General features: G+C 34.9%; 1 protein-coding gene across 1 annotated transcript; it reads left to right on the plus strand.

Annotated features, from left to right (window-relative positions):
* The first annotated feature begins 35995 nt into the window (after positions 1-35995).
* LOC108982524 (patatin-like protein 3) lies at positions 35996-38182 on the plus strand. Its single transcript, XM_018953926.2, has 3 exons — positions 35996-37089; positions 37437-37499; positions 37597-38182. Exons 1-3 carry the CDS (start codon positions 36142-36144, stop codon positions 37879-37881), a joined length of 1296 nt encoding a protein of 431 aa, XP_018809471.1. The 5' UTR covers positions 35996-36141; the 3' UTR covers positions 37882-38182.
* Positions 38183-72089: the final 33907 nt, after the last annotated feature.

A 72089-nucleotide genomic window follows, 5' to 3' on the forward strand; every position in this document is an offset into this window, starting at 1 on the left:
GCCAACCAGACTTCAAGTGAGGTAGAGAGGCCCACAACCTCAACCATGGCTTCCTCCGTGAGAAAGGAGAGCAGAAGGCTCAAGAGGCGCTGATCAGTGTTTTTCCATGCCAAGTGTTTGATACTTGGCGTCTGAGAGCCAACAGGGTCAAAGCATGGAGGCGGTGTAAGAGTGACATCCACATGTCCGAGGAGTTCTTGGCTTTCAAGGAGAGGAAGAAGCTGGCTCTTCCATGGGAGGGTAATTGGATGAGGATAGTTTGATGGTCACCATGTGAATCATGGTGTTGAAAGAGAGAAGGGTGGGTGAGGTGTTTTCGGCAGCCATGGAAGCAAGAGGGATCGAGAGGGAGGTTAATCCGAGCGGGCTGCTGATACCATATGAATATTTGAGCAAAGTCACCACCTCAATCGAGGTGAGTATATTTTCTATATATTGACATTTACAATATGTATGAAAGGAAAGAATAAATAATGGAAAGAATTAATTTTGTACAGATGAATCGCCTAAAATCAAGATCATTGTGTCAAACCGAGTATTAAGGAAATGTCTAAGGTAATGTATCCTTGACAGTACGTTTGCATTTTTTAATAGAGAATGTTAAAAGCTCTTGCCTCTTAAAACTTTTATCCATGGGTTCATGTCCTTAATTACCAGAAGAATTGCAATAAAATTGACAAATATTTTAGTCATAGAGATATGCTATAAAAATAAATTTATAAACTAACGTAACTTCATGCGATACGTAAAATAGTAAATTAAAATTATTTTTATTATAAAATAAATTTATCATATTATATAATATCATGTCAATTTATAAATTTACTTTGTATGATCATTGTGTTGGTAACATTTTTAGATTAGACTACTAAAATCTTGTCCAAAATTTTTAAAATGCCATGGGCTTATATGGAAAGAAAAATTTTACTTATTATTTATATATTACACAATATATATAATATTTTTTTTAGTAAATACGTAGTATAGAGATGAAGAGTAAAAAATTCAGAATAAAAAAAAATGTGATGTATAAAATGATGAATGACAAAAAATAAAATAAAATAAAGGAAGTTTAACATAGCCTCTAGTCTGTCCTCGTGCAGAGAACGGGAAATGACGCTCTGTGTCCACTTTCGCTTTTGCTCCACCTTTTGCTCGTTCCTTTTATTATCATTTTCGGTGTTTTACAGCATTAATCACGGCGTGTTTGGTTTAAAAATGAAATCAATTACAAGTAATTTAGCAAAAGTCATAAAAAATTATATTATAATATTTCATGTTCTCATGTGATGTTTTTAATTCCCTACTGCGCGCATGCATGCACTACTACTCCTGGATTAATCTAGCTAGGTATAAGACGTTAGAATAATATTGTTATACGAGTAATGCTAGATTCATTTTAAACTGTATAAATGTATATATTTTATTTAAAAAAAAGTAGGATCTAATATTTAAAAAAATGAAATCAAGGTTTTGGTCATGATCATGATTAGGAAATCAATTAGCTAGGTCTGATCTATTCGTGTTAATCCAATGAAAAATCCCAGTAAATATATCATGCCCTCTAATTTCTAAATACGATAACGTATATATTTAGGGAAGTAATTTGCATGTAAATAGGTCTCGTTTGTATTTAAAATTAATTTATTTTATTATTATAAAATTTTTAAATTTTTATATAAAATATTATAAATAATTTAATTTTTATTTTATTATTTATAAATTATTTCAATCAATCTCAACTCATATAAATTGATAAAAAATCTTCGCTACTCCTGATCAGGTCTTAACTTTAACTTTGACCGAGGAGATCGAATAGCAAAGAAAGGACACAGAAAATTTATGCAAGGGCAGGGCCTACGTACGTACGTACCACGCATGTATATAGTCCTAAAAGGAGTAGGACGTCTTATAATTTTGACGATCACCATCTCCCACGTTAGAAAAAAGCTACGTACGTACCTAGTTAGCTAGCTAGCTACCTAGTCTCTTACAAATACAGCACAAGAGAAGGCCAGTTTCCTAAATAATTCGTAGATAGCCGCCCCTCCATCCCTTAATAGCTAGAAAACCTCAATAATGCATTCAGGTACTATACCACCACGGAAGCAAATTGAAAGTATATATAAGTGTAATTCTATAACTGTTTATGAACGCCACATAATTATTTTAAAAATGAAAAAAATTTATTATTAAAAAATTAATTTTTTTCATGTAAATCTCATGTTATATTTATTTTTTTCAAAATGATTATACGACGATTGTATAATTCACAATTACAAATATTTTTTCTCTAATTATAAAAGAATTACATAAAAATAATATCATAAATTGACGTGGTTTCATATAATCTATTAAATTTACTTTATAATAAAAATAATTTTATAATTTGACTAATCATATTAAGTTTTATCAATTTGTAGAATTAATTTTGTGTAATTTTTTTATTATTAAAGTATTTAGCATATAGATATAATGAAACCCTAACTAGCTCTTAGAGGATGGATGATCAATTCTAACTCTTCGAGGCAGTACTTGGAGTAGTACTCACTCCCTTTTAATATGCATATCATGAAAATGATCACTCAAGGACACTGTGAAAACGAGACAAGGTCTCTTTAATTTCGACATAGCTAGCTAGCTAGAGCAACCCAAGACAATTTACTTAGTTAGCTAGGTAGTAATGGAGATCAATAGGCCGTAGTACGTGTTTAGATCATAACCATATTAACACTAGACTAGTGATCTTCTCTATCGGTGAGAATTACAGAAAGCTAATTATTAATTTATTTAAGTTGATTATATTAATTAAGTTGTGTTTCTAATAGTAACTAGTGATGCGTATGTATTATAAAAAAAATACAAAATATTATATATATTAGAGACAAGAAGAGTATGTTACGTGCATTTGATATATTAATATCATCATGAGATTGTTAGTGTCATTTGGAAAATTCACAAAAAACTTGTCTCGTAAATGATCAACAACATATGAGGTGGTTTCTCTTATGACCTATGGCCGGGTTCTTGTGATCAGAATTGCTAGCACTGGTCCTATATATATAAATATATAGATTTACAGATGCGGCAGTTGTGTAAACTGCTATTCCAAATCTGTATAAACAGTCGGGCCTAGATCAACCAATCTCTTGCCTGATTTGGTTATATAAAATTAAACTATCTCATCTCATCTTATTTTATATAATTATTATAATTTTTTAAATTCTCACACAAAATATAATAAATAATTTAATTTTTTTAAATATCAAAATAAAAATTATATTATAATAATATTTTATTCAACTTTCAACAAAACATCTCATGTCTTTGTTTTTCAATTCTTTCGACAATTAATCGAATTTTCTAATTAAAATCGTAATTATTGATATAGAAATATATATAGTCATCATTAAATATGACGTGACAATTAAGGGCGTGCTGCATAGTGCATGCATGCAATGCCTCACCTTTTACCCTTCAACAGTACCAACTATAAAATGGATCTACCTCTAAATCCAGAACATTTGAGCCAGTACTAATAGCGAAAGGGGACAAAAATAGATCATATATGTCAAGGAAAAGAACTTATAAATAAGGAGTACTTAAAATACGTGTAATCTTTTTACAAAAAAGTAAGTCACGTGTTGATTTGGTTATAATAATGTCTCATGTTTTGATTAAGCAAAAAATTAAATAAAAGCTCAATTAAGAATAAGATCACTGATTGACAAGTCAGCTGGTAAGATCACTTTTATAAGATTTCTTTGTATACCAAATAATATATATAGCACTAGACGTACACTGAAAAGCAAGCAAGCAACCATGAGAAACACGTTCATTAGGGTTAGAATATAAATTAAACGAATAACTTTATCCATTGTTATCGGTTTTAAGTTTTGAGATAAATAATAATTTAATATGATTTCAGAGAGATTGATGATACTTAGTTTGAGTCCTGATTCCACATTTCATTCAATATAATTATATATTTTATACGTTCAATCCATTTGTGATCGAAGAGAGAGTTTAGTCCATAAGTAAGAGATGAAATAGTGTTAGAATAAAAGATTAACGAGTCCTTTAAAAACTTATATTTATGATCAGTAGTACTACTAGATATTCACTAGCTAGCTAGCTAGCTGTTACTAAATACTTGCAACTTCTCATGTCTGAATAACGGTCGACTTGGATGTTAGGAGCGGCCAAATCTAGAACATCATGTAGAGGAAAAAGCCTATCTATAATACGAAACTTAGCCGGCAATATTATTGTTGATATAATATTATTATAAGACTAGATATAATATAGTACTAACTAGTTTCGTTCCTTTGTCTCTGGAAAAGACACGACCATTTATGATGCTCTTGATCAATAATTTCTTCGGCCTTCAGATCTCTATCTAGGCCTATTCATTAATTTGTAACTCCATTAGTTATATGATCAATTATATATATAATGCGATTGACCTCGAACACTAGCTCATTTGGCAGGAAAAGCTCATCTTAAGAAGCAGTAGTACTAGATAGATAGGTCATGTACTTTAAGAAACAGAGGTTATTAATTGGTTTATTTTTTGTACTATTCTCTTTCTGGGACATTAATGCAGTAATTGGAGAAACCTTACTTTCAATAATATATCATGAACTTGGTACTTTAAACGATCGCCAGACATTGACGCATATCGAACCCAAACCTTAATGGACATGTCCCCAGCCCATGAAGCTTGGGCGTGCACGGCTACGAACAGCCCAAAACACATGATGAACATCTTACATGCCAAATACTCAAAAAACCGATCGAGAGCTGTTCAGGTTCTGATATTTAAAATCAATCCTAATTTATTTAGATCTGTTGATTGATTTTATATATATATTTTTCTCTGATCGCATTCAACAAATTAGGCTTTGTATTCTACTCTTTTACATTTTTTCTTTTCTCTTAAGTACTTTTATTCTTAAATTTAATTTTTCATTGTCACTGTTATTAAATAGGAATTATCTTCTGGATCAGCCACTACCATATATACCAAATACTGAATCGAGTTTCGGCCTTCTTCCCGACACAGCCGAACCAATAATGGATGGAATTTTTTTAAATTGCATGTGATCTGATTGACATAATTCTCAATTTCTAAGATAGAGATAGTTCGAAACTACTCCCCCAATCAAAAATAAAAAAATAATGAATAGAATTTTGGCAAGTGAAAGAAAACCTTTTAATAAGGTTTTGGCCAATTTATCACACCTTTATAAATTCCCTATCTCCAGCTAGCTTTAGCTGTCTCTTTTCGACTTTCATTGCCTATCTATTTATTTAATTTAAAAAAAAAAAAAAAAACATGCCGACCGACCTCAGATAATCGCATACTGTTCAGAAATAGTCAGCTAGAATGACATAACATACTACTGTCCGGGTGGTGTCTCTCATCTTAAGAACTCCGACCGTAATTTCTTCCTTTAGAGGTCTTTCTTTGACTTCTTTGTCCCTTTCTCACACGTGTTAGCCTTTGTTTAATACGTGGGAAAAAAAAAAGCTTTCAGTACCTACTTTGTCACTATCCAGCCATGCACAACACAAAACAACCTTATATAATACATAACAATTTACAATATTCAATGTCATTAAATAATATTACAGCTTTAGCTCTAACATTATTCCCTTCTATCTACAGTACTACTAGTACTGCCATACCATCAGACAAGTGGAACTATTTAAAATCATAAAATCCATTTCATTAAAAAATTAAAAAAAAAACTAATATTTAACCCAAGATTATTCCCCTCCATCCACAGTGCAATATATATTTATATATATACCATCAGACAGAGACCATATTCTAAATCATCATATATATGACCCATTTTCATGATCATGCTATATATATATAAATATATATATATATATATATAACTAACCTAGCTAATGATTAAAGATCATGCCGACAACGAATTAAAAATATGATTAAAGCTCTAACCACATATATAATTAAGAAACCATTAAGTTTTTGGGGTCGAAAGAACATGTTAGAGCATAGTTATAATAAAGAACAAGACATAATTAATTAGCAGTAGTACCAAACAATATTTGGTCCGACATGAATGCGTGGTGACAATGTCCTCTTGCAATGAAGATTGTATCCTACCTACCGCTGAATTTGGAGGTGTCCCTACAATATGGCCTGGTGGTGGACGAAATTATTACGAGGTTCAGATTCGATTTAGCTTCTTTTCGGCTTAAAAAAAAAAAAAAGAAAAAAAAATTAAGGTGGTTTGAGACTCGTACTGCTTGCTAGGGGCATGCATGCACTTGGGCGTCGGTGATGGCCGAGGAAACCGGGACGAAGTTCGAAAGTGATCGTTCGTGCGTACGTCATGTGGATCAGGAGATCTATTGTCGATCGTGGAAAAAAAAAAAGATAACATAGAGATCAGATAAACAGACAAAGAAATAGGGACAAGATGCTGGAGTTGAAGTAGAGATCATATAACTGGAATGAAGTGCAAGTAAATAAATAAAGGAAATGTAAGCAAGACTAGATAAATGTAATTAATAAAATATTGAAAGTAAGGACTAGATGACGAGAGGTAGTGAAAATGAAAGTAATGTAGGACCAGATAACTGATAATAATGATAAATGAAAAATAAATAAAAGTATTTAGTAAGAGAAATAATGTTTATTTATACTGAAACAACTTACAAAATAGGTTTCTAACAAACTCAAAGAGGCGTAAGGATTTTTTGGAAAAATTCGGGTAGTATCAAGGGGAGAGAGGAGAAGTAGTTGCTAATAGAAGAAGAAGTTGTTATTCCCCTGAGGCGAGGTTCCCATTTTATAGGTGAAGGAGAAGCCTTTAACAAAGCAAACAATACAAACAGTACAACAGTACAAGTAGCAGAAAGAATCTTGTCAGAAAAGCAGGCTACCAATAAGCCTTTTAGGGACGGTAGTCGCTTGGTGCTTCTGAGTATTTTGTTGATTTCTGCCGACGGACTAATCATCAGATAGTCTTGGAGTGTCTTCTGAATCATGTCCAAATATATTACTGTAGGGATCAATAACTGAAACTTCAGAGGATGCTTCTGACTCAGTATCAAAATTATTCTTATCAGTTTTATCATTGTTCTGCAATTGCTTCTATAGTAGATAAATTAAATCTTTTTTTGTTAATCCTTGGATCAGATTCTTATATTGCACTGGATTTGAAAGATTTGCTGGATTTTTTAGATTTAATAGAAGTGGCAGTTTTAGCAGTAGTAGTGGCTTGAGTGTTTGGATATTCAAGCAGAACAATCTATTTAATAGGCGGAAATTCCTCAATGCTCTTCAGGTCTAGAGCAATCTGAGTAAAGTCTCGAGCAATTGTCAATAACATCTTGTGTGTGGGGGAAATATGTCCCACCACTTGACAAACCAATATCAGACTAATAAATCACCATTCCGATCATAGCTTCACTTTAATATTCAAGGGATCTTGTATCTCTTGCAAATATGGAGGAAGTAGGAGAATTTTTTATTATGCCAATCTATTTTAAAAATAGTGGCAAAACATATGATGGCTTTCTGAAAATTTTCAGAAATGACTTTGGGAATAGTGCCAATTGGTGCTATCATCGTAGAAACCAGAGGGGAGATTCAGTTTTGAATTTTTTTTGTCAAAATTTAGAAACCAAGAGTGTGACATCTTCGGAGTCTAGAACAACATGAATTTGAACGATGCATCAATATAATCATAGTAACAATAAACAATGTCAGCATTTGAGAGCCTCTTCGTTGTATAAGGATGAGATCCCCATTTTTCTACTGTGATAATATTTAATATATAAGCACTATGATAGATTAATTTAGTCTTACCGATCTTATCATAGGTAGGTTTAATAATAAGAAAATCAGTCTGTACTAGAATAGCAAAATAGTATTGGAGGTTTTTTACTGGATTCTTAGGAATCCAATGAAAACCTAGGGGAAAATAACTCACAGCAATTTTGAAGGAGTCTGTATATATGGACCTATTTGGTTCAACATAAAAGTGGCTTTGGGAAAACATTTTTTTGAGGTACTCAGTTTTGGAAGCAGTGTAATATTGAGTAGAATTAACAGGTTTGGCGTAGGGATCATATGGTGTACTAAGAGCAATTGAAAAGGAAACGAGTTTAACAATGAGAATACTACCAAGAGTAGTATACATGTTAACAATATCAATTGGGGTGGTTGGAGTAGTAGGCTCATGTTTAACAATTCTGTTATCAGGTATTGGGGGAAGAGTAGCAATCTTCTTCCCCTTGTCTTTTTTTCTGCTCATGTCTTCTATAGGGATTCATAGGTAAGAAAATTAGGAATGCAATTTTCAGATCCTCTAATATAATCAATGTTAAAATCAAATACACTTAAAATACCTTGCCATCTGGCAAAAATATGCTTTGATGCAATGTTTTCAACATTTTTTTCTAAAATATATTTAGCACTTTTGCAATCAATGTGTAATAAAAATTTTTGGTTTAAAAAATCACTTTGAAACTTAGAAATACATAGTACAATTGATAATATCTCTTTCTTAATAGTACTATAGTTAAGTTGTGCACTATTCCGAACTCCAAAATGGAAGCAAACAATTTGTTCAGATGAGCCTGGTGAAACAATTGTTTCAGAATGTCATCATAACCAATGTCAGAGTCATCTGTTTCAACAATCTTAAAGGAACTAGAAGTAGGAATACCAAGCCACGGAAGAATTTTAATATGTGTCTTGATTTGTTTAATAAGATTATTATGAATTTTAGTCCAAGGGCGAGAGTTGAATGTAGTTGGTCAAAGAGTGGAAGACATTGTTTCCTCATTTCCTCATATCCTTATAGAGTTCTACAATATAGTTGAGAGAACGAATGAATCTCTGTAACTGGGTTTTTATCAAGAATGACCTCAAAAAACTTGTCATAAAATTCAATAGCACAGCTAATAGGTCGAATTTGACTTTCAGAAATATCATAATCAAGAAATCTAATCTTAGTTTGGAATAATTTGATTTTCTTAGTAGAGACAACAAAACCATTTTGTTGAAAGATATCTAGAAACGGATTCAAACGTTTGCAGTGCTCAACAATAGACTTTGAGTAAATAAGAATATCATCAGTGTAAACCATAGTGAAATGGATGAATGAATTGAAAATATCATTCATAATGTTTTGGAATTCACTAGGAGCATTTTTCTGTTCTAAAGGCATTACATTCCACTCATAATGTCCAAATGGCGTAGTAAAGACAGTGTTATATATATCTGATTCACAAATCTAGATTTGCCAAAATCCTGATTTCAGGTCAAACTTGGAGAACACTATAGCATTACTAAGCCTATGAATCATGTTATTCTTATTGGGGATATGATACCTACTACATTCTAAGATTTTGTTTAAAGGTTTGTAATTAGTAAAAAGGCGGGGTGTCCCTCTCTCAATTTCTGCATTTTTTTGGACATAAAAAGTAGCACAAGACCAAGGAAACTTACTATGCCTAATAATATTCTTAGCAAACAAATCATGTATTTCAGTTTTGCAAAATCCTAAAATCTCACTATTTATTTGAATAGGTCGAGTTTTGGTGGGAATATTTTTTTTAGAAAAATCTTTAATATAAGGTAAAGTAACAATATGTTTCTTCTTATGCCAGAAAACATTTGGAAGATAAGAACAAACACCATCAATTAGTTTTTTGTTAAAATTATTGATCTTTGACTGTAATAATTAGCTAGACAATTGTTCAACAATCTTTTTATATTTGATTTCCTATTGCAGGAAATTCAAATGTTTTGTTTTAGCAGAAAGTAAAGATTTCAAATTTTTATCAGTATCAATATCAAATTTTGAAGCAAATTTAAACTTTAATTTTTGACCAAAATGATTAATAGTAATGCCATCATTTTTCGAAAGGAATGACTATAAAGAAGAAATTAAAGAAATTTCTAATATGACTTTGTCAATCATATTTTTAACAAGGATTGAAGAAATTTTAAAATAAACATTATTCTGGCAGACATGAGCAGTGTTGAGCTCATACTTGATCTTCATCTGAGATCCATTAGCCAAGAATAATCTTTCAATAGATTTTTCATAATACTTACTAGGTATTATTCATTCATGAATACAATTCATATCTAAACCGGAATCAATCATAGTAATCACAGTAAATTCATATTCATGTCAAACAATAATACTAACTTTAGAAAACCACTTGAGAGGAATAGTATGATAGATCAAACAAACAAACTTGATTTTGTTAAGAAGGAGAAGATTTTTCTTCGTTTTGACTTGAATCTGAATCATTTATTTGTTCATCATTATCAGAAGGAATATCTTGATCAAACTGTTTATCAATTTTTAAACATAATAACTCTTGTTTAAAGCATCATTTTCAGATTTGAGATTGTTAATCTTAGTTTTAAGTTCAACAATTTCTTTTTTAATAAAAATAAATTCACGTTGTAAATCAATAGTAGAAATTTCTTTGGGATTTTTCTTTTCAAATCTTCCAAAAGTTTCTTGAAAACTAATTTTTCATTTAGAAGTTTCAGGTTCTTGGCGAACTATCGTCTTCTTAAGCTTATGAAAATATTCTTATTCGAGCTCAAGATTAGTAATTTGACTAATCAATGTTAATAAATGATTTTCTTATTGTTCAGTTTTCGTTAAGACATTGATTGTTTTACCCAAATGTTTGCAATAAGAAATATTACAACCAAGGTTAATTTTGAGAGAATTAGGAGATTAAGTTTTTGAGTGATACTCGAAATCACTTGAATTGAATTCATTAATGTTAGATGATGTAGAGGATTTTATTTCTAAGAGACGAAATAGATCCTCTTGATCATTATCATTAATCTTTAACTGATAAGCTTGTTTTTAAACTTATTGGCCTTTTTGGTACATTTATCAACATAATGTCCAGACTTGCCACAATTAAAATATTTTCCTTTTGGAGGGTTCTGTAAACCTTTTTCCTTACCAAATGTCTTTTTCCTGTAAAAATTACCAATTTTTTTATAAAAGTCGTCACGGTTATGAATTCTTTTCCTAGCATGAGGTTAGGTAAATTTAGCTGAGTGTTTGTGCTTCTGTCTAGAATGAGCAATAAGAGGAAGGCCAAATTGTTCACAAAAATTTCTTATTTCATATTTGATTTTTTTACTATTCTTCATTTCTTGACGAAATAATTTTTTATCATTACACATACTAATACTAAGTTTCTTAATTGTACTTATAATATCACCATAAGTGTCATTATCATAAATAAGAAGTGTTGAGATATCAGTAATTTCATCCTTAACTTTATTAGCAAATAAATGCAGTAATACATCAATAAATTTTTATTTCCAGTAAGGTTTATAGCTATCATCCCTAAGTATAACTCTAGAGATAAAAACATATTGATACCATCTATAATCAGACATTCGATGGCATTTCAAATTATTTAAATAATTGCTAATACGACTAGTAATGTTACAAGGAGTTCTAACAAAATGTTTAAGAATAATATAAATCAAAGTATTAACACCATTAGTGACCTATGATATGAAGAGTTTGATTGACAAAATATTTTTGTTCAATAATTTTTTTTGTTTCAATAAATTTGGGATCAGAATTGTGTACTTTAAAGGGAGAAGCATTTAATTCAATCCCCTTATGGGAAATAACAATTGTCTCTAAAGGAAGGTGGCTAGATTTAACCACTATCTTTCTTTCTTCCTTGACAAAATTGGCTTTAACAACATTTAAACTAAACTTAGAAACATAATAATTTTCAAGGAAATCAACGAAAAGTATATGCTTTTGTAAGAAATTCATTTTTTTTTCCATTTCTTTTTAGCACGTGATTTTCAAAATCAGAAAAGTAGCATGATAAGATTTTCTCTTATCACTATTTTTAGTAGAACTATATTTATTATATAAAACAATTAAATCAATTTCGAAAGCTCTATTAATCATAGTAAGTTGTCTGTGATGAATAGAAGCAACCATATTTGAAGCTGTTGGGATAAAAATGAAATATCTTCTTCTTCTTCTTTAGCAGCTTATTCCTTTATGATTTTACCCTTAGATACATTAGTATCCTTGGTGGTGTAATAAGCGGAAGTAACCTGAGAGGCGGTAGAAACGTATTTCAGTTTTAAATCAGGTTTAACAGTTTTTACTGAATCTTATAAAAAATTTATGAGATTTTGATCTATTCTTTCTGGGTTATCTGCAATAGATCTAACAAATGAACTTCTGGTTCCAACAAAAGAATTTCTCATTTTGTTGTTAACCAAAGGTTGATCAAAACTAATTTGAACATTGTCATTCAAATATTGCTAAATATAATCGAGGTTAAATTCATCAGAAATAATTTTGGCAGGAGGAACTTCATGTTCCAAAGTCCATTCCTCAGGGAGAGTAATATCTTTCCACTAAATTATTTTTGAAACTTGAATATTAGTATCAGAAGTAGAAGTTTGAATTAACAAAGTTTTATTTCTTGAAGTTTTTAAAATTAGGATTTAAATCAGTTTTTAATGTATGATAATAAATACGATAAACTATGGCAAGAGGTTTGCTACCTTTTTCCATATCATACCCAAATGTCAAAATATTTAAAGTCAAAGGTTTAAGAATGTTAGGATCATCCAAAGTAAGAGTTAAATCAAGGAAACAATCAAAGTGAACAGGACCACTATACAGAGAAGATTGAATCATACCAAGAATGCTAGCTTCAAATTTCTTGAACCTGGCATCACACAAACAAATAAGTATCGAAGCATTGATGTCTTTTCTTGTGAGAGGTTTAACATTAACTTGAACAAAATCAATATGTAGAAATTTGTAACCATTTACCAGAAATTCTTGAATCGATCTTCTGTTAAACAGGCAACATTTCTCATGAGTTTTAGAAATAGCATAGGTTTATTCAATAGTTTTGACATTGAATTTAGTCTTAAAAGCAGAGTGAACCAAACTGGTTTTGTAAATGGATTTAGTAGCAATCTTTGAAATACTCAATTTATTAAAATCGATATTATCAATTTCTTCGGTAGAAAAATCCTCCTCAATAATGATATCAGGAGGCATATTAGATCTAGAACTAATAGATGAATTAGATCTAAACATTTTATTTATCATGAAATCAACCAAAACTAAACTTAACACTCACTAATCCTATCGTCACTCATATCTCTATTGCATTTCATAACATATACCCTGAAGTCAACCATCTACCCATTCATGCCCTAAATGTATTTTTTAGCAAAACGGGTCTTATAGACACGTTCCTTGGGATTCCTTACAATCGGGGTGGCACCAACATAAATAGGAATTGAATAAGATGAAGAAAGTATGAAGTAAAGGATGAGGGACAACACAAAAGATAAGATGAGCATATATATATATATCACCTACTAGAAGCTAGATAAGATGGCTTTGATTCGTCAGCAAAAATCAACAAAATACCTAGAAGTACCAAGTGACTACATACCCTAAAAGACTGATTGGTCTCTTACTTTTTTGACAAGATTCTTTTTGCTACTTGTATTGTTGTACTGTTTGATTTTACTATTTGTACTGTTTACTTTGTTAAAGACACATCCCTTTTAGTTTTATTGGCGAAGGAGAAGCCTTTAACAAAGGAAACTATACGAATAGTAAGAGCAAAGAGTACAACAGTACAAGTAGCAGAAAGAATCTTATCAGAAAAGCAGGCGACCAATCAATCTTTTAGGACGGTAGTCATCAGATAGTCTTGAAGTGTCTTCTAAATCATGTCCAAATATATTTCTTTAGGAATTAGTAATTGAAGCTTCAGAGGATGCTTATATATATATATATATGATCATCCGTATGTTTTGACCTATTTCCTAATTTAGTTTCCCTCCTAACTCGAAATTTTTGAAGTATCAAATCCTGTAATTTTTATGAATCTAATTAAAGTTTCTTATTTAAGAGTTTGAGTTGAAGAATTACAAAGACGCTTGTAATTGGTATGAAAATGAAACTAAGACATGCTCTTTGACTATTTTCTTATTACCTCTTCTATATATATATATGTATGTATATATATCTCTAACAAAACTAATTTAAGCATTGAGTAATGCTAGGGACAAGTCCTAAATCCACAAGTATTATATAAGTATTTTGTAAAAAAGTGGGTCCCACCAAGTCTTTGTGGGGTCAACGTTTTTGTAAAAGGTCTACACAAAACTTGTATATTTGAAACTTGTACATATCATTATGGTTTAAGTATTAGTATTTTATGTCACTACACCAAAATTGGAGCTTTTGTGACAGTTTTGAATTTGTGACTGTCTTGAAATCATCATAAAAAATGTTTTTCTGTGACGGTTTCAAGAAACCATCACTAATGGTGGACGAGAAATGGTTATATGTTTGAACTATATTAATGTTTTGTTTGAAATAACTCAGACGATGTTGTTTTGGAATGAGTACATGTGAACATATAAAATGTTACGTTCGAACGGTTCATGTATGTTCGAACATTAAGCCCACTTATGTGTGGACGTGAAAGCCATTCATTCGAACGTTCGAATGATAGTCATTAACGTTCGAACGTGAACTGTTTTCAAATTAAAAATAAATTTTGAAATTAAAAAAAAAAATTGAGAATTGAAATATAAAAACATTAGATATATAAATGATATTGTTCATTACATAAAATATAGAAAAATAAATATATTAAAATATAAATACAAAATACGATAAAATTGCAAAACATTAGATATATAAATGATATAAAAACAGTCTGCTGTACTGACGCGATCTGTCGGTCGATGTGCGCTGTAATATCTGAGACCATCGTATCAACCCAATTAGGGCGCTCATCGAGCCAAATAGGGCACGCATCACTGCCTACAGATATACCCATCGGCTGCTGACTAGTACTCCCATTATGGGGAGGAACACTTGCCCATACTAGATTGGTGGAATAAGATCTGGTGTAGGCCCAGGCTCACGCCGAGCATGCCCACTTCCTTGTCCAATGCTCCGAAGATATGAGGTCATGTCTAGGGGGTTCATCTACTCAGTCAACCACTCCTCTGCTTGAGGTGACACTCTTCGGTCCAGTAATAGTTGAGTAATGATCACCTCATATGGTAGGGTGTTAGTAGAGATGATGCTCACCTCATGATTGATCCTCTTAAATATTTGCAGTGGCAAGTCGATAGGCTCTCCATGTTCCATTCGTATGAGGAAGTGTGTGCGAGTCTGACTAAAGGTGGCCTTATGTGCCACAGGATCCACGTTTGTTGCAATAATGAGATGCAACATGCGGAAAATGGTAGCAACAACGTCTGGAAGAACTTGTTCTTCTCATCGAACAGTGTGTGGTATCTCCCAATAAGGACAAAGAAATTCTCATCATGGTCGTCATCCTGATGCTGATCAGTCCCCTCGCCCTCCAATTGGTCTACATCTCTGTCCATAGACTTGACTGAGCCAATAGATGATGTAGATGTGCCTACATCTAGTGCATCCTCAGCCTGAGCATCCATTGTATTCGATGTCTTAGATATGCGACAGACCCCGAGTAGCTAGGCAATGACATTCGTCGAAATCTCAAATTGAACACTGCGTACAATTACGATGTGAGATGATGCATCCAGAGGCATGGACAACATCTTCCTGTAAAACTCGTGGACCATGGAAGGGTATCCTCTCCCTCAATGCACAGATGTTGGTCCAAACTCTGGAAATAAAGATTGATCTAAGACTCTTCTCCTCCCATGTCAGCTCGTCGAACTCGTTGATATACAATTTGCATTCGGCCATAACAATTCTACACCCTATCCGAGAAATGTCCTGGATTCCTTCCCTCCCCCGTTTCCTAGTTGTCAAAGGATGAATCATATTCTGCAAAAAGAAAAAAATATTAGTATGCATCTATATAAAAGGGAGCAAATTAAATTTGTTCTAAAATATGTTCAAACATTAAGTATGTAAAACATAACGTTCGAATGTAAAAGGATAACATTCAAACGTGTATGTAATAATGTCGAACGTTAGGAGTGAAAACACCCATGAAACGTTTTATTCGAACGTTTCATGTAAATACGTTTGAATGTGTGAGTGCATTCGAACGCATTTAACTTAATGTTTGAACTTATGCAGGTATATGTTCAAATGTTAGGACTAGAACATCCCACAAGACCTTACATTTGAACGTTTGATGTATACTGTTCGAACGTAAACATAAACATTTGAACTATAGAAATTTTACGTTCGAACATTTCAAAGGGCCAGCAAAATTTTATATTCAAACGTTTTAGTGTATAAACGTTCGAACATAGATTAACATACATTCAAAGTACATATGATTGTTCGAACGTTGTCAATGGGATGTTCGGACGTTTAAACGCAAGATTTCCTCAAATAGGACGTTAATCTTGTAATGACTATCGTAGAAATAAAGTATACACTCATTGAGTGTAGACTATCTATGGTGGCCATTTGGCCATTAGCCACTCACGGTGACCAGAAAATTAAGTTATAAATTCGGCCCAAAAGGTATTTTAGTTCAAACTCTCTAAAAACGTTTAAAATGACACAATAAAAGGGAGAGAGATGGACACTAACCCTTTATCGATGGCCAAGTGCGACGGTTCAAATTTTGGATGTGAGTGAAAATATCGTTCGACGTTTGGACGCACAACATATATACAAGTAACATGTGAATGTTACAACTAATATGTTTGAACGTTACATTATTTTCCACACCGTAAGAACGTGTGTTGTAAACATTTGAAAGTAAATTGAATTATTTTATAAATAGTATATTTATATTTAAATATTATATAATATATTTTCTCAAATATAGATTGACTGGTAAAATACTACATGGAGTTAGTATATATAGTAATGTTGTAATATATACTATATATACATGAAGATGACTCCGGCAATGTCTTAATCGACCGTTCGCTCCTTCCCAGCATGCACGCGCCACTGCTGCCTGCCCTCTTGTTTTCCCAATTATGTTTTGTTCGTGTTGTTTGATGGTTTCCATTTTCTGTATTTTTTACTTTATGTCGGTGTGTTTTTGTTGGTATTTGTTTGTTGGTTTCATTTGTAGGAAAAATAAAGTGAAATAGGCTATTGGACTTATGTCCATAGCAGTGTTTGGTACCTTCCTCCTCTGGTTAGGAGGATGGGTGTAGTATTTACTTCTCCTCGTTTGGAGGATAGAGTTTGGATGCGGGTTAGTTCTACCCCTGTTTTATACAAAGATTGATACTCTCTCTTTTGAGAGTTTTTGAAGTTCAAACAATGCCGTCGCAGATATATTTGTGTACGGGGAGCTTACAACAGGTATTTAGTTTGACTTGTAATTTTCAATCAAAGATGTAACTTCCTTATAGAATGAAACGATGTCCATTTCCTATAAATATATATATATATATATATAGTAATATGTATATTAATATGTTTGTGGAAAATTTGGTTAGATTGTCTGCCTGTGGACGTTCGGGTTCAAAGTAAAGGTGTGTCTCTTGCCTCTGCGTGTGACTGTTGTGATAGGAGGTGTATGGAAGATATTGACCATATTTTTTCTATGGGGGCTGTGGCTTTTGAGGTCTGGTTGTATGCCAGTACTGTTTTGGGTATCCCTTGTAGACGCAGTCTTCCGTGGAAAAATAGAGTAGCTGGCTGGTTTTCTTATGCAAAAAAATCCTCTTTTAAAGGTACTCTTGTTGGTTTAATTCCTTGTATCATCACTTGGTGCCTTTGGAAGAGACGATGTAAGGCTAGAATGGATGGAAAGTATGATTCGGCTGTGATTGTTTGGAGAAGTGTTCGGGTGTGGATTAATTCTTTGGCGAATAATATTAATTCTGTTAGTCATTTATCCATGCATGACTTGAAGATTTTGGAAGATTTTAATTTAGAGAGGCCTCGCATTTCTATGAGACCTAGTAAAATTGTTAAATGGTCCAGGCCTCCTTCGGGCTGGGTGAAGCTTAATTGCGACGGGAGTTGTAGAGGTAATCCTGGTAGTTCGGGAGGGGGCGGCATTATTAGAGATTGGAATGGTCTGGTAAAAGGGGCTTTTTCTGCCCATTATGGGGTGGGAACGAATAATGGCGCTGAAATGAAAGCAATTCTAGATGGTATTAGATTGTGGAAACGGCTCCATATGGTTAATGTGATTATTGAAAGTGATTCACAAATTGTTGTTGATTGGCTTTGTAAGGGTAAATGCTCTGTGTGGTATCTTTGAGATTTTTGGGAGGTTTTGCGCAATGAACTTAAGGGGCTTAATTTTGTTGTGGTTCATCAATTGTGGGAAGGTAACAGTGCAGCGAATTTTCTTGCTAGAGAAGGCGAAATGGGTTTGAATGTCACATATAACGGCAACCAAGATTTTTCCAGGTATTTAAAAGGTATTGTGCGGCTGGATTTTTTAGGCATTTCGTACTTTCGTTGTTAGTCTGAGTTCCAGGTTTTTTTTGTTGTTTTTGTTTATTTGTTTTTTTTGCTAGGCTTGTTTAGATGTTTTATTGTTTTGATATAGGCCTGTTAGTTTTATTTTCGTGTTTTATTTTTATAGGCTTGTTTTATAGGCCTGTTAGTTTTAGTTTTATTTTGATATATTTTTATTTTCTTGTTGTTTTGGTTCTTAGGTTGGTTTGTATTTAGGAGGTTTTTGTTTTTCTCTTATCTATAAACTCCCTCTTACTTGGCTTGTACCTACGGTATTCCTCTGCCATAAGTGAGGGCTTATTAATAAACTTGGGACGGGGCCACTACCATATGGCTACCGTCTCTTTTTTTTTTTTTTTTTTAAATATATTAATATGTATACTAATATATATATATATATTACTATGTATATTACTATAGTAGTACTATATATTTATAATATAGCAACTATACAGATTATTATAATATACTATATAGTTTACTATACTAACTATATAGATTATCACTATACTAACAACATAGATTACTATATACTATATAATTCACTATAGTAACTAATGCTACTGGATGAGTGGAATTGAATAGTAATCTGATAATATCAAAGTTGCATGTCTTTATGCGTTGGTGGATCTGGAGAGATAATACTTCTGACGATAATCAATAGTGCTTTTGATAGTAATCAATAGTGCTTATGCTTTGTATCTTAAAGAGACTGTAATGTTGAATAATTGGAAAATCAACAATCTTCTTGAATCACATAATAATTTGAGGGTCATAATTTACAAGTTTTAGATCTAATGGGTCTTGAGAGTCTATTAGATGTACTGAATGGTAAGATGAGTTGGCATGAGAATGATAGGCCTGTTAAATTGGTATACTATACGTATTATCTATATAGATTACTATAGATTATATAGATTAATAACTAACTATATAGATTACTATACTAACTAAATGCTAGATTACTATATTATACTATACATACCATATATACTGTATACTATATAGATTATTATACACTATATATAATCATGGAAGTGCTACTATATACATTACTATATATACTATACAATTAATAAACTATTCTATCTAGATGGGTTAATTACACTTTGCCCCCTCTAACTTTCACTCAATTCACAAGGTGTCTCCGAAACTAATAATTGCATCAAAGTGAACCCTCGAACTTTCAAAACTTTCCAATCCCCCCATTCCGTCTACCAACAATGTTAAATCTAATAGAAATTCACTGCAAGTGCTGCTCATGTACATAACATTAACTGCAAAGATGCAATTTTCATTTAATTTATTATCATTGGCCATATAAAATATAAAATAATATATGCTATCAATTAATAATAAATCATAAATCATTAAATAGTTTTTTTATTAATTTACATATGGTTAATAAATATCAAATAATTTTATTGTGTACATAGATTATTCATACTTGCTTAGGTATGAAATAATTTTATATAAGGTTAATGATTAATGATTTATTATTAATTGATAAAATATATTATTTTATATTTTATACAGTCAATGATAATAAATTAGACGAAAATTACATCGTTGCAGTGAATTATCGTTAGATTTGACGCTGCTAGTAGACGGAAGGGGGAGATTGGGAAGTTTTGAAATCTCAAGGGTCCACTTTGATGTAATTGTTAGTTTCGGAAGCACATTGTAAATTGAGTGAAAGTTCGAGAGGACAAAATGTAATTAACCCTATCTAGATATAGATTACTATATTATATTATATATAATATATACCATATACATTACTATATTATATAATTCTATTATATATACTACATAGATATAGACATAATGCATAATACATACGGACATCAGCTAAATTGGCCTAGTCCGCGCATGGCCTATCACATTAATTTGAATGTTAGAGTTTACAATGTTCATAGGTATATGGCATCAACAAATCTTTTTTATTATCATCAAATTAGTTTTTGTATCACGTAAATTAACTAATTTCATGGTAACTGCATTTACTTGTATCTTATTTTCTTTTCAAGAAAATTAGAATTTAAATATTTCACATTATATTATATCTCTTCTTAAATTTGTAATTATTTGGGTGGAGTATATTTAATGACCCATGTTCGTTGGGCATGTAATTGCCCAATTCATAAACTTGTTTTAATATATGTTAATTCTCGCTATACATTATTTAGAAAAATTCAAAACTTAGTTTATCATTGACATATAATAATTACCTCTTTTAGTAGCAATACGTGAAAAGGTACTAGTTATACATAAAATTACAAATATCTTTGAAAGAATGTGATTTCAAAATTTATTTTTCTTCTTATTAATTTTACTCACTTATATTGTTATATTTATCACATGCTAATGTATTCCTAAAAAGTCCTATAGTTCATTGTTTTTTTTTTTTTTTTATGCAGTTATTATAATGGGGTTTTTGTATGTGGCACCTGTGTAATATGGATTAGTACTTATAACAACATATATATGTATATATATCAATTATTACTTATATATAAAAAAAATATTTAGATCTAATAATATATAAATGCGCCTACTATATATGAAAATAAAAATTCGAAGGTCATGATGATCTGTCAACGTGAGATTTTGGGATCTTAGAGTTTCTACGACGTGGATGTGTTTGCATTAATAGAATTGTTGTGATTTATTAGATTATATTGAGAATTGTGGGATTATATTGTGATTTGTGGGATTATATTGCGATTATATTGTGATTTTTATGATTATATTGTGATTATATTGTTACTTGTGATTTTTGTTATTATATTGTGATTTTTGAGATTATATTGTGTTTATGTGGTGATTAATTTTTTGATAGGAAATGATAGGAATAATTAAATTACATAAATTATTTTTTTGAATAAAGAGATTTTGAATAATTACAATATATAATTTCTTAGATTTTGAATAACAATAACATACTAACATACTAAGATTAAAACCTTATATCTAATTAATAATATATACTGAGATTAAAATAAATAAGTAATTAATAATCTATTTTGTGGTTAAAGCAAATAAGTAATTAATAATCTAATATTAAAAAAAATAATTAATTAATAATGTATAATAAGATTAAAACAAATAACTAATTAATAATCTATTCTAAGATTAAAATAAATAAGTAATTAATAATATAAAGCATAACTTACATATCTAATTTAAATCTATATCTTGGATTGATAAATAATTATATCAATTTAATTAATGGTAATCTTAAATTTCTAGGAAATTAAAACAACCAATAAAACAAATAACTAACTCCACATACTATACTTAGGACAAAACATACTGAACTTCTTCGAATCTCCCAGTTAAAACCGAACAATGGATTCTTTACTGAGGGTTTTGAAGAAGTTCGGTATGAATATTCATTATTTAAATTTATAACCTTATTTATTTGGAATCAAATATACATTAAACACACCTTACATATCTCATTTAAATCTACATCTTAGATTAATAAATAATTATATCTAATTTTATTAACGATAACTTTAAAATGCTAGGAAATTGTAACAATAACAAATAACCAACTCCACATACTATACTTAGAACAAATCATACTAAACTTATTCAAAATTGTTAGTTAAGACCCAACAACAGATTTCTTACTAAGAGAAGTTTAGTATGAATATACATTACTTATATGTTATAGCTTGTGTGTTATAGTTATATGTTATATATTATAGCTTGTGTGTGACATTGCATGAATAACTTTAGATCCGTTTGAAAATTAGTGTACACTCAGGTGTTCACTAATTTCTGAATTATCCAGTGTGAACAATTTGAGATTATATTTCCTATATTGCACATTTTCATTACATTTTGTTTACACGTTCATGATGGAACTTTTAGTGTCTTTTTCATTTGTTCTTCGAGTATATTGTTCGCAGGGTGACAATCTCTCTCTAAGACCATGTATACTTGGAGAACTATGGAGAGGTGCTACTGAAATTTCTACTGATGCAAAGAGTACAAGAGTGATGAAACTTGTTCAATATGGATGATATAATCTTGAATGAGATAAGACTAACTACTTTTATCTAAAAAACATGTGGAATTGAATTGGAGCATGTGACGTATGTGAAATTAGTTTCCACTTTACTAATCCATAGGTTTTTTTCTTTTTCTTTTTTAAATGGAAAAAAGTTGGATGCGTATTAAAGATAGACTTGGAAAAGACTTATGTTTTGTATGTACATGGAGTGAAAAACTTTATCGATTTTGCTCAGGCCTTTACTGATAGTTGAGGTTACATAAATTGTTCATGTCAAGGGTGTAAAAATATGTGCGCTATAGGATTAGATGAAGTAGAAAGTCATATATTTGTGGATCGTATGTATTTGGGATATACTCAATGTGTATTGCATGGTGAGCCATATGAACAATCTCTTGATATTTCGTTCGGTGATGGTATTGAAATGAGGCAACTAGATGACGATAACGAGAGAGATGAGATGGATGAGATGTTTGTTAACATTGGAGCTGGAATGTTTATGGATGAAATTGAAAAAGATGCCTCGAGTGGCCGAGGGACTGAGTCAGAGAATTTCTCTAGAATGTAAGAAGATGCAAAGTGTGAGCTTTATCTTGGCTGTACAAAACACAGCAGAATATCATTTATTGTACGGTTACTGCACATTAAGTCGTTGTGTGGGATGTCGATGAAAGAAATAAACATGGTATTGGACTTATTTAATGAACTGCTCCTTCAAGGCTTTGCATTTTTGAAGAATTTTTATTAAATGAAACAGTTGAGAAAGGGTTAGGGTTTGAGTACAAGTCGATACATGCATGTAAGAATGATTGTGTATTGTTTTGGAAGGAGAATAAGGAAAAAAAAAAAAGCTTGTCTCGTATGTGGAGAGTCTTGATGGAAGGGTAAGAAAAATATTCTGATGAAAATTTTGGATTATTTTCCGCTCAAACCAAGATTGCAAAGGCTATATATGTGTAGTAAAACAACTTAAGATATGAGGTTGCACGGGGAAAAAAGAGTTAAGGATGACAAATATATGAGACACCCGGCTAACTCAATTGCATGGCAATGTTTTGATAATAAATATCCAGATTTTGGCAACGAAGCTTGTAACGCGCACTTAGGACTAACAACAGATGGATTCAATCTGTTTGGTAATATGAGTACAAGTTACAATGCGTGACCTGTGGTGTTGATTTCATATAATCTTCCACCATGGAAGTGCATGAAGGCTCCATACTTTCTGTTAACTTTGCTTATCCCTAGTCTAAAATCACCTGGGAATGATGTTGATATATTCATACAGCCATTAATTGAAAAGTTGAAAGATCTACAGGAAAATGGCGTCGCTTGTCACATGTGTAATAAGGAAACTGCAAGTGAGTGGCTAAAATATTCGTAAAAGATGTGTTTCATAGCCAGTCATTGACGGTATTTGTTAGCAAATTATGAATGATGAAAATAATGCGCTAAATTTGATGGGAGAGTGGAGGGCAAAACTACACCAAAGGAGCTGTCTAGGGATGAGATAGTGGAACAATTAATGAAACTTGGAGCGAACAATTTTGCTAAAGGTTGAGGAAAGAATAAGAGAAAATGAGGCATAACGGAATTGAATTGGACAAAGTGAATTATTTTTTTTTACTTGGCATATTGGTCGTCATGCATGTTGTGACATAGTTTGGATGTAATACATATGGAGAAGAGTTTTTGTTATAATATACTGGGGACAATGATGAGCATTAACAAAAAGATGAAGAACACGATTAAGATGAAGAAAGATCTTGAGAGAATGAGAATTAAACATAATCTTCATTTGCGGGTTGAATGCAATAAGGTGGTTATGTCGTATGTATGTTTTACGATAACAAGGGATGAGAGGATGAACTTTTGCAAATGGTTGTAAGGTGTGAAGTTGCTAGATGGTTATGCTTGAAATCTTGGTAGATGTGTGAGCCTTGATGAATGGAAAATAAGTGAATTGAAATGTTATAATTGTCACCTATTTTTGTAGAAACTGTTACTAATAGGAATTTGTGGGAATCTGACTTCTAATGTACTTGTCGCCATAATTGAACTGTGCATATTTTTCAAGGATTCCTGCTCTCGGGTAGTAAATCGAGATTTGTTGCGGAAGATGGAAGACGACATTGCAATAATATTATATAAATTTGAGCAGATCTTTCAACATTATTTTTTGACGTAATGGTGTATTTAGTAATGCATTTACCTAGAGAGATATTGTTAGGTGGACTGGTGCAGTTTCGTTGGATGTATCTAGTTGAGAATTTTTGCGTTGACTAAACTATATACTACATTGTTGGGAATAAATCACGAGCTGATGGGTTAATAGGAGAGACTTATATATAGGGGTGCAAATGGTCTGGTTCGGTCCGTCGATGGACCGAGTATTTTCCGTCCATCATTTTTTCGGACCGACCACCCAAAGGGATCGGACCGGGCCAGTCGGTTCGGCCTAATTTTTTATTTTTTTAAATAATTAATAAAAAAATTTATTTAAAATACTAAATTAAATTAAGTGACTTATTAATGTGGATTATGTAACAAACTCAATAAAAAAATATTTTATATGGTCAATGACAACAAATTAGATGGAAATTATATTATTAATTTATATAATTACTATATAATTAATTAATTGATATTATATATTAGTTAATTCATAGAATATTAAAAAGTGTTAATAACATATTTAAAATTTTATATTGTTGATTGTACAATTATTATATATAAAATATATATATTTTTATTTTATTTTTTATTCGGTCTGGTCCAGAAAAATCCTAGACCGTGGACCGGACCGAAACTTTTCGGTCCTGTAAAATGTGAACCGAACCGGACCGGTCTAAGTCTGGGTCCGGTCCAGTCTTGACCAAAACGGTCGGTCCATTCTGTCCAATCGGACTGTTTATCACCCCCACTTATATATACGATGAATATTTAACATTTTGTTTTCTATATCTCCATGGGGTTGAGACACGCTTTAATCGTTAAAAGCAAAATTCTGATTTTGCTGCCCCTTACCCTCGTGAGCTATCTGTGTTTTCCCAGAATGTACGGTCGTTGGGTGCATAAACGAGGTACGACTTAATCAGCGGAGAGTTAGGAAAAGCTCAGTGATACGTGTTGAATAATTTTCATGAGATTGATGACTATCTCAGGTATGTTGATCCATAATTAGAATAATTCTAATTAATATATATTCTATTAAAGTACTACTATATCGAAGGTGTTCAAATATTCTATTCCTTTTACTTCTATACTGTGAGAACATGGACAAACTTAAAATAGAAGACGTAGAGAATATCGAGGCAAGTCATGAAGAAAAAGTTTCAAGATGGTTTGAATAACGCGTATGCATTTAAATGTCTTGTATTGTAGAATATTTGTAAACTATTTTAATTTAGAGCAACTTTGTATAATTTTGTTACTATTTCACTTGTTAGATTTTGGAACAACATGATCATGATCCAGAATCAATTTCTTCAGAATTGCATGCATTAGCTCATGGTTCTTCAAACTAAGTACTTCGATACGTTGAATGCACGGTTCAAGGTTATAGGTTTCATACTATGGACCGTGAATGGAATTGAAAGACGTTAAACTGTGGTGTGTTGGTCGAGGAAAGTCATGGAATAGATGATATTGACTACTATGGTGTCATATGTGATATTATCGGACTAAAATATCCAGGTGGGAATGTAACATATGTATCTAAATGTGATGGTGAGATCTAGGCAATGGTCGGGTGTCGATACATAGATATAGTCACTTTACGAGTGTCAATACCACATGTAAATGGTACGAATATGATCCGTTCATAATGGCTTGTCAAGCAACCAAAGTCTATTACTTTATTGAACCAATGAAAAAGGCCAATGAAGTTAGTGGAGAGATAATTTGGCGAGTCGTATAGAAGTTTTTTCCTCGGAATATTTATGATGCACGATTGGTAGTGGATCATGATTAAAGTGGAGATAAAAATGACACTCTGATTATAGAGGCTTACAAGGAAGATGAAGAGGGTATTAATTTATTTGTTGACCTTAGTGCATCCGAACTAATTCCCTTATGTAGAGATGACGTCTCACCCATACATCTTGACTCATCCGTATTAAATGATCATTTAGTTGAAGATTTTGACGAATCAGAAGAATCAAAACAAGGAGAAGAAGAGTTAGAAGAAGAAGTCAATGAAGAAGACAAAGAAGAAGATGATGATAAGGAAGGAGATTACGAAAATGTTATTAAGGAGATTCTGAAACAAGTATGAAAAATACATCTGGAGATGAAGAATCAAAGTACTAAATATTTTTTTTAAATAGATTAAGTTATTACCTTTTTCATAATTATTTCTAAGCTAGTTCAATGAAAATAATAATATTTTTCTAGGATGCCACCAAAACGACAACGAAAAAATGTGCATCATCCGCCAAGTTCCGAACCGGTTGAGGACTCTACTCCTAATCAAATTGATACACAGGAGGCAGACGACCAGTCCACACCTACCAGTATATAAATTCTTGTTAATAATTAATTGTATTTGAATACTTGGGGAGACTGGTTTTTATAATTTTAAATATATTAGCAGATAACTTGCCACATCGCGGTCGTGACTTAATACGTGGCCTGACTCTGAGAAAATTAAAAGGCACAAAAAAATCAAGGTCAACATCCCCAATAACTTCACTGGGGGTGTGGATGATAGTGCGGCATCGCTTTTCTCCTATGTCGGAACACTAGTCCGTACTTATGCACCATTTTATGTGCAGTCATGGCGAGATATTCTAAATAAAATTAAAGATCACATTCAAAGTCGTGTACTGGTGAGTTCATATACCCTAGTTTTTTAGAGATGTTTTAATTTCATATTTTAGACGCAATTCACTTCTTAGAATGAATTTGACCTAAATTTTGGCCGTTGTGAGAAAGTACGAACTATGAATGAGTTGATGGCTACATTATTTCGTAGTCACAAGGGATAATATCCTGATCACTACAAGAAATTTGAGACGTTAGAAGAGGCTGCTCAGTCCCCTTTTCAAAAAATGAAATTAGACGATTGGAGGAAATATTGTGATTGTTTCGCAAGCCCAAATTATCAGGTATTCTAAATTTTTTCTCCTATAACTTATTTACTATTGGTTTCATAGATTTTTAACATTATTAATTTAACCTACAACACTTAAGTTCTATCAATACACATAATAGAACTTCTTTGACAATCCACCATCGCGCTGGTTCAAGGTCATTCTAACACCTTGCTAATAAAATGATAATTACTTACTAAAATTCAGTCATTTTATCATATTCTTTATTTAAGTACTAACATGATTTTTTAAAATTACTATTGTGATTTTGCTAAAACGCGATGATCCTGAAAATTTCTTTCTCATTCATGTCTATGCTTCTACTCACATTAATACGCACAGCGAGTGGATTGATCATGTCGCCAAAGATAATTATCTAAGTAAGGTCGTTTGTCGTGAATAAATTATGTTAACATGTGAATGGATATTATGTTTTTTTACTATTTCTTTTAGTATGTTACTTATTATGTGTTTTCTTCCTAATTGTAGGAAAAAATGATCATTGAGATGCAGTTAGCCTCTGAGGAATATTCTCCTAGTGACATGGACATATTTATGCAGGTCCTCGGGACTAAGTCTGCTTTGGTAAAAGGTTTGGGGCATTCTTTCAAGTGTGTCGATTCATCCTCCATGGTCTAGACTTCAGAAGTTAATAATCTTACCAAGGATTTGGATGCCGCACACCAAAAACTTGAGCAGATGAAATCGAGACAGCAGGAGTTGGAGGCTTTCTTGTCGCGACTATCTGATTTAGAGATACATCTGTAGGAGCGACAAAGAGATCAGGATGAAAGAATACACCTTGAAGTTCAAGAACAAGTACAAAGGGAGATGTTGCTCCAGATGGAAGGTGTTATGTCACTACAGCAGGATCATGGTGGGTGATGAAAGAAGAAGAAGTAAACCCTATCATTGTTCAAAATTTTTGTCGTCTAATTTTGTAACTCTCTAAAATATTTTCATGAGATGATACTATTCGTGATGTAATATGATACAATTTGAATGCTTTTTAATTTTATGAAATTATTAGTTCTGATCAGTACATTCGAATGTAAAACAAAGAACATTCGAACATAATTACACAGACGTGCAATATATATGTTCGAACGTAAGGTATTACATTCAAACGTATATACTCCACAAACGTTTAAACTTATTCTGTTACGATCGAATGAATATTTCTTAATGTTTGAATGATTAAAAAAGTTACGTTCGAATGTATTTATTAACCACCCGAACGTTTAATCTTTGACATTCGAACAATTGCCTAATAATGTGCAAATGCAAAATCCAAACGTCACTTCACAAACGTTCGAATGTGTGTACCTTCTAACGTAAAAATCTAATGTTCGAATGAAAAATATCGAATGTTAGATATTTATCGTTCGAATGCTAATCGGCCGAGTAAATGTTTGAACGTTATTTGATATTTTCGAACGTACTTTCTGTAATGAAATTTGACTGTCACAAAATCTCTTCACGTTTGAATGTTGCATCTCACAATAGACTTCTAGCTGTCACAAAAAAAAAAAGAAAAAAAAAATTTAGTAGCGATCATGCAGTAGATCGTCACAAAATACTTTTTGTGACGCCTTTTTGGTGACGGTTGTGGGAACGGTTTCAAACCGTCACCAAAAAGTTTCTGTGATAGTTTTCTTATTTTTCATAACAGTTTCGTTCATCAAAATAATTGAAATATGTTGTAGTACATGTACTCAACGGTTCCAAAACTCTCTCTCTTATAACAGGAGTTAGGAGACATGTTGATTTGGCTTTGTGGTTTAAAAATAATGAGATCACTAGTTATAATTAGAAAAACTCTACTCGCACCCGGGGTTGGGAACTCCACGTACACGTCCGTCCACGTGTGAAAACAAAACGGGGCGTTTCGTTGAATTCGGCTAGTTTGAAACAGAAACCCACGGAGATTGATTTCATCTTCTTCTTCTCATCTTCTTCTTCCCCGCATACCCCACCAAGCTATTCATTGCAAAACCGATTCCGTGAATAAATGTTCATAATCAAAACAAAAAAGCCCTATTTTCTACTACAATGCGCAGGAATTTAATCTCTCTTTCTCTATTCTTTTCTTTTCCTATGCACAAGTGGTGCCCAAAGGCTTGGCTTCCTTCCATTTTACTTACAAAAAGGAATAACATTTCATTACAAGAGGCCAAATCTTATAGGAAGATAGAAGCAAAAATTGCATAAAACAAAGGAACAAAGAATGCTCATACCCACGACGGCACTCTCTTTCAGAAATCGACCACCGACACAGATTCTCTCATTTTGTTTAGATTTTTTTCAACCTTTTTTCAGCAGGCATTAGACGACGCTAGCTGTTTTTCTTCTGGGATGAGTTTGATTTCTGAGACCGATTTTGGCGTTGGCTTTTTGCTCTAACGGTAGCTACTTTTGGAGCTGACCTTTTGCTTTGACTCTAGAAGATTCTCTCATTCTGCTTTGATGCTAGCTACTTTGGTGCTGGGATGATCAAGTTTGATTTCAATTTTGATGCTAGCTGCTTTTTGCTTTAAGCCAAGATCCATTTGGGATGGGTTTGATTTGCTTCCGAAAGAAATCGATTTTGTTTTTTTGTTTTTTTTAATATTGGCTAACATCAGTCGATTCTTCAAAAGATACCCAATCCGGATACCTTTAGCAGAATTGTTAATTGTTATAATTAATTTAGGATAACATTTACACAATTAAGATGGAATGAAGATAGAGAGTCGACGATCCCTCTACCAAAACCCTGATGGTCAAGTCGTGATGGTTGAATATTATAGAAAAAAAATTTATTTACAAGTCCGGTTATCGATCAAAAAACATAGTCATGCACTCCACCAAATGTGGGAACTACATCAAATCATGGCATAAAAAATATTCGTAGGCATTGATGTATGATCAGCTGTAGCCTAGGCGCCCCAAGAGGGGAAAAAATCCCATGCATTTAATGGTGGCTGGAAGGAAGGACCACTTTTAATAGCTAGCCATAATATCACACGCATTTTCTTCATGACTCATAGATTTTATCAGGTAGAATCGTAATATTATATAGATAAGACTTGAAGTTGGGCGTCGAATTTTTTTATTAATATTGTGAATTTTTTATTTTTTAAAAATACATAAAAAAATTATTTTTATTTTTTCGGTGGGTTCTCGAACTACATCTCTCAAGAGATGTAGCATGCAGTACCCTGTATGGATGAATCGTTCTATCCCAAAAAGCTGTTGAAGGTGAAATCAATCTCTCAAGAACCACTTTCAATATGCCATCAATGATTTTGGAGATAAGCTTATAATTCCCATGGGTTTTCCTCATCGATCTGTAGCACTGCACAACTGATCTTAATCCGATCTCCTCGATCTGCAAGCCAAGCTAGTTAAGCAGTTTGGTAGAGAGTTCATTTGGTACGTACGGGTCCCTGGACAACTGTAATTGACAATACCAACTCCTAGATATCATTTATTTGGTAGTTTAAATGTACGAAATTCGAAGAGATCTGCCCATTTATTGTGTGTGATATTTGGTTGTGGCTGACTACTGACCAGTACTTGTACTAGCAATAAATACAGAAAAAAGAAACGAAGAGAAGAAGATATTTGAGCAACCGTCCGTCGGTCAAATTTCATAAACTCTTTGCGAAAGAGAAAATCAACGTCTTTGCCTTTGGACGCACCAAAACCCACAGCATCTTGCGAGGTCCTACAAAGATTTTCTCCCTTACAGCTTTCTCCCGTGACAAGTTTTTGAGTGACGCCATTGATAGGTCACATTTACCTTTCACTTTCGTAACCAACAAATATTGGATGCTCTTATTCATCGAAAATGAGTCGAAAGTTGCATTAGCAATGAGTGTCGGAGATTGGGTTCCATTGATACATCTATATTCATCTCTGCTCATGAAGAGGAGGAAAACCTTGTTTGTTTTTATTATAGTTTACCTCTATGTACAATAAGAGTAGTAATAACGGCAATATCCCGAGTTTTTAATTTTTGCGAAGAGCTATAGTTCAGCAAAATATGAATTTTATAAAAATAAATTTATAAATTGATATGATTTGATTGGTTCGTCAGATTATAAATTTACTTTTATTTTAATATAAATATAACATATAACATAAAACCAAATCAGTTTGTGAATTTATTTTTATAAAATCTCTATGATTATAGCATTTCTCTTTTGCAAATTATTTTTTAGACTTTAAAAAAGTATTAAAATAGTTTCTAAGTTTTGGACTATTTTCTTTTTGCTTCTTAATTAGGTTTTCAATTTTATTGTTTTAATCCTTAAGTTTATAAAAAAATCTCAATTAAAACCTTCTATCCATATTCCATTAATACTATATTGACCACAAGCTTGCCATGAACAAAATACATAATGTTTTATACTAAATATAATGATCTTCTTCATTTCACTTGAAATAAAACTATATATTTAGCATAAACCATAGGATCGATATTTAGTTATTATATTTCTATAAATGATCAGATATTGGATTGGTGAAATGAACAAAACACGCACGTGATCTTGTTTGGTATTAAATAAATATTATCTATTTTAAGTGAAATTAAAATAATAATCCTCTTCCAATAGTAAATTTGTATATATATATATATATATATATATATATATAGTTTCCTGAAGCCAAGCCGCTTGTCAAGGGGGGAGAGCTTGGGGTTGTGATTCGTGAATATGTGATCTCTAGTCCCCTCCTCTTCCTTTTCTTCTCTCACCACAGCTCTAAACCTACTTCTTCTCTCTTTCTAAAATTTTCTTCGTTCCTTTTTTTTTTTTTTATTGATTCCAAAAGTGAAGAAGCTGGCTAATCTTTGTCTTTGAGATATATCACAACAAAAAAAATGTATATTTATGATGAATTAAATGACTATTTATGATAATAATAGACTCATTTTAATAATAAATAACTGATAATAAATAAATAATTTTTCTTTTTTAATAAAAAATCTCCTGATGCCTCAATACAAAGATCTACATGACTTTGTGAGTGTTAAAGATGCATGCGCGTGAGTGTCCCGAGCGTCATCTAGGCCACGCATGAGGCTCAATTGCCTCCACGGATCCAACACGTACGTCGCCTACATGCACTTGCTGCAGTACAAATACCTTTTTCCTAGCCTTGGATCTTCAAGATCTGATGTCTGCACTTCATTATCACTGTGCGTAGGTCCCATGAACTTGTAAAATGAGAAGTGAATCTTGGATGCCACCAAACTTTGGATCTCCCTCATTTTTCTTGCTCAACTATTTTCTTGTTTTCCTATAAGACTAAAGTCGATGATCTACTCCTCTGCCATAAGAGTTGAAGAATCACAACGACCCATTTCAACCTAATTAATTACTGCACCGCTGCTGCAGCAAAAGTTGCAACACATTACTACGTACACTAAATAAGCGCGTTGCGGCCACTACTCATCCAACAGTGCAACGGCCAAAAGTCTTTTACCACCCGGCCATTCTATATAAATATATATATATATATATATTATATAAAAAGAATATTATACATAAATTATTATTCACTTCTATATGACTCTACATTTCTAATTTTTTCATAGAATGTAAAGATATTTTTTATAGAATATGAGGTGGTGAATAGTAATAGATAAAAATACTTTTATATATATATATATATATATATGTATCATGTTCTTGGTTTTTAGGTATGCTTGAAACACAATTCATCCTATCTAGAAACTCTTGATAATCCTTTCAAGAAATAAATTAATAACCTGACTTTAAGTAATTGATTTATATCCTATATAAGTATGAATTGCACTAGTATAAATTGTTTTGATTTATATACGTACGTACGTGTAATAAAAAAATTATTTATTTGTGATCAGTTATTTCTTACAAAATAATTATTTCTTTATAAAATAAGTCTATTTCTGTTGTAAATAATCATTAATCTCATCGTAAATAATTCATCACAAATACTTATTTTTCTCAAATTTGCTTATTTCGAAGCCAATAAAGTAATACTTCCTATTTATAAGAGCACTCTCATTGGATTAGCTAAAAGTTAATTCCAATGAGTATTTAGCTATTAAAGAGTAAAATATGCTCACATTGAATTAGTTAAATTCTAAATATTTAGAATTTGGCTACAGTGACTTTCAAAAATTTTTCCAAATTTGAAGGTTACTGTATATACATCAAATATATATTTTATTAATTATTTCTCTCTCCCTTTCTTTCTATCACATATTTTATCACAATTATATATTAATTTGACTTAGTGATATATTAATTTAATAAGAACATGATTATTAATTAACATATAATAAGTAGAATAGTAAAATATGATAAAATTAAATAAATTAATAATTAAAAAGATAAATATTTTTGAAATTAGTAGTTATTCATTACCATATAATGAATAAATGTATAATCTAATGTAGAGATTTAATGTGAATAACCAAAATTAAATTCAAATTATATTATTTTATTAATATATAATGAAAAAATAGCTATTCCAATGTGAAGATTTATGTGAATGGAATAGTCAAAAGTCAAATTTTTTTTACATTTAACAAAATTATCTTTTAACTTTGACTAATTCAATGAGAGTGCTCTTAAATTGATCTATTGGTTCAATAATTCTTGAATTACGCTCGAGTGGTTTGATATGTATTGGCCGGGTCATGAGTTTGAATCCAGATTTAAATTCACCTTAGAGTACTTATAGTAATAATTACCTAAGCATTCATTGAATTTTCAAGTAGAGTCTAAACTACGATTTAAACCAAATTTGAGGGAGTGCTGGGTAGGGAAGCCATCTTTGATTGCCATATATAGGTTCTTCCTGTCCGGTTATTAGCGGGTAGGGTTACATTATGGTTATGCTGGGTAGGGAAGCCATCTTTGATTGCCACCCCTGACCACCCCCTTCTATCATTTTAATCCAGCCAAAAAAAAATCCCACCCAGAAACATCGATCTCATGTTTTCGACTGTACTTGATATTATTTGTTCTTTGGTGGAGGCATAATTACAACGCCACATGACAAATTCGTTGTTAGGGGAGGGAAAATTCTCTAGATTTTTAAATGTACGTGTTTTCTTTTCATGCATGTATGTGTAAAAATAGTACGACCCTCGCAAAATATGTTTGCTAAGAAAAAGTTCTTCAGATCTTTTCAAGAGAAAACATCTTACAATGTGACATGATTCGTGAATTTAATACAAACATGACATAATATTAATATGTTTGAGTTTCATGTTAACGGATTCGGATCAAAATGGATTGACCTGTTAAGACAGTACGATTTATAAACCGGTTAATAACAAGTCTACTTGGTTAATACGAAATCAATCCGTTTTGACATGTTTAGAGTTTATTTCAAAATTAAAGTTTTATTATTTTTAAGTTGTAATATTAGTATTTCTCAGTATGCTTATATTCTTATTGCTGATCAGATTGTAATTTTAGACCTATATACTCATATTTATTATTGTATGGTTTGTAATATTGCTTTTATTATATATTAAAATTAAAAAAATATTGATATATATTTTTTAAGTTATTGTGGTTATTATAAATAAATATAAATTTTAACTTTTATTTAAAATTATGTTAATCATGTCAAATAAGTTGTATGTTTTAGTTCAACCAATTTACATGAAACAAACGAGTTTAAATTAAGTAGTGTCGTGTTAACATATTTCTAATTAATTATTAAATAGGTCAAAACAAGTGACACGGCACGACCCATTATCTAAATGAGTTGAGTTAAGATTTGGAAGTTTGACACGTTTAGCTTAACGGGTTGGGTTCGAATTGACCTATATAATCAAATGTTCATGACTTGACATAAACACGACCTGAAAACACGATTTTCCACCAAGATTTTGAATACCGTGCCGAAATAGTAACCGGCACAAGGGAGATAGGTGTTTCATATTGGGTCAAATACTGGCCATTGCATTTCAGTGAACTTCAGTCAATACTGGTCGGTTTTCAGTGTGCCGACCAAAATTTTGTATTTTTGTAATTTTCACTCTAATTTTTACATCTAAAATATTATTTTCTTAACTTTTTTTAATCTCCTTTTTTCAAGGACTGAAAATCAAATCTCCACTCCACTTTTCGTGATGAAGATGAATGATTATTTTTTTAATATATGATTAAGAACTTAAAAGTATTATTGAGTTTTATAAATATTTATTTTAATTTTTTAAGATTTGTATTGATGTTATCTTAAAATATAATTTATATATATAATTAATTTATCTATTTATAGACTATTATAAAATAGTATCAATACTCAAATATTTTGTTCTAATATTTTAACCGAAACGACACCAAAAAGATATTCAAAACTTTGTTTGCCACCCTCTACACGGCAGTCGCTTTACAACTTGCTCGTTAGAAAAAATAATATTAAAGAACACACGCAGACACAGTGACACACCCCGGAAAAACTCCGCACGTACAAAACCACCTCCACTTCGATCAGCTCCTATATAATTCAGTCCCAGTGGCTCACCATTTTCGTCGTCATACCTCTCTCTCTCTATCTCGCTCTTCAAAATTGACAAGAAATGGCGGCACTAGTTTCTGCATCCCCCATGCTCGATCTCGACGTTGATAAACTCACCTATGAAATCTTCTCCCTTCTTGAAAACAAGTTCCTCTTTGGCTACGAGAATCACCATCCCAATTCCAATTCCAATCCCAAGCTTGCTCACTCCCTCTCGCTTTCTCGAGACTCCTTCAAGTCCTCCACCAAACACAACCCACCCGCCTCCAAAGTCAGGATCCTCTCCATCGACGGACGCGGTTCTACCGATGGAATCCTCGCCGCCACCTCCCTCGCTCGTCTCGAGTCCTTTCTCCGCAGCAAATCCGGCAACCCAGATGCTCGCATTGCCGACTTTTTTGACGTCGTGGCCGGCTCCGGCGCCGGTGGTATCCTCGCTGCCCTTCTCTTCACTCGCGGCAGAGACGGCGCCCCCATGTTCACTGCCGACCAGGCCCTCAGGTTCCTCATCCGGAACCGACACAAGATCTTTCGGTCGACGCCGTCGGGGATATTCCGGCGGATCATCCGGCCGGAGAAGCTCTTCCGTAAGACATTCGGAGAGTCCACTCTGAAGGACACCCTGAAGTCGGTCCTGATTCCCTGCTACGACCTCGCCACGAACGCGCCGTTTCTCTTTTCCCGCGCGGACGCCCTGGAAATGGACGGCTACGATTTCAAGATGAGGGACGTGTGCGCCTCCACCTTGACTGCACGGCCAGTCAATATAGCGTCGGTGGATCGGAGGACTAGGATCGCCGCCATGAACGGTGAGATCGCAATGAACAATCCGACGGCCGCGGCCATTACTCACGTGCTGCACAACAAGCTGGAGTTCCCGCTCTGTAACGGAGTGGAGGATCTTCTCGTCGTGTCACTTGGAAACGCGCAGTCTGAACTGGGTATTGGAAATATCACTTCGTCTCCGATCGGGCTTGTAAAGATAGCCGGAGAAGGAGCTTCCGACGTGGTACGTACGGATTTCATACTGTTAAAAACATTATCTCTCTTACTCACGCGCGCGCGCGCCCGCGCGATAAAATAGCAGTGTACACGATAAAATAGCAGTGTAAAATTTAATTATCTTTGCAGGGTGGTTAGGGTGGCCATGATAAGAGGGCCACCTAACAACTTTTTTTTTTTTTTTTTAAATTCTTAAAAAATAAAAAGAACTTTGTCGGCATGGGAATCTTGAATGCGGAATTAATAAAATGCACCCCACATAGCCTTCTGTGTAAATGTTCACCATTTTTGGTTCTTTCTTCAAATTGGGTTAGCCAATGATTGTATCCTTTTTTTTTATTTTATGGTATATAGGTTGATCAAGCAGTTTCAATGGCGTTTGGTCAGTGGCGAACAAGTAATTATGTTCGCATTCAGGTAAAGAAACATTCTTTCAAGTTTCTTTTGAAAAAAAAAACAGGTATTCTGGCATGCAAATTTAGTAGTTAATTTAGTATCTGATTGAACATTACAGGCGAATATTGGTACTCCAGCGAGAAAGCATGGCGGTTTTGACTGCAATTTATCGGCCGTCGCCGAGAACATGTTAACCCAGAAAAATGTGGAGTCTGTGTTGTTTCAAGGGAGGAAGATGGTGGAGAGCACAAATATAGAGAAACTGGAACTGTTTGCTGGAGAGGTGATAAAAGAACAAGAGAGGAGAAAAACCAGCATCTTGGCCACCGTGGTGTTGAAGCAAGCGTCGCCTTCACCAAGAACATCTTCTGCCACCACTTTGTCGATCCTTTCTTCTTCCTAGTTTGGTTTAATATTAATGGAAGGAGAAAAACAAAAAGAAATTAAAAAGGTTGTTAAGTCGAGTTTTGTTGTCATGTTATTATGCGTGCGCAGCCGCTCGCGTTGTATGAATGATCATATAGACATGCATCCGAGTCTGAGCTGAGCTGAGCTGCCGAGTGGACTTATAATTTTTTCTTTTTAATTATATTTATTTGGTAGTTTTATGTAAATTTATTATATTTTATCGGTTGTTTATATGGAGTTATCGTGAGAACATTTGGTGTAAATTTCAATGAAATCAAAGATTCTGCTTCTGGGTACTTCTCCGGCCAGCTTAATTATGTTATTTTCCCCTAATCATCTTTTTAAAAAGATGAGCCTGCCTTCAACAAATGTGTCGTCGTTTCTTTTGTCTCCCTCCTTCGATCAAGTGAAAAACATAACAGCTAGAAGTAGATTTTATGATCTCACCATCTTCTAATCAATTCCGTTACTTTTAACTTAAAATATGCCTCCGTCATTATTTATTCTTACATCTCACGATTATAATATTTTTTATAGAATGTAAATGTATTCTTTTTTTTATAAGAATACAGTGTAAGATGATAAATAGTTACGAATAAAAAGAATTTTTCTATACATAAATACTGCCATAAAGTGGGTGGCCTTCGCTAGCTTTGAATTTATGCTTCAGCTTAAAAAAGCAATTAGCTGCAAAGTGGTCCAAATGGCATAATGTTTTATGTTTCTGTAACAGTAGTGCAAGAAGACTGGCCACAAGTGACCACATATATAATTATTGTTCGACAAATTAAATATCGACTCCGGTCGATGCTAATTGCATACTCCATGCATAGTGCTGGTATATATGCACGCGGCCTCGGTCACTGTAAGTTCAGATTCCGCGTGCCATTGGCACTCATACATGTTGATAACGGGAGAATAGTGACCGCCGAAGTGCCACGACTCTAATTTTGATCATCTTAGTTTAATCATGTCTTTTGGATTTGCTAAATTAATTATGTCCATTTTCGCCAACTTTGCAGTTCATGCGGGGTCTGTTATATAGCATAGGAAAATGATCAAAGTTCTTAACTAGAGCCAAAAAGTACGTACCATACCACACAGACGAACTAAAATTCTGAACTAAATACGCACAAGTGCTCTATATATCACAACGATTTATGAATTATAGTGCTCGATCGAGAAGGTAAATGCCTTTTTTTTTTTCGTTATTATATATATATATATATATATATTATATTCTTAAACATTTTTAAAAAATTCACAATATCATTAAAAAATATTTTCTTAATAAAAAAAAGGTAATGCAATATGCTACAGTTACCGCTGACTTATACCGCTTTCCTTTCCCGCTTGAGGTGGCCTGCCATGTGTTTTATTAATTAAAAAAAAAACCGTAAAAAAGTCCCCAACCCCCCCCCCCTCCCCAAAAAAAATTTTCAGAAGTCCAAAATCCCCAATCACAATAAGCCTTCCTTCGGCTCCTCCGTCATATCTCCACCGGCATCTAGTCCGCGGGGCAAGAGATCCATTTCAATTCGTGAAACGACGATAGTTAAGTAGATAAAATTTCAATTCATGAAATTCATAGCAACCTCAAATTTTCTGATTTCTTTTCCTTTGTTTTCTTGGGCACCGAACATAGGGTTATGAAATAGAATTTCAAGTTGATTTCTTTTATGGTTTATATAAGAAGTTGTATCATGTGAGTTTGAGTGGTATGGATGACTGTTTCGTTTTGCGTAGAGTTTCCATTGCAACTTGTAAGTGTTTCTTCTTCCATAGTCTGTTTTGTGTTGGTGACATAATGTGTTGTTTTTTATTTCTATGGAAAGAGAAGTTTTTGTGAAAATGACATGTTTTTTCCATTTTCCTTTTCCTAGATTTGAGAGAAATTTGTATATCTAGGTCTTATACTGGCAATCATTTACTGCTTTTCTGGATTTGCATTCTGTCTCCAACTCCATTTCTACGATGTGGAGTTGGGATGGATGATTTGAAGAAGGCAAGAACAAGGTTGGGGAAGATTTTTACAATGTGGAGTTGGGGTTTATTATTTGCGAGCAATTTTTTTTTGAGTTGGGATGGAAGATTCGAAGAAGGCAAGCTACGAAGTGGAGAGTGGAGTTAGAGTTTATTATTTGGGAGAGAATGACAAAAAAAAGGAAGCGAACTAATTCATAATTTTTTTTAATATTTAAAATTGATGCCACGGGGGCATGCACATCAAGCAGGAGGACGCAACGGGAGCACTAAGCGGTGGGAATATCATTATTCATAAATATTAAAAAAAAAAAAAGAATTCTCAGGTCCCATATCAGGACCCATCATCGGGAGAACTAACATTATTTTTTTGTTTTTGTTTTTTATTTTTGTTAACACATCAGAAATATTTCATTACTTAAACTGTAACATCGGCCAATACAAAAGGGAAAAATGGACTGAGGACCCTCTATTTTTTTTTTTTTTTGATAAAAGAAATTGATCTCATTAAGACATAAGTCCAATTACATGAATTCACAAACAGAAATCGAGTAAAACAACTACTTCATTTCTTTTGTGACAATAGAAAAGATACATGAGGGACATGTTTCAAGGTCATATCGATCCTCTGTGCAATCCAGGGCAGATTTGGCTAGGTGATGTGCTGCCATGTTAGCTTCTCGGAACGTATGCACCATTGACCAGCAAGCAAAATAATTTAGTACCACCCTTGCATCTTCCACCAGATAGCCACCCAAACTCCAGTTCTTAGGAAGATGGTTCATTAAATCTACTACTTGCTTTGAATCCCCCTCCAACAAACATTGTGTTATGCCAATCTCTTTGCAAAAAATTGCTGCTAGGAGTATGTCATAGGCTTCAGCATCGAAAGGAGTTCCTTTGAAGGATCTGTGTGCCTGTAGGCTTCCAATAGGGAAACCTTGGTGATCTCTAATGAGCACTCCAATTCCTATATGCCCTTCCCTTTGATTTACAGCCGCATCTCAGTTGACTTTAAAAGAACCAACCTCAGGCTTTGACCACTTTTGAGTCCCTACATGAGTTGTGGGATTGACAACTGGCTCCTTTGTGAGAGTTTCCCTGTATGCTGCCAGTTCTGCCTTGGCCAGTTGGAGCAGAGCAGTTGGATGTTTGAAATCTTTACCAAAAAGAGTGTTGTTCCTTCTAGTCCATATGCCCCTCATAGTAGTTGCCACTTCTTCAAGTTCCTCTAAACTAAGCCTCTCCACCATTCTTGACCAGATATCAAAGATCAAATCACTTTGAAAGGATAGTTTTTGCACCTTTATAACTCCCTGACCCCACACATCCTTTGCCGCAATGCAGCCCCACAGAACATGTCCAGAAGTTTCAGGCTCCTGCTTGCAGATCAGACATGAATTGTGTTCCACTACTTTCCTCCTTCTCAGATTTGCTAGAGTTGGAAAGGCCTCCTTGCATGCTCTCCATAGGAACATTTTAGTAGCAGGGGTTACTCTCAACTTCCAAATAGCCTTCCAAGCTTTTTTTTCATTAACTTTGCTTGAGGTCTCCCCTTATTGTCCACACTCGAAACTTTTACTAAGGTGATATCCACTCTTGACAGTATATCTACCTTGTATAGTAAATTGCTAGACTAATTGATCCTCTCTCCCCCCAAAACGAATTGGTATAGATTTAATGTCATCAATTTCCTGTTGGGTGAAGAGCTCTTGGAGTAAAGATTCCTTCCACTACTGCACTTGGGGGTCAATTAAATCACAAACCTTTTCACACCAACAATCCCCATCTCGAATGGACTGAATCTTGTATGGATGGGAGAAGGGCAGCCATTTATCTGACCATATATTGATTTGTTTTCCATTCCCCACCCTCCATATGAGACCTTCCTTTAACAGCCTTAAGCCTGCATGAATACCTCTCCAAGCAAAGGATGGCCCTGTCCCCACTTTGGCTTCTAACAGCCCCACTTTGCTGAAATACTTTTGCTTAAGAATCCTGGCCACCAGAGAGTTTGGGTGTTGTAAAATTCTCCAACCTTGCTTTGAGAGTAAGGCTAGATTAAAGCTTCTCAAGTCTCGAAACCCAAGCCCTCCCATGTCTTTGCTGAAGCTGAGCTGTTTCCAATTCACCCACTAGATCTTGGAGCTATCTTCATTGAAGCCCCACCAGAATTTCCTGAGTAGTTGAGTTATTTTGCTAGTGATGGAGGCTGGTATTAAGAACATACCCATGGCATAGGTAGGTATCGCTTGAATGACTGCTTTGAGGAGAACTTCTTTCCCTGCTGCTGAGAGAAATTTGTTTTTCCAGTTTGTAACTCGACTCCATGTCCTATCAATTAGTGAATGGAATGATGCCACCTTTGCTCTTCCCACCATTGCAGGTAGACCCAAGTATCTTTCAAAAGAGCCAGAAGATTTAACTCCTGCAATCTCCAAAATTTGTTTTTGAACTTCTTGGCCATTATTTCTGCTGAAAAAAAATGGAGGATTTGTCTTTATTTATCACCTGTCCTGAGGCCTTCTCATATATATCAAGTAGGTTGAGCACATGTCTAAGTTTCTCGGTTGAAGTTTGGCAGAAGAGCAGGCTACCATCTGCAAAGAATAGGTGATTCATTGATACTGAGCCTCTTCCAAAAGGGATAGGGGTCAAAATACCACAGCTTTCAGCTTTGTTTAATAGGGCAGTGAGGGCTTCTGCACATAAAATGAAGAGGTAGTGGGATAAAGGGTTACCTTGTCAAAGGCCCCTTGAAGGCAAGAAGGACCTTTGAGGCTCACCATTAACCAGTATTGAGTATGTTACAGATTGGAGACAGGTCTGAATTAAGTTAATCCATTTTGGAGGGAACTCCATCTTGGCCATAGTAGCTTCAACAAACTGCCATTCCACCCTATCGTAAGCCTTACTCATGTCTAATTTCATAGCCATAAAATCTCTTTTGCCTTTCATTTTTGAGATCATGGTATGAAGGATCTCGTAGGCAACTAGAGTGTTATCAGAAATGAGCCTCCCGGGTACAAATGCACTTTGGTTATGGGAAATGAGCTTAGGCAGGATGGCCTTTAGCCTGTTTGCAAGGGTTTTGGAGACTATTTTGTATACCACATTGCACAGGCTAATAGGTCTATAATCTGAGACTCTCTTAGGGTTTTTAATTTTTGGTATGAGGGTAATGTAAGTGTCATTAACCTCCTTAAGGGATCCACCCTGGTTTAGGACTTTGAGTGCGAAATTACACACTTGTTCACCCACAACCTCCCAGTGCTTTTGATAAAACTGAGTTGGAAATCCATCAGGGCCAGGAGACCCTAGTGGATTCATCTGAAAAATAGCCTCTGTTATGTGTTCTCTAGTGAAAGGGATCATTAACCATGCCTGCATCTCCAAATCAAGTTTTGTTTCCATAGCAGACAGGCAGTTTTCAAAATTTGAGGGGTAGGTGGAAGTAAATAGTGAAGAGAAGTAACCTGTAAACACACCTCCAATCTCTGCCTGCTCAGTGACATACCTTCCTTGTGAGACCTCGGCCCTTTTGATGGTATTGGTCTTTCTTCTTTGACTAGCCTGCATATGAAAGTATTGAGTATTTCTATCTCCATGCTTAAACCAGTGTTGTTTTGCCCTTTGGCGCCACTTTAGATCATTTTCTATCAATGTAGACACCACATCCTCCTGAGCTTGTTTCATGGTAGCTAAGTGTCTGCCCGAGCCAGTTTCTTGGAGATGACCAATGTTTTGTAGTCCCTGAGTAATGTTCATGGCCTGCTGTTTTTTAGTTTTCTGCTGCCAAACTAGTAACTCCTGTTTGCATGTGTCTAGTTGTCTCCTCAGAGTACTAGCCTCACTACTTGATCCATTACCTTCCTTCCATGCCTCACTAATGACCTTTTTACAATCATCCTTTTATTCTCATGCCATTTCATATCTGAAGCACACTTGTCTTCTCCTTCTTCCATTACTTGTTCTGCATATTTCAATGAGGAGAGGGGAATGGTCAGATTTTACAGCTGCAAGGGCAGTGCTTGAGGCATGACTGAAAATATCATTCCATTCCTTATTTCCAAGAGCTCTGTCTATCTTTTCCTTTATGAATTCCCTTCCAAGCCTGTTATTGGACCATGTTAAACGTAGTCCCTGAGAGTGAATGTCCTTTAGGCCACAGTAGTCTATTGCTTGCCTAAACTCCTCGATTTGTTTATAAGGTCTGCTTGCCCCTCCCATTTTCTCCTTTTGGTGCAATATCTCATTGAAATCTCCTGAGCAAAGCCAGGCCATGGGGCTGGAAGGTTTAAGCCTTCAAAAGTTGCCAACTCCCACTTCTTTTTCCAGTCTCTGGATGGCCATAAAAACCAGTAAACTGCCATGTTGGTCCACTGTTTTCTTCTTGGATCAGTGCACTGATATGCCATCTAGTGTAGTTAATCACTTTGACATCCCATTTGTCGTTCCATAACAGTGCAATGCCACCACTTAATCCCACACAGTCAACTGCAACACACCCATCCATCATTAAATTTCTCCTGATCACTTCCATCCTTTTATTTCTACTTTTAGTTTCCACTAGGAAAACTAAAGTGGGACACTTTTCCTTTGATAAATTTCTAAGGACACTAATTGACCGAGGGTTCCCAGGCCCTCGCAGTTCCATACCAAGATACTCATTGGTTTTGGCAGGGCTGGAGACCAGCCTCTGCCTGAGCAAATGATGTTTCCTTGTTAACTTCATCTCCTTTAAATTTTTTTGAAACAGTGTTACTATGTGTGATCCTTCACTTGCATCCTCTCTGGTAAGACACTCTGGTGGACCTGTTAGGGGTTTCAATCAGAAGGGCACCACCATTGTCTTCCTCCTGGGATGTTTTTTCACGTGCTTTCCTTTTCCATATTCTGACAGTGCTAACCAAGTCAACCCTACTGGGGTTCACATGATCATCTGTGCTATCCAAAAAACCTGCCTCCACCCTTTTCCCGGATACCTGCCTAGTACCAGCAGGCCTTCTAGTAGAATCCACCTCACTCCTTTGTAGTACTTCCCACTTTTCAATATCATACGAGGGGGACCATTTTTCTACTTTGCACGTGGAGCCCTATTTTGGTAATTTAGAACCCTGTCCCATGTTCTTTTGGATCCCTTGCATATCAATAGCTTCAGTGGCTCCCTCGAGACTAGGCACCCCATACACAATTGTTGACTGCTTTAGTTCTGGAATCCATCCTGCCTGTCTTATGTGATCTTTAAGCTGGTTCCCAAGAAAGCCACCCTGAATAAAGCCCTCGCCTACTCTTTTTTCTTTTGTTGGTGGTTCAGATTGGACCCTTTGCTTTTTTTTCTTCCTCATTTTCTGCTGAGGACATATCCTGCTTTCCCGCTCTTTCCTGTTCACCACTGCATTGGCTTCCACTTCCGCCACTGTCTTTTTTCTGTTCACCACCCCGTTGGTTTCCACCTCCACCACCACCATATCTGCGCCTATCAAATATGTTTGTGTTCCTGGGTTGTCCTCGTAACCAGGGGCCAAATTGATACGAGGCCTGTTCATCTCCTTGTTGCTCTGTTCTTAACTATGCACATTTTCTTCCTTTGTGAGACAACACCCCACATTTGAAACAAAAACTTTGTAGACATTCGTACTTAAAAGGAATCCAGTGCTGTTTTTCACCTAGCTTCAACCATTTCCCTCTCAGCAAAGGTTTGTGTAGATCCACCGCTACCCTTACTCTGAGACACCTCCCCCAAGCACGTCCACCAGCCTCAGCTTCCACTCTGATAACGTGTCCAATGGATCTTGCAAATTGCTGACCAAAATCTTCTGTCATGGTGGCTAATGGAAGGTTATGCAGCTGCACCCAAAAGGGTTCAAAGTGAAACTGCAGTGCATGGATGGATATTGTTTCATCCACTTCCATCATGGTCAGCAGGTGTCTATCAAAGAACCATGGACGTCCAGTTAGTACTCTATCTTTATCTACCATCTTTTGGAATTCCATCAGAAAACATTGCTCTCCCAACTCCTTGCAGCTTAACCCACCCATCCAACTTCCATATCTGCGACATGGTGACCCTAAAACCTTCACTGTTAACACTCTTCTCCGTTAGGGCCTTTCCCACAATACAGTATTTGCCCCTTGCAGCTTCCTCGGTGTATTGATCTGGATTTGCATGGAAACATGAACTTTCTTCTTTTGAGAGATGAAACCTCTCCCATTGTGTTGCCAAGTCTTCTGCCTCCATTTTGACAACCAAAAAGCAGAATCAACCAGGTAACTCACATGAGGTGAGCCGTAGACCTTATGAACTTACCAAAACCAGCAGACCAGCAAACTAGACACGGAAACTCACATCAAGTGAGACGTAAACCTTAGAGTGGAAACCCAAGGCACTGAAACCTCACACTCTCTCTGAGAGAAAACGAAGGCACTCCTCATTTTCCACACCGACTGAGGACCCTCTAAAATGATTAATACATCATCAGATAAAATTTTTGCTCCCTTTTCTAAGTGATGAGCCACCCTATTAACATTCCTTCTTACATGGGTTCTTAGAAATAGCATACTAACATGTTGACACATTAGTTACATCCTATTGGCTGTTGATTGTAATAAGTTTTAGTTTTACTCTGAATTTTGGTATAAATACCCCACATGTATTTCATAACAAATAGTGGAAAATATTCATAGTTTCATAACAAATACTTGTTCAAGTTTTCTTTCTCATCTTCTATATTTCTCTTCTTCTCAACTTCTCTCTCAGAGACTTCCATGCCAGAGTTCAGAATTTGTCATGGTATCAGAGAAATCTGATTGATTGTTCTTGAATTATCCATGGATTTAACAATGATTTCTTCCTCTCATTCTTCTCAATTTTCAATCGAAGATCTGTCGAGCCCTTATTTTCTCCATCACGGAAAAAATCCTGGGGTTATGTTGGTGACAGAATGAATAAATGGAGACAATTATCACTCTTGGGCAAGATCGATGTCTAAAGACCTCAATGCAAAGAATAAGATGAGTTTTATCAATGGAACGTTAAGAAACCCTCGAATGAAGAAGATCTTATCTGTCAGGCTTGGATTCGGTGTAATGATATAGTAGTATAATGGATTATCAATTCTGTTGCAAAGAATATTGGTTCAAGCATTTTATACATTAATGTAGTAGTTGATATGTGGAGAGATCTAAAAGAGCAATTTTCACAAGGAAATCAACCAAGAATTTTTCAACAAAGGAAACAATCAGTTCTCTAAGCAAGAACATAAATCTGTTAGTGACTATTACACAGAGCTGAAGTCATATTGGGATGAATTATCTAATTTCAAGAAAAATCCAACGCTAAGTTCCAGTTAAATCCTAAATTTTTTTGAAGAATCACAACAAGAAGAATATGTGATGCAATTTTTTTATGGGTTTGAGTGAGTCTTTCAATAGTTGGAAGAGTCAAATTTTATTGATTGAACCATTTCCCTCCATTAACAGAGTTGTTGCACTTGTACTTCAAGAAGAGAAACAAAGAGAGGTGCTTATCAATTCTACCACAAATCTTGAATCAATTGCTGCACTACTGACTGAACAAGCACCGAATCTTGAATCCATTGTTGCATTGATGACTAAATCTGGAAAACCTGGAAACTCTTCTTCCAAACAATTTGGCTTCTGCAAAGATCGACCTATATGCAGTCATTGTGGATACACAAGGCATACCTATGATAAATGCTACAAAATTCATGGTTTTCCAAACATCTTCTTCCTCTAAGGGTCAAGCAAAGAATGAAGTTCCACAGTCGACATTTATTCAAGAGCAATGTTAGCAACTTCTTGCGATTCTTAAACCTTCTGTTGCTACCCCTCACTCTGGAAATCAGACTATTTCCTCTCCACAAGAATCAAATTCCACATCTCTTTTAGCATCGGGTATTCTTCCAACATCTTCAACATCTTTAATTTCTTCAAACCATACACCTTGGATAATTGACATTGGAGCTACAAACCACATGGTCAATTCCATTCAATTCTTTTCTTCCATTGCCTCTGCAATTAAATCTTCAATAAAGTTACCAAATGGTAATCTTGTTGAAGTCACTCATATTGGGATAGTTTCTCTTTCTAACAAATTAGTCTCACACAATGTTCTTTGTGTTCCATCTTTGTCATTCAATCTTATATCAGCTAGCAAGTTAACCCATAATTCCTTTTGTTGTCTCATTTTCATTTCTAATCTTTGTTTTCTTCAGAACCTATCTACATGGACAATGATTGGGATGGGTGAGGAAAGAGCTAGCTTATATCATTTCTTGCAACAATCTTTGGTTGGTTTCTATTGCTTCCTCAGTTCATCAAGATTTTTATTGGTGGCATTTTAGGCTAGGCCACATCTCTTATTCTAGACTGAGATTTCTCAATAAATATGTATCAAATATAAAAATGTCAAATTCTACAACTTCCTTTCCTTGTACAATTTGCCCATTAACTAAACAAAAATGCGTGCCTTTTACACCTAGTGATAATGTTTCTACGTTTCATTTTGCTCTCATTCATTGTGATATATGTGGTCCATTTTTTGTCTCTACTCTTGATGGCTCTAAATATTTTCTAACCATTTTGGATGACTACTCAAAGTCTACTTGGGTTTACCTCATGCAAAACAAATCTCAAACCAAGACTTATTTGCAATCATTCTTTAATCTAGTGGAAACAAAATTTCAAACACAGATTAGAAAAATCAGAACAGACATTGGAGTTAAGTTTCATATGCCTGAATATTTCTCAAACAAGGGTGTAATTCATCAAAGAAGTTGTGTGGGAAAACCTCAACAAAATGGTACAGCGGAGAGAAAACACCAACATCTTTTGTATGTTGCTTGTTCTTTACGTTTTTAAGCATATCTACTATTGGAATTTTGGGGTGATTGCATCTTAATTGCAACCCACTTGATTAATCTAACTCCAACTCCTTTGCTATCAAACAAGTCACCCTATGAAGTATTGCATTCCACTCCTAGTTCCTATACTCATCTTAGAGTGTTTGGTTGCCTTTATTTTGCATCTACCTTAACTAGAAATCGAACCAAATTTGATCCTAGAGCTAGAAAATACATTTTCTTTGGGTATCCATTTACTATCAAAGGATACAAACTATTTGATCTTGAGACTTACACTACTTTCATTTCTCAGGATGTGGTTTTTCATGAAACAATTTTCCCTTTTTCTTCTTCTACTTCTCACCCTTCTCTTCCACAACAATCTTCATTTGTTCTACCAAAAATAATGCTAGATATTGCTGATTCTCTTTTCTATATCTCCTCTTATTCTACTACAAATCTTCCTTCTTCTCCTACTACTTCTAATTCTACTACTTTTCTTCCCATTCCACAATCAACAAGGCCATGGAAAAAACCAAGTTATTTGCAAGACTACCACTGTATGCTGGCTGCTTCTCTTCTATTACAATCTGTTTCCTTGGTAGATATTTCCTCAGGTACAAAGTTTCCTCTCTCTAACTTTCTTTCTTATCATAAACTCTCTCCCTCTCACAAACACTTTGCCTTAACTATATCTTCACATAGAGCCTACATCTTTTTCCTGAGCCTCCCATATACCTGAATGGAAAACAACAATGAATGCTAAAATTAAAGCTCTTGAGGACAATGAAACTTGGACAATTACTTCTTTACCTGTAGGAAAGAAATCTATAGGCTGTAAATGGGTTTATAGAATTTAATGTAAGGCTGATGGTAGCATAGAAAGATACAAAGCCAAGTTGGTTGTCAAAGGATATACTCGAGTTGAAGGTTTAGACTTTCAAGAAACTGTTTATCCAGCTGCAAAACTGACCACCGTGCGATGTTTGTTAGCTTTGGCAACTACTAAAAATTGTCATCTACATCAATTAGATGTAAATAATACCTTCTTACATGGTGACCTCATTGAAGAAGTTTACATGGATATACCTCCTGGTTATGCACAAAAGTGGGACCATCGTGTTTGTAGACTTAAAAAGTCTCTTTATGGCCTACAACAAGCATCTAGACAGTGGTTTCAAAAATTATCTATTGCTATACTTGATTATGATTTTCATCAAGCACATTGAGATCATTCTTTGTTTATCAAGTCTGATGCTTCTTCTTTTATTGCTTTGCTAGTTTATGTTGATGACATAATCTTAGCAAGCAATTATCTTCAATCCATTACTGAATTGAAAACTTTTCCAGATAACAAATTCAAAATCAAGGATTTGGGAGTTTTGAAATATTTCCTTGGTTTAGAAGTGGCCAGATCATCCAAGGGCATCTCTTTATGTCAAAGAAAGTATGCCTTGGATATTTTGCAGGATTTAGGATTTTTAGCATCCAAACTAGTAAAATTTCCTATGGAGCAAAAGGTCAAATCTTCCTCTACAACAAACTGTTTCAAGGTCCTCAGCTGAAGCAGAATATAGGGTCATCACTTCTACAACATGTGAATTTTCTTAGTTACTTGCCTTGTTAAAAGCTTTTCTGCTCCAACACTCTCTGGCATCATTTTCTCTTTTGTGACAACAAAGTTGCTCTTCATATTGCAGCAAACCTAGTTTTTCATGAAAGAACCAAACATACTGAACTAGATTGCCATATAGTCAGAGAAAAGTTACATGCCACTGTGATCAAAACTTTTCATGTTACTTCTCACCACCAATTGGGTGGATCTTTTCACAAAAGCTCTTGGTACTACTCAATTCTTTTCTTTGTTTAGCAAGATGAGTGTTTTGGAAATACACACTCCATATTGAGGGGGACTCTTAGAAATAGCATACTGACATGTTGGCACATTAGTTACATCCTATTGGTTGTCAACTATAATAAGTTTTACTTTTACTCTAAATTTTGGTATAAATACCCCAAGTGTATTCCATAACAAAAAGTGGAAAATATTCACAGTTTCATAACAAATACGTGTTCAAGTTTTCTTTCTCATCTTCTGTATTTCTCTCCTCAACTTCTGTCTCAGAGACTTCCATGGTAGAGTTTAGAATTTGTCATGGTTGAAAGATCAAGCTAGAAAGAAAATCATGAGCTGTGTAATATATGAGATTATGTGATCACGGCTACTTAAACCCAGTCCCTTCAGGGACATCCAATAAAATTGGAACGATACAGACAAGATTAGCTACTTAAATCCTCTATTTTACTATTAACAACAGCACCAATTTGAGAAGTATCCTATTCAAAAACCACACATGTAAATCCCGAATTCGTGCAAAAGCACACTGCCAGAAAAGCTCCCCAAGCTTCAACAACTTTTGGAGAAAAAAGGAAAATTGAGAAGATTACTTACAAGCCAAATCCACCCATTTCATCCCTAACCATCAATACTACACGAAACGTACCACTCACCTTTGAAATAGCTATATTCCAATTAACATTAACAAAGCCTCTAGATTGCATCTGCCATTTAAAGAGGTGGTGTCAATTGATTTTGAACAGCACAATGATGGTGTCGCACATCCTAAAATTTTGCAAATAAATGTTGTGATTGAACTAATAAATGTAAAGGATGATCAAAGGAAGATCTTAAAAGAAGAGAGTTTCTCCTAAGCCATATGTTGTGGGCTATAATACACATCATCAATGCCATATCTTGTTTAGAAAGCTTTTGATGAAAGTGTATACATAATTGCTGAACGTTTAGGTGTTTCAAAGAGGATTTTTGAAGGGCCATAATGCAGCAACCCCAAACGTCATGTGTGGAAGAACACTCCCACAAAATATATATGTTCTGTAGTTTCGGCTTCTATAGGACAAACATAACAGCTTGGGTTCTCCATCATCTTTCGTTTATAAAGATTCAAACCTGTAGGTAATAGGTCATTACATGCCTTCCAAATAAAAGTTTTGACATTGTTAGGTATAGTAGAAGACCAAATATTCCTCCAGAATGCTTCCATAGTCTGAGAAGATGAAGAACCACTCATATTTAGAATAGCTCTTTCATTTTCCATATGATAAGCACTCTTCACAGTGAAGTAACTTGAAATGATTTTATCTTTTGACAACAAAGGATTTAGGGGTATATTCATTATCGACTCAGCCTCATAACGGAAGATGTCATGCACCAACTAAAAATTCTAATCTTTGCTGTGGGGGTTGATTAGAGCATCCACTGTGGCATTGGTGGCAAACTTCTAAGGAGGAGACTTAACCATAAAAGTATGTTTTTAGGAAACCATTTGTCCCTCCCAATACCTATACTTCCGTTTCCAACTCTCCAAAACAAACCATCTAGAAAAAGATCGTTGGCTGATAACAAACTTCTCTATAGATAAGAACATATGTGAGATCAACCGGCAAAAAAAATAGTTCCTTCTAAAAAGTACTTAACTAGTAAAATCATAGATGAAAGAGAGAAAGCATTATTCATAAGCCTCCATGATTTTTCGCCAATAAAGATTTATTAAAACAACCCAAGTCTCTAAATCCCAACCCACCCAAAATCTTAGAAAATCCCATATTCTCCCAACTCATCCAATAAATTTTAGAAACACTCTTTTGATGCTCCTAATAAAACCTTTGCATGATTTTGTTAAGCTATGCACATAGAGTTTTTGGTAATAGGAAAATGCTCATGGTATAGGTTGGGATGGCTTGAATAACTACTTTCAACAAAACTTCCTTGCCTGCTTGGGAGAGGAACATGTACTTCCAATTATTGATTCTATGCCAAACTCAAAAAAAAGGTTTGATTCAGGCCAACCGAATTGGTCAAAACTGAACAGATTCTAGAGGACTTTTTTAATTGTTCACTGAATCGCTTCAATTGACGAATTTAGGCTGACTCAGACTGAATTTAGATAGATTTGAGCTGATTCCATTTTATTCAAAACTGTATTTACTTTTTATTTTTCCAACAACTGAGTTTTTTATTTTTTATTTTATTTCTTGTACAAAAATATGATAGAACTAAACATATATTTTTTCATCATTGTATTCAATAAGAATTCTAGAAAAACTGAAAGATAAAACATGTAATTCTTTATTTTCTTTAGTTGAACAAAATACTTAGGAGATGAATGAGTACTTTATATTAAATTTGTAGTTGTGCATAAAATACTATAGTTGTCAGGTACTTATAACTTAATGACCTTTATCTTCTTCATATATGAGGCAAAAAAAGTCAACAAAAAATGTTAAATACATAAATTTCTTGTTTATTAAAGCTGTTTGGATTCATATTATATTTTATTGAAACTAGTCAATGAATTTCTATTTTATATGGTTTTAAATCATTTTTATCAACATTGAAATAACCGATTCAAAATTGTTTTGGATCGTCTAATTCAGTTTGTTGAGTCACCCGATACATTGAATTAGTCCTTACCTAATTCTGATTTTTCGAGCCTTTATTATTTTGGATATTTCAAATAATTATAGGATATAATTAGTTCTTTATATATATAGTATCTTTTGCATTGATTGAGATATTAACTCATTGACATAAAATAGAGAAAATGTCAGTCCCACATTGATAAAATAAAATGTAGACAATAATTTTGAACGAAAAATGTGCTCGCCCCGAGGACAAGCAAGGCAGGAAAAAAGTCTGCTCAACACTTGTCTCGAGCGATAATTGCTCGCCCGAGCATTATTTCTCGCCTTAAGCGATGATTGCTTGCCCCGAGCAATGAATGAAGACTATAAAAACATGGCAAGCACTAAGTACAGTCTATATGTGTTACATAACAGAAAGTTAGTCATCTCTAAACATTGGACCGCATTATGGTTAATTTTTAAATCTAAGAATTAAGACTAGATGTCATTATCTAAGTTATGATCAACATTAAGTGGGCTCAATGATGATCGTTATGTCAAGTCATTACATTACGGTCACAATAATTATAAAACGATTACTTGATCAATGTCTCTCCCTCTTGAAATTCTCATTAAATTGCATTTTTGAGTTGTTCTAGAAAATACTAGTAGAAAGAACAAAACTAGTTGGCTTCATTGTATTATGGGAACAATTTTGTCAAAACTCTATATAACTGGGAAATGAAACAAAATATATTCTAAAGAAACTAGCGCTACGATTGAGTTTTGAAGCCTATTTTGATATTCCATTATAATCTGCAGTCATGATTTTCTAAAATTTTTTAATATATATTTCCAAAATCTTTAGAACATACTTTGATCATGGAGGCGATGCAGTCCATTCAAGTGATGTGCCAGGACTTCATTCGTCTTGATCGTTTCAATGGATAAAACTTCACTTGCTGGCAACAAAATATGTTCTTCTTCCTCACCACTTCGAAGTTCACATATATTTGAAAATAACTTGAAGGCAATACCAGGTCCAACACCAGAAAAAATGCCAAATTGAAATAGAAGAGTAGGAAGCGAAAAGACAGATTTTCTACGCAAAGGTCACATCCTCAACACATTGTCCAATTCCATATATGATGTTTACCGGTCCTGATCTCCTTTGTTTTTGTTTTCATTAAAGAACCGAGAATCACATGTCCACGAGTGATTCCGTCCCAATTTTATTAATAAACCCTCAATTATGGCGGAGGAAAATCGTGGTTACAGACCAATACCTGGGGATACAATATAAAGTTCCGAAACCAGGTATCAAAATAGCCTAGTTTTTGCTATCCAAAAAACAAAAAGACAGGGAAAAAAAAACAAGCAACAAAGCCCCACCTGCAAGAAAACGTTAGCACAATAAAAATAGACAACAAAATCTTACCAAACCAACACAACGACCAAACATCACATGAGGGTTGACTCTAACAGCAATGCAAAGATGGTAAACCAAGGTTATCCAATCGAATTAATCCTCGAAAGATCCTCGACAAATCCCCAATAATATTCCATTCCGTGTTAAGACCAGCCACCCTGCTCCGAGCCAACCAATCAGCAACTTTATTACCTTCCCTCCAAACGTGTCGAACTATGCAAAACATCAAATCCATAAGGACAAGTATATCCTCCCAAAAATCCTCCAAATACCATACTCCACATCTCCACCTATTCCACGATGAGATTACCACTTGAGAATCTAATTCTATTTCCACAAAATTAATCTCTAGACTTTTACATGCTTTAAGACCCTGCATTAGAGCTAACAACTCAGCTTTATTATTTGAACCGAAGCCAATATGAGAATTAAAAGCATGAACCAAGTGTCCTTGATAATTTCTAATAATACTACCCACCCCTGAAGAACCTGGGTTTCCTAGACTACGGCCATCTGTATTCAATTTAAACCACCCTTGAGTAGGTTTTTGCCAAGCCACAAGTTTTAAATACTGCCTCATAGGGACTTTAGACAAAATTTACAAATCATGTAAAATCTGCAATTCGTACGTAGAACATTTCTTAACCTTTTTCATGTCTTGACTTATTAAACCCATCCAATCCTTGATAGTATGCCAAAATGCACTAATAGATTGAGTGCACCCCTCCATACGGGCAGTGCATCTTCTACACCAAAGATGCCAACTAATAATCGACGGAAGTAGCCCCACAAAAATCCCCACTTGAGAGTCGGTTGGCGCACATGTAAACCAGGCCTTCACCATCTCCATCCAAGTGTGACCAAGAGGTAGATCAAAAATATTACCAAAATAACGCCATAAGTTAGCAGCAAACTCTCCTCCAAACAGAACATGATTTTGATCCTCATACTTACCTACTACACAGCAATCACAACGAGAAACTATCGGGATCCCAATCCATCTAAGACTATTATCAATGCTCAAAGCCATATTCCATGCTCTCCACATAAAACTGAAATTTTAAGAGGCAACAACCTATGCCACATCCAAGAATGCCAATCCAAACTTGAACCTCTTATTCGAATGCAATCCCAAGTTGATTTAGTAGAAAAATTTCCACTCTTGTGTCTAGTCCAAATCAACACATCAGACCCCTCCTTACAACCCGCCAAAGCCTCAATAATATCATCAACATTGTCCTAACCCACTAACGAAACCAACAGCTCCATATCCCAATTATTATTCAGCTTACACTCCTTAACTTTAAGCAACGAAGTCCCCACAATCTGTAAATCCTCAACTAACGGACCCCTATCCCTCCATTTATCATACCAAAATAAAATATTCCCCTCCCTCACTCTCTACTTTGAATTATTCAGCACATCAAGAATACTAAACCTCGTTCCTTTTTTCCTATCAATAAGAGACCAAGGCGAAGAGTCCAAATATTTTCCTTTAAAAAAATTTGCCCATAAGGATTTACCTTGAATTAAATTCCATGCAAGCCGCATATGCAATGCTTTTTGCATATCCTCCAAGTTGCGCAAGCCCAGGCCCCCTTCCTTTACTGGCTTACAAATATTATCCCATACCACCCACTTTTTTTTTTTGCTTTAACATTCACCTCACACAAAAAAAAATGTACTCATCATACGGTTTAACATTTTAATAATAGATTGGAGAACCTGCAAAATAGCAAATAAATGTAAAGACATACTAGAAAGCACATGCCGAAAAAGTATTAGACAACCACCCGAGGATATGAGCTTCATTTTCCAGCTGCTAATTTTGTTCCAGACTTTGTTAACCATCTCCTCCAAATGCACATGCTTTAGACGCCCCAATACAATCGGAACCTCCAGATATTTAAAGGGAAAAGAGCCTTCCGAGAACCCTGTCAACCTTTTTAAAGCTCTCTTATGAGCAACAGAAATTTTTGAAGAGAAAAATATGGCTGTTTTTTCTTTATTAATCATCTGGCCTGACCATGCTTCACACTTGTCAAACACCAATAAAAGTTCACTAACAGATTTCTTACTCCCATTCAAAAAAATCACAATGTCATCCGCATACATAAGATGAGATATATGAGGAGTACCTCGAGATTGGGAGAATTGCCCAATCTTGTTTGCCGCCACACTCTGTTCCAAAAGACGAGAAAGGACTTCCTGAATAATAAAAAAAAATAAGGCGATAATGGATTCCCCTGACGTAACCCACGACTAGCTTGAAAAAAACCTTTCATCGTTCCATTTAGCATTACAGAGTACCAAATATTCGAAATGCAAGCACGAATTAATTCACAAAAAGGAGGAAATCCAAAACTACGGAGGACCTCCAACAAAAAATTACAATCTATCCGATCATATGCTTTGGCCATGTCAACTTTAATCATAATATTGCCTCCATGAGAAACCTTATTCAGGGAATGAACCATTTTATGAGTAATACTAATATGCTCAAATATACTCCTCCCAGGTATAAAAGCTCCTTGCTCAAGGGATATCAATTTGGGAAGAAAACCTGCCAGATGATTCACAATAATTTTTGAAATTTTTTTATAGAATACCGAACAAAGATTTATCAGCCTAAATTTATCAAATCCCGTAGGTACATCTGTCTTCGGAATAAGCACAATAAAGAAGCCGAATAAAACCTTGGAAGATTTTTAGAGAGAAAAAATTCAAAGATAGCAGCCAAGACATCCATCTTAATCACCTCCCAGCAACTTTTAAAAAAACCTGCTACAAAACCTTCTGGCACAAGAGAATTGTTTATAGGAATAGAAGAGAGAGCCTCCTTGACTTCATCCAAGGAAGGGATACAACAAAGGCGGATACAATCCTCTTCTTCAATAACCGGCGAGATCAAATGTGATAAATCCGGAAGTGCTATTAACTGATTAGTATTTTTAAGGAAATCCGCAAAATAATTAACATCACCATTATGAATTTCTTCCGGTGAATTGAACTCAATCCCGTCCGGAGTTCTCATTCCTTGAATTCTTTTACATCTTTTATTAGCTAACCACACATGAAATAATTTAGAGTTACGATCACCTTCCATGTTCCATTTTATTTTTGCCATTTGAGCTAATCTGATATCTTCCCTACGTCTCCAAGAGGACAACTTAGCAAAGGCCACCACAAACTCCCTCTCGGCATCAATATCCCATTCTCTTTGCAGATGCCCTTCAAGCCGCTCAACCTTCACTTCCAGAGAAGCAATATGAGCATTGGTCCTTCCAAACACCCATTTATTCCATTCACGAAGAGCCACCTTAACCTTTTTAAGCTTACTAGCAAGTTTAACAATCCTCGTCCCAACCATCGGTACAGACCACACATTCTTTACAAAATCTATAAACTCCAGATGCTTAACCCACATTTGCTGAAATCGAAATGGAGAAGGGCCATAGGAATAAGGATCCTTAAGGAACTCAATTAGCATGGGACAATGATCCGAAGTTGTCCTCGGCAAATACGAACAAGTCGCATTAGGAAAAGTAGACATTAAATTAGCATCAAGTAGAACACGGTCCAGTTTAGCCCAAGCTCTAGCTAATCCATGCTGACCATTACACCAAGAGAACTTACTACCATGCGAATTTAAATAAATCAATCCACCCTTATGAATCCATCGGTTAAAATCATCCATAGCAGCTATTAGCCTTGATCCACCACCCCTCCTTTCCAAATCCGAACGAATAATGTTAAAATCTCCAGGAAACAAACAAGGATCCTCACTTAGATTATTCCACCTCAACTCCTCCCATAAAATTCGCCTATCCATCATATTACACTTTGCATATATAAAATTACCCAAAAACTGAAAATCACCCTCCGCTATACTTAAAGACAAGAACTGCGATGTCATCCGAATAACCTGCACATCCATATCATTCATCCACAAGACCCATATTTTCCCACCAACTTCTTCATTAGATATTACATTATCAAAGTGAAGAGCCTGCATGTAAAATTGAGCTTTATCAAAATTCTGGAAAGGCTCCAACAAAACTACCATATTCGGTTTAAACTTACTAAGCAAACTCAAACGTCCCATAGAAGTTCCGAGTCCCTTGATGTTCCACACCAAAATAGAACCTATCATAAAGAAAATTTTGTGGTTCGAGTAATTACCGGATTAGAACTCCTGATTTTCTCAAATTTTTTTTTTGTTATATTTCCTCTTCCCAGCTTCTTCCACTGTTTTCGTATGATAATCTTTGTCCTGCGTAAAAATTTCGGCATGTATATCAGGTTCCGGATTCGACATTGACCCCTCTTCCAAACAGAAAGCATCCTCTTTCATTTGGTCCTCATCCCTCTGCTCTGTATCCACCTCCGTATCATTAATAGATACGTCCTCAACCAACGTTTCCGTAGCTGCCTCTGCCTCCCGCATCAGAGTAAATGTATCCTGCATCACATCATCCATTTCCATTATTACCTTATTTTGCCTCGCCTCTACAGAACCCTCCGTATTAGGAGCCTCACCATGTTCTTTATCCACATCCAACTCTTCAATCAACAAAGCTGATGCGGAGGCCTCGATTACCAGAGTAACCTCCGAATTAATATTTTCTGTATCTTCTTTTTCTGCAATAACTGAAGGAAACGTTAAATTTTTAGGTTCTTGAACCAATGTTGTTTGAACTTCAGGTCCTTCTATAACAGGTTCTTTCGGCTCTTCAACAACGGGTTCTTCTTCTTCAACAATAGTTTCTTGTTGATGAACCCAAGATTTATTTTCTGGTCTCTTTTTCCCAGCTCGACAAGTGCACACGTTATGCCCCTGAATTTTACATTTAGAACAGAATGCGGGCAACGTTTCATACACAATATCTTGCTTATGACTAGACCCCAACCTAGGAGTCCCAATCCAAAAATGAGAAAGAGGCTCAATGGCAACATCCAGCTCCACACAGATACGTGCAATATTAGTGCCAGTCGCACAACGTGTGGGATTATCACGCCTAATAAATCTACCTATCGGGACTGTTAAAATTTTAAGAAAAGATTCAAGATAAAAGTTAGGAGGCAAACCTGGTAATACAATCCAGACTGGAACAATAGATGGTTCTTCCTCCTTAAAATCTGGTGTCCAATGGAAAGCACGATATGGAATCCCGTCAATATCGCAAGCTTAACTTGACAGTGCTTTCATGCAATCTTCCTTCACAACCATTCGTATAAAAACATTTATGGGATGCCTCATGGTCGAAATGACTAGAGTGCCTTCAAGACTCCATCGATTTCAAATGAAGGTGTAACGCCTCGGTCCCGCACGGTCGGAGAGTTACTTCCTAGCACTTAAACTCACATTCCAACAATATAAAAAAAAACACTCCAAATTCCCAATATCATTTAGAAAATTTAATTCAATCTAATTTCCTCAATATAACCAATTTTCCAAAATGCCAAGTCATCACAACACAATAAAATTTCTTAATAAAATTCGACAATACTCATAAAAACTTCCTATGCTTGAACTACTACACTTAAATCATCTCACCCAATACCTCATAATCTTGATCATCAGCTGAACCATCATAATATTTGAAAAATATTATGGAGATAAGGGGTGAGTTATCAACAACTCAGTAAGCGGAGAGCATATATTAGCATGTAAACATGAGCATTTATAAAGTTCGGTATGCAGAACAAGACATTTACTTTCAGAATGCAGAAACAACAAATTTTCTTTTAGAATGCAGAAACAACATATTTTCTTTCAGAATGCATAAACAAAATTTTGTACAAAAACATTAGAGTGAAATTTTCAGAAAAACAAACTTGTTCCCAAAAAGAAAATCCTTTGGCATTTTCAAACTAAAACATTATAATCATATCATCTCTTAGCATCACATCGGGACAAATATCATGTTTAACCCCCGTGGTAGGGTTATAAACTACCATTATACCCGTGGCTGGGCCATATTCCATGTTTCACCCCCGTGGTAGGGTTATAAACCACCATTATACCCGTGGCTGGGCCGTATTCCATGTTTCACCCCCGTGGTAGGGTTATAAATCACCATTATTCTCGTGGCTAGGCCGTATACCATCTTTCACCCCCGTGGTAGGGTTATAAACCACCATTATACCCGTGGCTGAGCCGTATACTATGTTTCACCCCCGTGGTAGGATTATAAACCACCATTATACTTGTGGCTGGGTCGTATTCCATGTTTCACCCCCGTGGTAGGGTTATAAACCACCATTATACCCGTGGCTGGTCCTTAACAGAAACAGAATGGAACATCATCGGAAACAGATCACATTCAGATACAGAATCAGAACTTCATGCCAAGGTTTTCAGATAACACATCATATCAAAACAAAATATTGAATCGCCTTAAATCATTTCACATGTTCGAAATAAACGGAAACAAAACATCAATAGCAAAAATTTTAGATTTTCATATTCGCTCTTTTTGCATAATTCAGAAACAAAATGCACAAAATCAACTCATGTCTACACCAGTCATGACAGAAAAATACTTTCTTTTATATTGAATTTATGCATACGCAGAATAAACATCTAAGGTCATTTTCATAGTTCTTTTAAAGAAACAAACATGCCTATTTTCAAAATCAACCTCATTTAATTTCTTTTATGCAAAACTAATATATAAACCCCGCTTACCTGGGCAACTTAGCTTTTCAAAAATTTCCTCAAAAATGTCGAGTCGACTATAAATCGTCACCTATAAAAATAATCACATAATTTCCGTAAGTTTTCAATCAATCACGGATTTCGATATTTAAGCCTAAGCTTCTTAAATAACCTATTTTAATTCCTCAAAACTTAAAATGTTCATAATCCCAAAATATATCATCACTTCCTAAAATCACCAATATCCACCATAATCCACGTCAAACACAAAACATCAATATTTAAACTCGAAACAGCCAACAAATCTCATAGCATAAACCAATTACACCAACAACTCCATCATCCAATCCAACCGACTCCCTTACTCCTCGGACTCAGTCCGGCACAACCAACCAATTCACAGTAAATATGAGTTAGTGCGAAAATACATTTAAATCTCAAAAGTTCTTTGAGAAAATACTTACAATGCTATAATATAATTTTTGAAAGGTCACGGAGGTGCTAGAAGCAGCAACGTAGCAACAAAACAGTGCCAAAAGCACTGTGGCCGTGGGTCTCAAAAACCCACTTTTGAATGGTGACAAACCAAGACCCGAGATTGCTAGGGTAGGGCTTAGGGATGTCGGTGAAGCTAGTGGTGGTGGTGGTTGGCCGTGGGTGGCCGTTTAAGGCCAAAATGCTCAAATCGAAGATAGAGATAGATGGGGGCTTAACCGGTGACAGATCGGAGCCAATGATGGGTGCACTAGGTTGCTAGGAGGTCGAGGATGAAGTGGTGAAGAAATGGTGGTGGCGCGACGGCGGCGCGCGAGCACAAGGAACGCCGCGGCATAGTGTTGCGCATGGGGGCAGACGGCGGCGCTAGAGGGGCTGAGATTGAAGGGAGGTGGTCGCCGGAGGGTGGGGAAGGCCGTGGGCTGGGCGGCGTTGCCGGACGAAGGCGCATGGCGGCAGGCTGGGAGAGGAAGGAAAACGCACGGGGAGAGGGCGTCGCCCGCGGGAGGGAGCAGTTCCGGAAAAGGAAAAAAAAAAGAAAGAAAAAAGAAAAAAGAGAAAAAGAAAGTGGAAAAAGAAAAATGAAGGGAAATAAATGAGGTCTAAAACTCACAACTTGGGTCACAAAATTTCAACGAAAAATTATTTCAACACAACAGTTTTAAATAAAATAAATTTAAACACAGTGACTAAGTAAAATAAAATAATTAAACCCAACAATACAATAATTTTAAAACCCACAAACTAATTTAAATTAAGAGAAATTTAAATGCATAACAATTATTAATATTAAGGAAACATGTCAAATTTAATTTTCACAAATTAATAAAAATCATAAAAATAAACCCACTAAAATCTATAAATTTAAAACAAGAGAATCAATTTTTAAATTAATAACAAATAATCATTCAATTAAAAAAATACACTAAAATACGGGGTGTTACAGAAGGTCTTGATGGCATCCAAAGAAGGCCGATTTCGAAGGAACTTCAAAACTATCGAAAACCTGAAAGGTTCTGCCGAAGAAAATATTTCCTCCTTGGAGAACTGAAAGAAGAGCTCTCCATCCTTGGTTTTCAGCGCACGGTGTGACACAGCCAACTCGGGAAGAGGCTGGGGTACCATCGAAACTAAATCCACAATCTGTAGACCAACATTTTCAAGGGATGCCATGCAGCCTTACGTGAAATTGGAATGGATCCTAGCAGAGATTGAAAACTCAAGAAGAGTTTTCAAGAAGTCTGCATCGTTCCTGGAGCATTCTATCATATGCATTCGTATTGAACCAACTATATGAGTTATTTCAAATTTTATGGACTTTAAGATCAAACAATAAGCCAATTTTAAACCAACTATATGAGTTATTGCTTATCGTTGGTGATCTTAAGAAAATGGAAATTTAAATTGCCGAAAATCTCTTATTGGTGGGAGAAATTGTTAATAAATTCCCTCATCCTAGAATGATTACAAGCAATAGTGTGTAACACACCCCTGAGGGTTGAATGAACAATCTCACTTCGAGGGTGAGAAACCTCCAGAATAATAGAGAGGAAGAAGAAGATAAACTTGAAAATGAGAATGCTATTAATTTTCCGGATCCTTACCTCTTCGTCCTCCCACTACAAATACTCCTTTAACTAACTAATGGGCCAAGGGCCTACTTAATCAGACTGTAAAATAAGGGCAATTCAACAATTCTAATAACAATAAATGGGCCATGCCCAACTCGATATTAACTTGAAAATAAAATAAAAGAAAGGGTCACAGGTCAACACAACCATAGGCTTGAGCCAACCAAAGCTCACAATGAACTTCGGCCCACTACTGTTCATGAACAGAATTGTGACAAACCCTCCCCCTTCAAAGCACCTTGTCCACAAGGTGCGGTTAGGCTTCAACGCTTCCTTTGTAGTTGAGACCAGGTTCTAAATGTGGCAGATCCCCTTGTCTCGCAAGCAGCTAAATGACGGACAAGTGCCTTATCTTTCATCATTTTCTTCATGGCAAAAGAACAAGACTTAGGGTCACAGCCAAATGCATTCCTTCAGGAACAGCAACCACCACTAATGTAACAGTAATTGCAAAGGATCCCAAAATTTCCATTGCATCATCTCCAGACCAGATCAAGTGGGACCCTTCTTGCAGCTTGCGGGTGATCAGCCCTTGCAACATAACAGAAAATGTAATAGCAGCAAAAAATAGGCCTATTTTTTTACCAATAATGGTTGCTACACCATTAAGTTTGGCCTGCGATGGAGTCTCATCATCTCCTCCTACACAAAGAGCAGCCATCAGTTTACCTCACTGAGCTCTCATTCCAATAGTAGTCACGAGCATCTTGCCTGATCCATCTTGAACTATGATTTTTTTTTTTTTCTATCCAAATCCTTGAACTGCAGGGGTTGCTTGTAATCACTTATGGCGACAAGCAAAATGCTGGCAATAATTCCAAGGCCATCATGGGCACCCCTCGGCCATCCTTCCATAATTATGCCCACCAAAAGAGAGATAAAAGCACAAACAGCAAGAATCATAAGGGTTGTATCTTGAAGGGCTTCCCACACAAAGATCCAAAAACCTCGTGATGGGCTTTCATTAAATTCATTAATACCATAAATCTCTACTCTTTGATTCAACAATGGCTCAGAAGTTGGAACGCCCATGTTGACTGGAGTTGCAAACTTGTTTGCAATACCCTCAACCATGTGAAAAATCTTGGACCTCGTTGAGTTGGTGCATGTGGAAGAGGCTTCAATCCTCAAAGGACCATCCCAATTTATTGTCCCAGCAGAGACCGTAAGGCCTTCTTCATTATACACAGGAAGTGATTCTCCTGTAATCATGGATTCATCAACAACACTTCTACCTGAAAGAACTCTTCCATCTATATGCATCCCCACATGATTTCTTTCTCTTCCTCTATCAAAAGGTTTGAAAATAACTCTAAGTGGCAAAAAATCAAGCAGTTGAGGTGCAAATTTCTTATCTCCTAAAACTTGCAAGCCCATGAATAGTTTTCCTCCACCATAAATTACAAGCAAGGTAGAAAGGACTTTATATACCTCAACCATACCAAATATCACGACATCTGCCACTTCAAAATCATCCAGAGACTGTAATTCTTCATAACTCAGAGTCTCATGACTCTCATGTTCCTCTTTCGATGTTTGGGAGCACCGTCTTTTATAGGAAATTGATGTAGCTGGACTTTGAATGATGCTGCTCCAATAATCCACAGATTTTGAATGACGTTTATTTGACCCTTGCATGAAGGCAAGACTGCTCCAATCCGTAGAAGAAGGGGTATATTTGACACCCTTGCTCTTTGGAGTTCTTAAGTCTTCACCATAACTAGAAGAATCCAAATTCATAAAACTCGAATCCTTCTAAGATTTGGGTGAATCCTCTATAACATTGATATAGCTTCTTCCAGCTTCATCATTATCTACTTCATATTTGTTGCAAACATTTTTGTCAAACATATTCTGTAAGGTTCCACAAGCTTCTGACTCAAAGGCTTGTAAATCATCCCCTTTTTCAGTGTTTTGCATTAAATCAGCTACTGCTGTGAGAAAATCATCACCGCAGTGCTCCACATTGATAAAATAATGGCCATCCTCTTCATAGAGCTGAACCAAACGATCCAAGCGCTTCTCTGCCACCGGTATAACGGTCTTAATTTTCATCCGATTTAATTTGCTCTCATCAGCTAGGGTCCCTTCATGCCTTTCATCAAACAACTCCCAGGCAACATTTCCTTTGGCTAATTTCTGATTGCCACTCCTCAATCTCACAGCATCGCCCGTTGAAGTGTAACCCCATATATCCGTTCCACCTGCAAGTTTGAGGGGAATTGCCTCCAGTTGACCAAGGAAGCACGAGCAGCAAGTAAGAGATTGGTGCGGCTTGTGAGGAAGAAGAGGAGGATGAAGAACCGAATGAGAAGCCCTACATGGTGGATTCTTTCCCTCTCTACTGTTGGGTTTAGTGTTTGAAAATGGAGAGGTGGCAGCAAATGACAATGATGATGAGAATGTTGTTGTTCCAAATATGGATGGGGTGGAACTCGGTGCGGATATAGATGATCCGAAGGTGGATAAACCTGGACTCGCTGATGGAACTGTTGTTCCGAAAGGTGTTGAACTCGAAGCGGAGGTTGCTCTCGCAGACGACGTTGCTCCGAACAGAGGTGAGGCAGCAATGGGCGTCGCGGACGCTGACATTGTTCCGAACGGGATATAACTGGAATCGGACTTGGGAATGGAATATAATGAACGTGCTGGTATTATTGTTTCTACGGAATGGTTGCTTTTCCGTAGTTGGGAGCTTGTGAATAAACAAATGGTGGTGACTCCTCCAGGGTCAAAATTCCAAATATGAGAATCTGAGCTTGCAGCTTGGGTTTGAATTTTCCAAATGGTGGTGAAGGAGAATCTCGAGCACAGATCTCTCATCCGCTTGACCTTGTCGTCCATAAATTCTTCATTGATTCCCATTTTTGCTTTTGCTTTGAATTTTTGGTGGGTTAAAATTTGTCCGTCATCAACCTCAATCGAATGTTTGGTTTGGAGGGACTGGGGATGATGTCGTTTGGCTGCTACTTGGGTTGTTTCGGATAACAAATGAGGCATATGGTGGTGATTAGCAGAGGGGTCGTCACTAACCTGGATCTGAGAGAAGTAGCTTTGTTCAAAGATGCACTCGGACAAGAAATTTGTTGTTGCTTGTTCTTCGTCTTCTTTCTCCTGCATCGTACCAACCTGCTCCAAATAGCTTAAATTCTCAAAGTTATTTGCAAATTCGTCCAGAGACTGTTGAAATACATGGTGTATTTTGTCGTGACTCTCCTGCAATTCTTTCAGATGTTGTTGAACAACATCAAAGCGTTGAAGATTGTCTTCCATTAACTCTTTGATATTTAGTAAAGATGAGATGATGTTTTTCATTCTTATAGATTGATAAAGCCGATGCCAAGGAAAGACTGGCTCTCGATACCACTTGTAACACACCCCTGAGGGTTGAATGAACAATCTCACTTCGAGGGTGAGAAACCTCCAGAATAATAGAGAGGAAGAAGAAGATAAACTTGAAAATGAGAATGCTATTAATTTTCCGGATCCTTACCTCTTCGTCCTCCCACTACAAATACTCCTTTAACTAACTAATGGGCCAAGGGCCTACTTAATCAGACTGTAAAATAAGGGCAATTCAACAATTCTAATAACAATAAATGGGCCATGCCCAACTCGATATTAACTTGAAAATAAAATAAAAGAAAGGTTCACAGGTCAACACAACCATAGGCTTGAGCCAACCAAAGCTCACAATGAACTTCGGCCCACTATTGTTCATGAACAGAATTGTGACATAGTGTAAACATGATAATAATAGGAAGTGGTCCTTAGAAAATCTTCAATGCCATTTACATATTCAAGAAGACTCTAGAAATAAAGACCGAAAAGATGATTCTTTGGATCAGATGAAACAAAAGTTAATGTCACTGATGTTAACAAAACCAAATAGAAAAATAAGTTGCAAGCCAAGAATGAGAAGAGGTTCAAGAAAATTGGCCTTAACCCCAACTATTAAAGCAATAAAAAGAATGATCATGTTTTATTAGTGGATCAAAGCAAAGGCATCGCTCTTAAATGTCCATATAAAAACGAAGTAAATGTCGTGCTTGAAAATCTCGTAGTAACGGCTTGTGAAGCCAACCGTGTGACATCTGAGGATTCATTTGGAAATTTCAAGTATCTCAAGATTCTATATATGAATATTAATGAAATGATCTGAGTTAAGATGTTTTATTGGATTTTAGAAAATGAGAGAAAAAGTTGAATTAAAATATTATAAACTTTAAAAATTGTTTAATTTTAATTTTTCAATATTATTTTTGTTTTGAAGTTTGAAAAGATTATATTTATTTTTGTGTTTTATTTTGAAGTTTGTAAAAGTTATAATAATTAGATGAAAAAATTGAATATTTGAAAATGAAAATTATTTTGTATATATTTGAGTGATGTTTGAAAAAAAAAAAATTATCATCTCATTTATAAAACCTACCCTGAGGATGGATGGTGGCTTGATATTTGGAGCCAATATTCATATCTTATTAAGACTTACGAAATGTTTGAAAATGGAACTGGGTGAAAATGGATAACAACATTCAAAGCAATGTTGTTGGAAAGGGAACCATCGTGCTGGAGTACTTCACCTTCGAAAAAGTGTGCATCATGTTCTGGACATGGCAAAGAATCTTATTAATGGTGATCTTTTAAACAAGAAAGGCCTCAAGCTGTCGTATGAATTAGGTAAATTTATTTTATTTAAAAATGGAGAATTTGTATGAAAATGCTACTCATACATATAATGGAATGATTAAATTGAATATGGTGGAAGAAAAATCAGTTATATATATAGCATATTTCTTTGATTTATGGTATGATAGATTAGGATATGTAAATTATATATATGGTTTTATAAAATACATGTCCAATTTTGGTTTGATTTCTAATCTTGATAAAAATGTTAAAAAAATGTCAGATTTGTGCCCAATCTAAAATAACTAGAAAATCCTTTCTAAAAGTTGAGCGTAAATCCGAAATTCTTGAACTTATTCACATTGATATTTGTGATCTTAGAAATGCTGAATCTAGTGATGGTGAGAACTATTTTCTTACTGTTTTCTTTTTTTTTTTAGAAGAGTAGGAAGTCACATGTCCAATAGTGACACCTCCCAAATTTTATTAATAAAGCCCTCACTAATGGCGGAGGAATACCGTGGTTACAAGAAAGGACCATGGAAAACAGATCCAAAAACAAGAACAAACTAGAACAAAAATAAAAGACCATTATTGAAACAAAAAACCACCACAACCCAAAACCAAGGCTTACAAAATAACCCCAACTTTTACAAAAACTAACATCTCAAAGAAGGAAAACCCAAAGAATCCAAACGGATCAAACCTCTAAGAACCCGAGGCAAATTATAACTACTCGAAAAAACCCACTCAAATCCTAAGGCCCCTGCCTTTGCTAACCAATCTGCCACCCTATTACCTTCACGATAAACATGCTGAAACCGACAATGAACCGTGCAAGCTAATTTAACAATTTCCTCCCAAACATCCTCCAGATACCAAACTCCACATCGCCCTCTACTCCACCAAGAAATAACTACCATAGAATCCATTTCAACTATCACATTTGATATATTCAGCATTTTACATCTTCTCAACCCATAAAGGAGAGCCATAAGCTCCGCCTTATTATTAGAACCAAACCCAACATAAGAAGCATAAGCCTGAACCATTCCACCAGAAGCATCCCGAATAACCCCACCAATACCACAAGAGCCCGGATTACCCATACTACTACCATCCATATTCAATTTAAACCACCCCAGCGGAGGTTTATCCCACCTCACCACTTTACAACGTTGAACTTTCGGAACCACCGGAACTATCCGCAAAGCATCCAGAATCATACCATCTCGACAAGACAAAAAATTATTTTGCTTAGCCGCCTGTGAAATGGAGCCTAACCACACACATATAGAATGAACAACAGAATTATACGATTCCACAATACCTTCCATCCAAGCAAGACACCTTCTTCTCCATAATCGCCAAGTAATAATAATGGGAATAATGCCAACAATAAAGCCCACCTGTGAGGAAGAGTTAGCCCTCCTAAACCAAATCTCAACATTCTGTTTCCAAGTTCTACCAAGAGGAATTCCAATAAGATTACCAAAAAAAGACCACACTCTGAATGGAAATTCTCCCTCAAAAAACACATGATTAATATCTTCAATATGACCATGATTACAGCAATTACATTTAGATACCAAAGGAATACCAATACGGCGTAATCTGTCGTCCACACTCAAGGCCATAAACCATGTCCTCCAAAAATGGATAGACATTTTTAAAGGAAGATTCTTATTCCAAATCCAAGCATGCCAAACCATAGAATTCCCTCTAATACGAATACAGTTCCAAGCAGATTTTGTAGAGAAAATACCTGTATCCGTAGGAATCCAAACTAGAACATCCTTTCCATTCTTTAATCCAGCTAAATCCGTTATTATCTCCTCCACCTTATCATGCCCTACTAACTCCTCCAATAACTCCACATCCCAACTATTCGACAAACTACAATCTTTAACTTTCAAAAAAGGAGAACCCATAATATTCATATCATTAATCAATGGACCATTATCCCTCGATTTATCATACCAGAAAAAAAGATCACCCTCTCTAATTTTCCATTTTGAATTATTTAACAACAACGGAATACAATTCGCAACCATTCTCCAAAATCGAGATCCTTTATTATTTTCTATAAGATACCATGGCCGGTTTCCAACATATTTGGTTTTGAAAAAATTAGCCCATAAAGAATTTCCTTGAAGGAGATTCCAAGCGAAGCGCATATGCAAAACTATTTTCTTACTGTTATTGATGATGAGACTAGATATTCACATGCTTATTTGCTCGAGTACAGATGAACTTTTTTTTCTTTCTAAATTTCTGTTTTACATATCTGAGTAGAAAATCAATTGGGTAATAAGATTAAGGCCTTTATACAGTCGATCATGGCGGTTTAGTCAAATGAAAAAAAAAAAAATAGAACTCTTATTGAAATTGTGAATAATATGCTTTTAAGTTCTGGTCTAATCGTGGCAGTAGTATAGCGAAATGAAAAGAATAGAACTCTTATTAAATTGGTTAATACTATGCTTTTAAGTTCCGATCTTCCTCTTAATGTATCTAGTGAAGCAGTCTTATTGGATGTTCTCAAAACAACATAACTTATGAATCTAGAAATGTTGAGTTCTTTGAAAACTTGAATAAGTACAATTTTCAAAAGAATACCACTCGTGACTAAATCCCAAGCACTTCTGAAAATGAAGTTGAGCATCATACTGAATTCGAACTAAGAAGAAGCAAAATACCTCGAAAAGAAACTTCGGTCCCAATTTTCTAATCTATCTAGTATAAGGAGATAGAAATGGGGTGAAGAAGGAAGTTTAGTTCATTCTTAAAGTTGAAGGTGGTCCTTCATTTTACTAAGGAGCAATGGCATTGCAGGATGTAGCTTTCTAGAAAAAGGCTATAAATGATGAAACGAAATCTTGGGAGTTAGTGGATTTACCTCCTAATTGGAAACTAGTTGATTTACCTCCTGGATCAAAGGCAATAAGATGTAAGTGGCTTTTAGAAAGAAGCTTAATGCTGATGGTTCCATTAATAAACTCAAAGCATGAGTAGTTGTTAAGGATGTAGAAAACGAGAAGGTATAGATTATTTTGATACTTATGCTCCTATTACATGAATATCTTCTGTAAAACATGGATGTAAAACATGGACGTACTTATTTTGTTAGTATATCAATTTCTCTTGCATCTCTTAATGATCTACTAGTTCACTAAATGGATGTAAAACATGATTTTTAATATGGTGACCTAGATGAAGAGATTTAGATAGAGCAACCTGAGGGATTTATCATGACAAGTCATGCAAAAAAAATATGAAATCAATTAAATCCTTTTATGGTCTGAAACAATCTTCGATAACAAAAGGCATGAGAAATTTGATAAAATAGTTTTATCTTATGGATTTAGAGTGAATGATGCTGATAGGTGTGTATATTATAAAATAGATAGTAATACTTGTATGATTATTTGTTTGCACGTTGATGATATCTTAATATTTGGAAGCAACCTTCAATGTGTAGAAGAAGCTGAAAAGTCTCTTTCCTCAATACTTGACATGAAAGATATGGGAAATGTTGATGCGATCCTCGTGATCAAGGTTGTGAGAACATTCAATGGTTTATCCATGACACAAACTTATTGTATTGAGAAAGTAATCAAGAAGTGTGGTCATGAAGACCAAAAGCTAGCTAGTATCAACACCAAATGATCCTAGTTTTAAATTGAGAGAAAACACAAGAAGATATAGACCCCAAATAGAATATGCTAGTGTAATAGGTAGTTTAATGTCTGCTATCCATTGAACTAGGCCTAATATTGGATTTGTTATTGGAAGGCTAAATAGATTTACTAGAAATCCAGGTAAAGAGCATTGGTCTCAACAAAGAAGGAATCAAGCCTCTACCAATGAAAAGCTGCTCTACACGTACTTTGAGAAAACAGAAGAATATCCCTCTAGCTCAGCATAGTTTGTTAGGATCATTTCTTTTTGTCTTTTTGTACAGATAGCCTTTATTCTAGAATAATGTAGAATAGGTGTAGGTTGGTTATTCTTTCTATTTTCTAATTGGCTGAAATGGTGTTGCTCGAAGGATATATGTACTGAGGCTGTGTACAGATTTAATTACGG

This window comes from Juglans regia, chromosome 3, assembly GCF_001411555.2.
Source record: "Juglans regia cultivar Chandler chromosome 3, Walnut 2.0, whole genome shotgun sequence".
NCBI lineage: Eukaryota > Viridiplantae > Streptophyta > Magnoliopsida > Fagales > Juglandaceae > Juglans > Juglans regia.

What these genes read in the sequence shown, in the direction of transcription:
- LOC108982524 (XM_018953926.2), top strand. Translation starts at nt 36,142, where the DNA reads ATGGCGGCACTAGTTTCTGCATCCCCCATGCTCGATCTCGACGTTGAT. An exon ending in GAGAAGGAGCTTCCGACGTG is followed by an intron (nt 37,090 to 37,436) that starts GTACGTACGGAT and finishes TATGGTATATAG; the next exon opens with GTTGATCAAGCAGTTTCAAT. An exon ending in GTAATTATGTTCGCATTCAG is followed by an intron (nt 37,500 to 37,596) that starts GTAAAGAAACAT and finishes TGAACATTACAG; the next exon opens with GCGAATATTGGTACTCCAGC.